This window comes from Lissotriton helveticus, chromosome 3_1 (genome assembly GCF_964261635.1).
Source record: "Lissotriton helveticus chromosome 3_1, aLisHel1.1, whole genome shotgun sequence".
Taxonomy (NCBI): Eukaryota; Metazoa; Chordata; class Amphibia; order Caudata; family Salamandridae; genus Lissotriton; species Lissotriton helveticus.
Window position 1 is genome coordinate 502,689,795 of NC_136061.1, and position 72,089 is coordinate 502,761,883.

Here is a 72,089-nt window from a genome sequence, read left to right on the forward strand (position 1 = left end):
GCAGAAAGTTCAGTCCAGTCCTTTCACTGCCCAAGACAGAAGCAGCCACTGTAGGCCAACACAGTAAAGCACACAGCAAAGTGGTAGTACCTCCTCACAGCTTCTCCAGCTCTTCTTCTTGGCAGTCTTCATGATCCAAAAGAGTCCTAAAGTTCAGGGATCTGGGCCCCAGTATTTGAATCCAAACATCATTTGATCCTCTAGGTAGAGGGTGTCTGTGCTCAGCCAGAACCAGTTCTGCCTTCTCTGGTGTGATTTCCTGGCAGGGGGTGGAGACAGCATTGTCAGAGACAGACCAGGCCCTTTGAGGTGCAAGGAAATCTCCTACCTCTTTCCCCATCGCAGCCAAGGTCTATTCAGCCCTTTCCTGACCTACCTAGACTATCAGGAGCCACCCTTGCTTCCTAGCCATCTGTCATCCAAAACCCACACAGGCAATCCACATTACATCAGAGGCACACAGGGTGACTGGGAAAGAAAATACCTACTTCCTAAAAGTGGTATTTTCAAACACAAAATGTAAAAATCACCTATACTAAAAGATGCATCGTTAGATTCTGAGTTCAGGCATACTAAATGTTACTTTCCCTCTAGTTCCCAGGGCCAGTTATGTTTATAAGATATTATAAACAAACTTCCCATTCTGTCTTACGGGTACCAGGTACCCTTGCAATAGTGCAAAACGAAATGGGCCGTAATTCACTATCAGGACATGCCACACACACCAGGGCATGTCCTACCTTTCACATACACTGCACCCTGCCCACAGGGGTACTTTGGGCTACCTTAGGGGTGCCTGACATGTATGAAAAGGGAAGGTTAGGGACTGGCCAGTGTGTGCACGGGCCAAGCTGAAAGGACAGTTACAAACTGCGCACAGACTCTGCAATGGCAATTCTGAGGTACCTTTTCCGGGCTACTCACGTGGGTGAAACAATCCGTGCTGCAGGCCCATGCGTAGCATGTGGTTCCCAGGCCCAGGCACACTCAGTGCACTTTACTAGGGGCTGAAAAGAAAACCAAACAGCCAATCATGGAAACACCAATCCATAATATACTTTAACACAAGAGCACTTGCACTTTACCACTGATCAGCAGTGCAAAAAGTGCGCAGAAACACTACGCCAGCAAAAACAGAGTCAGAACCGGGAGGGCAGTAAGCAAAAACTCAGGGGAAACACGCCAAACGATGCCAAGTCTAACAATCCACACCTGACATCATCACTGCCATGCCCAAAGGCTACAAGATAGCACACCAGGACCACATCAACAAGCACAGCACAGAGGTGGGATCACCGTCATCCACAAGGAAACCATTGACTGCACCACTGCCACAGACGACACCACCTTGTTCAAGGAAAATCTCAACTTCCAAATCAAAACAGACGGCAATACATCATCAGAGGCTCCCTCACCGATAGACCACAAGGAGCATGCCCAATATTCTGATATGCCATATCCGAATTCATTGCACCACAAGCCATCGACGCCGAGCACTACATCTTCCTCAGAGACCTCAATTTTTACCTCTACGACCCCAACAGTGCCAACTCAGCCAACCTCCTTGATAGTGTCACGACCTAAGCGTTGGGGGGAACTACAAGTCCCAGAATGCCTGGTGGTAGTCTGTTTTCACTGTCCTTTCCTTCTGCGTTTCCTCCTCTATATCTATGCCTGAGCTGCAGCCCTCGGTGCTTGTCACCTGAGCTAGTACTTTCCGGACCCTGGATCCTGCTTTGTGATCATCAGAACTTGCACCTTTTGCTGTGTTACTGTTTAGTACAGACGCGCTGTGTCCCGCTCTGGAACCGAGCCACCAGCCGCGCTGTGCTTACTTCTGCCTCCGCGCTGATTCCTCGCCCTGCATTCGGTGCTGGGAGACACTGGAGAGAAGAACGGTGTTTCGCGGGGTAAACCAGCCAAGTCCCGCTTTGGCACACTTTGTTGGGAGCCGCTGAGAGCAACGCGGTGTCCCGCTGTGGAACTCTGAGAAGAGCGCACTAGATTTGCGAACTAGGGTAGTGGATGAAGTTAATCCAGCTCCCCTTTGAGCATCCTTTGTTTTTGGATATTTGCGTTTCATTGACTCTAGCTAGATTGAGACTAGCGTGGGACTGATCCTATGTACATGGTTTTTACTCGCTACTTTCGAGTTGGATACAGTGTGGTTACCTGCGTTGTGGTATTGCCTGAACAGGATTGCTTTGCCATACCACAACTACTATCTTGGAATTAGACAAGGCAAGACCACGAAGAACTCACAACGCCTCAGATAAGTAGCGTTTCCACTGACTATTGGTAGTCTGCTAAGACTTTGTTGTTTTGTTTCCTGTCTTGGGTTCTTGGGCAGTTCCCTACATTTTTATTACTTTATTTTTCTCCTTTTGCCCTGCTGAGTGAGACGCATGCTGGAGCTTTACCATGTAAGCATACTAATGAACCAGTGCTATACATTATAGAGGCATTGCACATAGACAGAGAGTGATTCTGTATGTTTGTGTCTCCTAACAGGAACCAGTCCCCCGACGTAGGCGAGGCGTATCTCCTATTGTCGAGCCTTGTAGATGGTTTATGGCTGCCAGCCTTTTTCTGTTTTATTTCTCCATTTTTCCCCTTCCCTGGGCAGTGTCCTCTCAGGTGAAGTTCCGTTAAGACTCACCTGGGGTACACATCCAGAGAGGAGAGAAACTATCTTCACATCGCTCCCGCTGTATCTGGACACACGAGGTTAGTCAATCTGCATATCCTGACAGATAGCATGAACAATATCGCCTTCACCCAACTACTCAATGGCCCCACACACAATGCAGGACACACTCTCCACCCTATCTTCACAGACAGAGACAGACTCAAGTACAACCATGTCACCAAGGTCACCTGGATAGACAACTCAATCATCCTCTTCACCATCACAGCGGCTCCCAGTACTGCTACCACACGGCCGAGTACCCCATACCACAGGTGGACCAAGGTATCCGAAAGCCAATGGACCAATGCCCTCAACACCTCCCACGCTGACAATAAACCAACCTTAAACAGAACATAAAGAACTTCACTGACTGGATCACTGACTGCAACAACCGAGTCACCCCCATCAAGCCCACCACACTCATCTGCGACACCCTGGCGGACTTCTGCCATGACAAGATCTGCATCATCTGAAAGCACTTTGAACCTCAACCCACTGCCACTGACATCCTCAGCTTCCTCGCTTCCACAGACTCAAACTTTGACCACCGGATCACCATTAGGGACCAGCTAACCACACTGAACTCCACAGCCATCATGCGCTCCATCCACGCAGGAGCACCCACGGACCCCTTTCCCCACCACATGTTCAACCTCAAAACAGGACTATCAGCAATGAGATCACTGCCATCTTCAACACATCCATCACCTCAGCCACCTTTCCCAGAAGAATGGAAACTTGCTGAAGTCAAACCCTTCCTCAAGAAACCGCCCACCGACATAAATGAGCTCAAGAACTACCGTCCCATCTCCCTGCTCTCCTTTCCTGCCAAAGTCCTCAAAAAGGCCATCAAGCACAAACTCACAGAATACCTGGAGAACAACGATCTTCTGGACTCATCCCAAACCAGATTCCTCAGGGATCACAACACCGGAAACACACTAATCGCAGCCACCGACAACATGAGAACCCTCCTGGACCGGAGAGAAATGGCCGCCCTGATCCTGCTCAACCTCTCAGCAGCCTTCAACACCATGTCCCACCACAGACTGATGATTAAGAGGCTTCATCAGATCATAATCTAAGAGGATGCCCTCAAATGGATTGCATCCTTCCTCACTGGAAGAACCCAGAGAATCTGCCTTCCACCATCCACCATCCACCTTTCACCTCAGAACCCATCGTCTGCGGCATCCCTCAAGGTTCATCCTTCAGCCCTACTTTGTTTAATGCCTACATGACCCCCCTGGCCAACATCGTCAGAACCATTGAGCTGATCATCATCTCTTACGTAGATGACCCCCAGCGCATCCTCTCTCTATCCGAAGATTCATCTACCTCAAGGGCCAGTTTCTGCCTATGCATGACCAGCATTGTTGACTGGATGCAAAACAACTACCTCAAACTCAACACAGACAAAACAGAAGGACTGATCTTCGGAAACAACACGTCCCCTTGGAATGACTCCTGGTGGCCTGCGGAACTGGGATCCTCGCCCACTCCTACAGACCACGCCCAGAACCTAAGCATCAACGCAGTCTTTTTTATCTGCCTCCTCACTCTTCACATGCTCTGAAAGATCTTCAAATGCCTTCCAGTCACCACCAGACAGACCGTCGCTCATGCCCTTGTCACCTGCCGCTTGGGCTACAGCAATGCAATCTATGTAGGAATTACCACACATCTCCTGAAGAGACTGCAGATCATACAGAACTCAGCAGCCAGACTCATCCTCGACCTCCCCAAATGGACCCACATCACACCTCACCTAAAGAAGCTCAACTGATTCCCTGATTCCCTGTTCACAAGAAATGCCACTTCAAGATGCTAACCCACAACCACAACCACAAAGCCCTGCACAATCCAGAACCAGCATACATCAGGCACCATCTGAGCTTCCACCAACTACCCTGACACCTATGCTCTGCCTATGCTCTGCCTCTCTCTCCCTTGCTCACACCCCCTGCATCCACTGAAGCAACAGTGGAGGACGCTCCTTCTCCTACCTAGCTTCGAAGTCCTGGAACAGTCTCCCACTTCACCCCTGGATCTTACCTTCTACTCAGGAATTCAGAGGAAATCTCAACACCTGGTTGTTCAACTGATCCCACCCAAGCAGCTTGCCTCTCCGTGCCATCTGTTTGATTGATTGATTGATTTTTCTCTGCTCTAATGAGAGTGTATGGAGGTGAACCATGTCGTTTCCTACAGTGATCTACAACAAAGTTTACCATAAGGTCTGTGTTGTAAACTGTATACTTAACTTATCTGTGTTTTGCATTACTTCCATGTTCTTCCCTCCCCGCTATTCTAGAATGCTATTACGCCTGTAGACTCTGTATTCTTTCAGGGCAGTTGATGGATCCCTCAGCAGGCGTTGGGTCCTAAACTGTTGCGCTCCTATTAAACTCACCTATCTACCTTAAATGGTGTGTGAGTCTTCATTACAACAATTTGGCGACGATTTGTGCCTGCTGATCCCATCGTACCCAGCTATCCGACACCCGAAGACGTGGTAGAGAAATTCTCTGTCGGAACGGAGCGCAGAAGGACCCAGCAACGACGAACCCAGTGATTATGAAAATCACCTACCGTGAGATTTCGAAGAACGGACACCTCATCGCCTCATCGGTGTACTCCAGAGCTGTTTTTGGACATTTGACCGGTTTCTCTTCTTTGTAACCGTGAGTAAAGCTGTATCCTAGCAACAAGCTTCAAAACCCCTCCCGTGTACTCGAGCCCAGAGCCCAGAACGCAGATGCCCGACGTACTCAGCGCCTCTACATGACTTCCGGCCATAATGATGTCAGCACGCTAGGAAGTCAGACGTGCGCTTCAAGCCTCGTTTTCAATTGGGCAGCCATTTTGAAGGTCCAAATTGAACGTGCTGAATTTACCGATCTCCTCATTTTCAGACAGGAACCTTACACGTCGGTTTTTCACTCGATTGTGAAACGGAGGTATTTATTCTAAATATATTGTCATAATAACACATTTTGTTTCATAATGGCAACAGCTCAGAATATAAATATTACGTCTCCTCCACCTTTCCTAAATTAACCAGGAAATCCCCCTGTACCATGGGAGGATTGGTTCATTATTTTTGATAACTACTTAGAGGCTATAGATGGGCAGGAATTCTCATCAAAAAGGAAGAAAGCAATACTATTGAGTACACTTGGGAAGGAGGGGCAAAGGATTTTCAGATTTTTACCAATCGCTTTACAAGCAAATGGTGAAGCAATTCCTGATATGTATAAAGAAGCAATCTCCAGATTAGAAGTTAAGTTTGCCAAGGAGGAAAACCTTGTGATGCACCGGTACAAATTTTATACCCAAAAACAGAGGTCAGAGGAGGGCATAGATGACTTTGTCACACGTCTCAGAGAGTTATCAATAAAGTGCAAGTTTGGAAATATGGCGGAAGAACTCATTCGTGACCAGCTGATAGTGCAGTGTAGTAGTCGGAAAATACAAGAGAGACTTTGGGCAGCCAAAAATCCAACCCTCAAAGTTGCCATCGAATTAGCACAAGTCATCGAAGAATCGGAGAAATGCATCAGGGTCATTGAGAACTCAAAAAAGAAACAAATGGATCAGGAAGTGTCTATAGTTTCAGACAGGGATGGGGATTATGATTCCCAATCTGGTGTAGAAGACTCTGTTGCTGTCATCAGGAATAAATGGAAAACTCTTCCTAAGAAAACCACTCCTCAAAACAAGTTTTGCAGTAGATGTGGCAGTTATTCGCATTCCTCAGAGGCCAGATTTTGCTTCGCCACAAACAAAGAGTGTTTAAAGTGCGGCAAAGTAGGACATTTCTCTAAGATGTGTAAAACTAAGAGTAAGCAGAAAGTTGCTGTCGTAGAAGATTCCTCAAGTGAATATGGAGGAGACAAATTATTAGTAATTAGAGACTCGGATGTTGTGATTGTCAATGACCAAAGGATGAACAGACCCAAGGCGATCTTTACAATTGACAAACGCGAAGTATCACTTATGGTAGACACTGGATCCCGCCATACTATTATTCCCCAATCAACATTTAAAGAACTTTGGTCCAACAAAACTCTACTTAAAAGTGACATTTCTCCCAAAGGATTCCAGGGAGAAACCATAGACATTATTGGCTACTTTGAATCTAGCATTGTGTTCAAGAAAAGGTCCATAATGGGGAAGGTGTATGTGTCGCTTGATGGACCACCTATTTTAGGATGGATTCATCAATACGATCTCTACATAATCATTAATCCGAGAGCTCCTGACCAAGTCATGGTTTTGGAGGATGACTCGATAGATATGATTTTGAGTGAGTTTGCGTCTGTTTTCAGGAGTGAATTGGGCGAATTGAAAGGCTATTCACACTTGATTAAAATGAAAGATGGGTGCATACCTATTCAACACAAACTCAGGAGGGTTCCTCTCGCTATTAGGGATGAGGTGAGAGCGATATTGGAAGAAATGTTACAGAGTGGGGTCATCGAACCTGTAGAAGCGTCACCATGGGTTTCGCCAGTAGTGATTTCAAAAAAATCGGATGGCAAGCTACGCTTCTGCATTGACCTTAGGTCTGTAAATAAATGCGTAGTTGCAGACATTTTTCCACTCCCAAACATCAATGAATTAGTGTCTACACTACAGGGCGCCAAATATTTTTCGAAACTTGATCTCAAAAGCGCTTACCACCAGGTTAAATTACATGACAAGTGCAAATTCATCACTTCATTCATCACCACAGAGGGTGTCTTTCAATTCACTCGTTTACCATTTGGTTTAATTTCGGCGGCAAGTGTATTCCAGCGTTTAGTACATGAGTTGTTTAAAGATCTTGTAAAAGTAATATATTTTCAAGATGACATCCTAGTATTTGGCAGTTCTGTAGAGGAACACAACAAATTGATTAGACAAGTACTGCATAGAATAGGTGATGCCGGACTTACATTACGAAAGGAAAAGTGTATATTTCTTGTTCAACAGATTGAATACCTAGGACATGAAATCTCTGCAGATGGAATTAGACCTAAGAAAGATTTATTACAAGCAATAAGGTCAGCCCCTCGCCCTAATGATAAAGACCAATTGAGATCCTTTGTAGGTCTTATAGAATACTATTCTAAATTTGTGAGCAATTTCTCAGAAAAGACTATTGAGTTGAGGAGTTTACTCAAGAAGGGTTGCAAATTTGTTTGGGGCGTAAACCAGGATTATGCCTTTGAAATGATCAAGGAACAAATTTGTAAGGCAGGTGTATTAGCTCCCTTTGACACAAGGCTTCCAACGATTCTCGTAGTTGATGCTAGTGCATTTGGATTGGGTGCTGTACTAGTTCAGAAACATGGTTCCTTAGAGAGGTCTGTTGCCTTCGCTTCTAAGACACTATCAGAAGCTGAGAAAAATTACAGTGTAATAGAGAAGGAGGCTTTGGCTGTAGTGTGGGGTGCGCACTATTTCCGGACATATCTTTGGGGCATTAGTTTTACTATCAAAACTGATCATAAACCTTTACTCAGGATTCTTGCTCCAGGTGGAGCTGTTAGAGGTTCTCCTAGATTAGCCAGGTTGGCTTCAAAATTACAAGATTTCCATTTTCATGTAGAACACATTCAAGGTTGGAGAAATCTCCAAGCAGATTGTTTTTCAAGATTACCTTTAGCAGCAACGGATACTGACCTTCAAGTTGATCTATTAGATGAGAGTGTTGCATGGGTACAGGACGTCACCTCTTTTGGAATAGGTTCATTCTCACATCAAGATTGGGTTGATGCCATGGAGAGTGATGAGGTGCTTAAAGAGGTGATCAAATTACTTAAGGATGGTTCTAGGAGAGAGAGTTCTGTGCGAATCTCTGTTCGTCCTTACATTAAGATATTAGACGAACTATCTACATGTGGAGAAAACATAATTTTACGGAATGACAAGTTTGTTCCGCCATGTGACCTCAGACACAAACTTTTTGACATTGCACATGAAGGGCACCTTGGGCAGACGTTAACTCAACAAAGACTCAAAAACAATTTCTGGTGGCCTGGAATGGATGCACAAATTACAATGTGGGTTGAACAGTGTGGATTGTGCAAGGAAGGAGAAAAACGTTTGAAAGTAGCTGTAGGCTCTAGCATGGGCGAGATAGCGTGTCCTGAAGTACCGTGGCATACCATATGTATGGACTTCATTGGACCCATGTCTGAGCTTCCCCTACCTCAACGTTTTGCCATTGTGTGTGTTGATGCATTTTCCAAATGGGTTGTTGTTAACTTTGTCAACGACATCACTACCGAGACCACCATTATGTTCCTTAAATCCTTGTTTCATTCTGAGGGCTTTCCAAATGTGATTGTCACTGACAATGGGACTCAGTTGGTCTCGCAGAAAATGCAGAATTTTCTTTCTAATTCAGGTGTGTCCCATCACCGTACCTCACTCTACAATCCTCAAGGAAACGGTTTGTGTGAGAGGATAAATAGACTGGTGAAGGGAACAATACAATTAGCTGTCTCTGGAGGGTGCAATGTGTCTGATATTGTTCAGCAGATGGTTTATGCTCATCGTACGACAGTGCATGGAAGTTCCATGAAGTCTCCTTTTGAGATTTTACGGGGAAGACCACCGAGCACTAAGCTAGTTCCTTCTTGGTTCAAGCAACTCTTGTTGAACCAAGGGTCTGTTATTCCTAAGTCTTCTCCAACTGAGAGCAGTACAATTTCAAAAGGGGATATGGTTAAAGTTAAACCTGGGAGATGTGCTAAAGGTTTGTCCAAATTTCGAGGGCCATTTACTGTAAAAAAGGTTTTTTCTAATTATGTACTCTTGGATAATGGGGAGAAATGGAATCTGAGACGTGTTGCAGTATACCAGAAATGTAAACAAAATACTCCTGTTTCTGTTGTTCCTGTTTCTCCTTTCTCCACTAAGGAAGGGGATAGTAGTGGTTATATGCTTTTATCCCATGAATCCCATGAATCTGCTCCCTCCTCCTCTTTGGACAGGTTCTGCTCTGGAGGTGGTGATGCATCAGATTCTAGATCTTCTGTCACTTCATCAACAATTATTGAATCTTCTTCTTCTCTTCCTCCTCCTCTTACTACTTCCAGATTTCCAAGGTACCGCAAACCTCCCAATTATTTAAATGACTATCTTTGTAATTAATATGTTTTCTTTTCAGTTGTTTGATTTATAAGAAAAGGAGATGTGTTGTAAACTGTATACTTAACTTATCTGTGTTTTGCATTACTTCCATGTTCTTCCCTCCCCGCTATTCTAGAATGCTATTACGCCTGTAGACTCTGTATTCTTTCAGGGCAGTTGATGGATCCCTCAGCAGGCGTTGGGTCCTAAACTGTTGCGCTCCTATTAAACTCACCTATCTACCTTAAATGGTGTGTGAGTCTTCATTACAACAGTCTGCCTCCTTCTTAGTGAAGTGCCTCTTCCTCTTGAGTGGGTCTGGATGCATCTTGGAGTCTGGAGCAGTAATGTAACAGCCCGAAAATCATGGAAGAGGGCTGAATTCATGAGCTTATGTGATTAATGATTATCAAGTGTCTGTGAATTAGTTCAAGTGAGTGCTTTTTTTCTATTCTCTTCAACCCTGTGTTTTCCATAGCATGGGTAGAGATATTTGTCTCTGTTGTGGTGAGCTTCACCTATAGGCATATCCATGAAATTTGATTGTGAAGTGACAAGTAGTAATTTCAGTCATAGAAGTATTAGCCCTGTCTTTTAAAAGGTAGAGACTTACTACTGGACGGCTATTGCTGCCCAGAAATATGCAGATATTTCCGCTAGGCTTAGGTGAAATCTACATGTGCAGAGAGACCCTCAATTCCCTGTGAAAATAACGCACCATGTGATAGAAGGGACTGTTTGTGTCCAAAGTGGTTTTGCACCTGCACTTGAGCACATTGACGGTGCATTGATTCGCTCAGGAGTTGCAGTCTGGCTGCTAGGCATTTCCATTCTGCCTTCAATGGAAGGCCCTCACTGCAGTTCATAAGGTGGTAGGCTCTGCATAGTAAATTTGGCTGCCACCTCCTCTGCCAGCGAGTGTTCTTCCAGTTCGAGACTGCTGTCTTCTATTTGCTATTTAAATGTCCTTGTTAAGTTAATTTAATACAATTTGTATTCAATTTTGATCAATTTAATGGATTCGTTTAATATTCTCTATCAACATAATTGCATTTCTGAATATGTATGCCCTCGAATCTGTCTCTCACTCTAAGTTTTGTTTTTCCTCTGTTATATACAGATATATTATAACAATGGTTAGAGAGAATATTTCCTTTAGTGTAGAGAAGGAAGTACAGGTTTTCAGAGACAATGTAAATTCCTTTGTCAAGGACTCAGTTCAGCAGGTTGTATCTGGATCACTGACTAATATTTCTAAAACTATTGGGGCTTCCATGCAAAAGATGTTGGCACAGAACTCTAAACCTATGGACACAGTGGATTCACAAAGAGTACAACATGTTTTTGATCATATAGCACAGCTTCCTTCAGCTGAATAGAAATCAATGGAAATTATCTCTCCTTATGTTGGTCCTTCTTGCTGAGAGGTTATAAATTCAGCCAATAAAATCCAACTTCCTACTCACATGGTCCAACTTCATGATACTGACTATGACATAGGGCGACTCTGATGCCGGCTATGACAAAGATGATCTAGATAATGTTGTCTGGACTTGGCCTCTTGAGAAGAGGCGTTAAAATTATCTTAATAATTTGGGAGAGTTTTCTAATATTTCAACTGACACTAATACAATATTTGACTTTCTGTGTGGGCGTATGTTTCACTCAGCCCAGATTCCTCACTCTTTATCTACGCAATGGGCACATCATCATCAGACCATGTCACCTAATATGTGTCACGCATATTGAGACATCCTTTCCTTGCCAAATATAACTACAACCCCCGCAATGAATCCGAATACGTTAGTGTTCTTTACAATATTTGGCAAGGAGCCTGAGAAAGGTGTAGGCAGGATGCAGGATGTGGACCAATTGCCAAGACAGTGTTTTAGATCTAACAGCTATCTATTGAGGATGCTTGATCTAGCAGAACAGGCACAGCTTGAGAGCACACAAGCAGATGCTTCTAACTTATTAAACTGGACTCAAATTTCAAAATGCCTTTTAGGAAACGCAAATGCAGCTATGGCACAGGAGCTTAAGATTTACTCTTAAAAATTGATTCTACACTGGGAAGTCTGACAACTATGAAGGCGAGTCAGGAAGCAAATAGCCTCCTATTCGGTGATGCATTCATCAAAGGAACTGAGTAAATACGTGCCCACTTTTACATCCATTGACAAGGCAAAAATCTCCTTGCGGAAAATCTTCAGGTCCATGGTTTTCGGCAGGACCGGTAAAGGCAGGAGATGTTTTGTAAGCTGGTATCCCTCAATAGGAAGCTATTAACAAAAAACTGAATTTTTGATGGATTCCAACAGGTATTGAAACCACTGTTTTACCCTTCAAAGATATAGAGGTTTCAGACAGGGTGGTTATAAGAACAGAGGATCTCAAAACCCAAAGGTGAGCCAAAGGCAAGCCCATCTAGTCCTGGACTGTGCTTCGTGCGAAAAACTCTGGCCCTCCCTCCCCCCAAAGATACACCATTGCCGAGCTCTACACCCTTGACTGTAGAAGCTGCAACCTACACTGCATTCAGGTATGGAATTGAAGTTCCGCCCACTCTCTGCCCATATTTTTCATTGGCTTGTGTCAATGTCTTTTGTAAATGTTGGCTTCTGATTCATTAATGGGCTTGCTAGTCCCTCCTTAGTATCGGATTGTCAGCATTTGTAACCTGCCATAAGACTGGCTCTTTTACTTGTGTAGTCACATCTATTTTTACTTTACAATCTGTCAGCTCTATTTTGTTTAATGAGCTTCTCCTACAGCGCAACACATGTGGTGTGCTGAACTGCTTACCAGAATTGTGTTACGCCACTGGAGCTGCCACGAAGTAAAGAAAGTCGCGGCTAGCCCAAGTCTATTTTTTCAATATTGTAAGCTTTTAGTAAGCAGCGCGCCACAGGCAGCATGCTGCGCTGCTCAAAAAAATCTTACAATATTTAAAAAAAATAGACTTCTACAAGCCATGCATTTCTTTTTCTTCGTTGCTGCACAGTGAAGTCTATTTTTTCAATATTATAAGCTTTTAGTAAGCAGCACTTGCACTGCTTACCAAAATCTTACAATACAGAAAAAATTAGACTTCAGCGAGCTGCGATGAAGAAACGGAACGCACGGCTCGCCGAAGTCTATTTTTTCAACATTGTAAGCTTTTAGTAAGCAGCGCGCCACAGGCGGCGTGCTGTGCTGCTTATTAAAATCTTACAATATTGAAAAAATAGACTACGGCGACCCGCCCCTTTCTTTTAATTGGCGCTGCTCACTACAGTTGACTCCTTCTCCTCCCCGTTCGCTCCCTTTCTTCCGCTGCAACAGGAAGCAATGCAATAGGTCTCGCATTTGTGTGAGTTTAACCTATGGACATTGTAAATGAGAGTGTTTTTTATTGATCTGTTTTAAAAACAAACACATACATAAAATGCATTGTCATTTGCAATGTCAATAACTTAAACTATTGCAAATGCGATACCTATTGCAAATGTTTGTTGCAATTCCCAGAGGGTCGCAAATCGAGCATGACCTCATGCATGTTAGTGAAATAGATCTATTTGCGACCCAATGGGACTCCCTAAATGTGTGAAACACACATTTGTACATTGCTGTTTGCCATTACCTAATACCGAATTCCAAAGATTCGCTATCAGGTCATCGCCAACACAAAGCTATGTGCATTGGCCCCAAATCCTCTGGTTGACTGCACTGTTTTGCGAAAAACGATAATATGTTTAAAAGAATGGTCATTAAAGTGAAAATACAAGCGAAAGAAGACAGACACGCCCCAATGCAACACTGGAAGGCAGACGAAATTGCGAAAGAACCAAACTCGAGAACGAAACAATGGGAGCCCTGTTTGACCAATCAGCAGGGAGCCGGCGCGTCACAAAGGGCGGGTCAGATGGTTGGACTGTTCCATTTCCCAATAACTTCACAATAAAGGAATGGTTATTCCATTGTCTCCTTTGTAGGTACCCCGGACCCCAGTACTTGTGCAAGCCACCAACGTGAAACGAAAATAAAATCATAGTTTCTTTAATGAGGGGTTTAATTTCCTCACTGTTGTACTTTTACAGTGAGCTGTAAAATGGTCGCGTCTACGTTCTTATAAGCCGAGGTTCTAGCGCATGGAGCAGTCAGAGTAGGTAGTTTGTCAGGTCTATGCGGGCGTTATTTGTGGACGTGTGGTGGTGGTAGTAGTAGTTGTGTCAGAAGCACGCAGTACTAAAACGTACGTTACAAGTTCTTATCCGCACCCTGTACTTACGGAAATGAGCTCTTCGAATAGGCTATCTCTTCTTAAATTCCAAAGTTCATGTTAAACTCCTTTCCTTCTCTTTCTAGGGCACTTTAAGTAGTTTCGTATTCAACATTCACTCGAAACCGGCAGCTAAGCGCTACTGCACTCCACATCTATCCAAGACTGACCGCAGTGACCGACGTCTGCCCACCACACCCTGAGCCAGCAGGGACACCTGAGCTGACCGCTCTTTCCTTTTGTTGGCCATCCACCCTAGGCTGTCGGCAGACAATCGCCAGAGAAACCGATTGGTGTCTGCTCCTCCTGTGATCGGGCTTCGTGTGCCATTGCCCTGCCCGCATCCGGGGATGCCCGGCTGTTTCCCGTCCTCGTAATGAATGGTATCACCGAGGGGCAAGTCTTAATCAAAGACATAAAGCCAGGCCTGAAGAACCTCAATGTGCTGTTCATAGTGCTGGAGATAGGTGAGTGTGGGTTGGGCACTGCCAGCGCGGGCTGTTTGACTCGGCAGCTTAGGAGAGGCTTTCATTTTCAGCCGTTGCCTGGGTAGCCGTATTTTTTCCCTTGTTTCTGAATTTTGGCTGAACCTGGCAGCGCTGTTAACATGTACCAACATCTTGACATGATTTTTTTTCTGTAGTTGCGGCTTCCTACCGTGGCTTCCCTCTCACTTTTTTGTTCTAGTTCATGGGCTGCTTGCTGCAACTTTGCTGTTTTGTAATATTTATTATAAACGCTTAGAATCTATTTCTTGCAATGTGTTGTGGGTGACTGTGGTGTGATGTGCTACATACACCCTGACAAAGATGTATTCGGTTCGGCAAAGATGTATTCGGTGGGGAGCTGTTGTCTTTGTCTGGGTTGTCTGGGTTGCACTTGCTCTGCCCCAACATGTTTGGGTTTTCGTGGGCAGACACTGCGCTCAACCGGTTTCGTTTTTGGTTAATGGCTGTGCCCAGTGACTGCTGACTTTTCTATATTACTATGGTAGGAAGGCTTATCTGATTCCTGACGGGGCTTGCTAAGTGTACTCTGTCAATGATGGCCTGGCAAGGACTACTTTCTGTATACTGGTTGTGGCATTGTAACTTCTGGTTGCGGCTGTGCCCGGGGTAGGCAGTGGGTTTCATGTGGTAGTCTCGCACTGCCACAGCGTGGTTCATGGATGCTGGTGAGTCGCCCTGTATGCTGCAATACTCCACGCTGTCCTTCACACGTGTTCACCTTCCTGTTCCTTTCACTTTCCCCTCCTGCTCTCTTCCCGGGTGCTGTGTCACACTTCTTCTTAGAATCCCCACACCCAGGCTGTCCTGCTGAAGGTTTAGTTCGAAGCATGCACTTCATCTGTGTGTAATTTGCTCCCTCCCCCGTAGCGCACAGCGCGAGTTTGATACGGCCTTCTTAGTAATGCGTTTTTTATTAAACTGCATTGCAAAAAGGGGTGCTGGACGACTGCCTGCACTCGAAAATTTTGGTCCGCCGAATTTAGGGTAAGACTGTGGCAGCACAATGGAAAGGTTGCATAGGTGGGTGATCCTTCCCTTGGACGAGGATCGCATTGACGGCCTGTTCCCCTGCATATTTATGCAACCTTTCCATCATGCTGCCACAGTCTTGCCCTAAATTCGGCGGACCAAAATTTTAACATCTAAGATTACGGCTTTCATATAAGCCTTAAAGCATGGGCTACAAAAGTTTACCGTGACTTTTTAAATGAGAAGGCATATATTTAATGTCCTGAAGATGAACCTTGAATAATCAATAGGTTCGAAAACGTCATCGACTTTGTCACACTATGTGTGTATGAACTGTGCTAATTAACGCTAGCAATAGTGTGTAATTCATATTGTCTGATTGTGAATTTTAATACACAGACTGGTTAAATTGCCTCAAATATTCTTGTTTGTCCCCTTCTTAAGTGTGCTAGTTAGACATCGGCTGGTGTCACACTTGTTTTTTTGTATATTTTATTCATCTGAAATTAAAACTGACTGGCTGGTCAATGAATATAGTGTCTATTTAGCCTATATTTATTTTTGAAAATTCAAATGTGTCTAGGGACCACTGTCCTGTGTAAAGACATAACTCCCTAAGGTCCCTAGCATATTGCTTCCTTGGGTTCCCTTGTGTAACAAAATGACCATATAAACTATCGCACAATAGCTCTTTCCTCCTACCTAGCTTTGACTCACTACTCCCTGACCTGGTCTTAAAGCTCGATTATCACGGACAAAGATAAAACCCAAAATTCACCGACCAAATAGAATAACCCTAAATCTGGGCATTTTCACCTCCCTTTGGAATGTTAACAAACCTCCATCTTTTGGTGTCAGGTATGAGCGGCCAATTAATACTCTGGTAACAGAGCAAGGATTTCTTTTACAATGAAAAGTGACTGTGTTCTCAGAAATGTTCATAATGACTTCAGAGGGGCAACAGTTATCAGATTACACAATGCTAATTGGACAATGTCTACCAGGTCTAAACTTGTAACGGATAGCATTCTAGGAGCTGTAGTCCAGACTTATTTCAACTAAACAAATTGGACTAAAATAAATTGGACTAAAACATCTTAAAACAGGGATTTGAAAAAAAGAAAGCAGTGGATTGGTACATGTTGTTCTTAGTGGCATGAGGCAACCGGTAAGTAACATTATAGATGAATGATGTGACCTGGACACTATTTGGACAGGCCTGGGCTTTCATTAAGCAAGAACCTACTTTTTGCGAAGGGTACTGTTGGGCCTGTTCAAATGAACAGATTGGACCCTCACACTAAAAAACAATGACTTCTAAAAGCAACGGCCAGAGAGGAAAAGTAGTGTCCCCATGAAGTCTTTTGGTAACCCTAGAACCAGCTGACCTAAATGCTGAGTTTGAATTACCCCCCTGGCAGCGATCATTTGGTAAAAGTGAATGTATTTATGTATTTGCACCCATTTGTTTTTCCTCTTTAATCATTTTCCAGGCATGGTTACCAAAACCAAAGATGGCCATGAAGTTAGATCTTGCAAGGTTGCTGATAAGACGGGCAGTATTACCATTTCGGTATGGGATGAGATTGGCACCCTGATCCAGCCTGGGGACATTATCCGTTTAATCAGAGGGTATGTGTTTATAGGGATTATATGGCGGGGGATAGGGGTGTAATGGAAAGATGAATCTACAGCTACATTCATGAAAATCGTAGGAACTAAATCACTAAGACCGACATAATATTGTAGTTCCTGAGGTAGGGACTCGACCATTTGGCACGTGTTGCTAAAACTGGCAGTACGTTTCATATTTTATCAGAAAGCTAAACATTTCCCTTTGGTCAATTCACTTTATAATTAGTTACATTTGTTTGCTCTTTCCAGAATTAAACCAGTATACAAAATGGTTGCTTTAATTCTAAATGATGTTTTCAGAATATTAATTTTCTTTAAAAAATACTTCTGTTCAGATTTGCACTGGTGTGGTAAGCATTTCTTGTACTCCAAGTGCCATACATATGAATATTGGAACACGTAGGCCAAGAAGCAGGCTCCTTCATCTGGTCAATACCTCATCATTTTGTAGTTTGAGATTACTGGTCTAATTCATGGTTGGGCATGTTGGCCACCCAGTGGCTAAGGTGTTGGTGGCCTAGCTGTGGCAGCCTGACACCTTTATTCCTGCCCACTGGCTGATATGGCATTTTGTGTCAACAGTGCTCCTCCAAGGCTGGAGCTATACATCAATGGAAAATGTATGGTTGCTCTGCCCTACCTCCCTTGGCAATGCGGACTTGGCAGCACTTAAAAAAAACCAACATCATTCCATGCGGCACATTCACTCTGGCTGAGCAGCTAGGGAGAAAGTAACAGGATAATTACAATACAGGTTACTACATAATGTTTGACCGGTCTCTTGTGCTGGCCACAGTCATGCGCACTTCGCATGTTCTCTATGCAGGCTGTATTACAGCCTGCATGGAGAACATCTCCAGGGCTGCAGCGTTGTGATTGGTTGTGCGTCAAACAGTAACTTTCAAGTACACGTTTTGCCCTTTTCCTTCCTTGACTACTAAAAAATGGTGTACACAAGTACATTTATGGTAAGTAAGCAGGGCGGCTGGTTTTACCTCGATTCCCCCTTTAAGGTTTGTCAGCTGGCAGTGTTATTTTCCTATTAACCACTATTTAATGACCTTTCCTGCCTGTTTAGGTTTCACCTGCACATCTCTTGCCTGTGCTTGTGAAATCTCTTGTATTTAATATACATATTAAAAGGTGGTTCATCAGTTCTCATGCCCAAATTAGTTTTCCTTTGCTTGTGTGTGGATTTTTTTTTATCTTCCTCTGGCTGCTCGCATTTACAATACTTCTGCTAGGGCTGTTCACACTGTTTAAGCCCCATTCACTGTCAAGATTTGATCTCTTCACAGGGAAAAGGCAGACCGCTTCGAACTATGCTGGAATGCTTGCTTTTTATTACTTAGTTCTGTAAGGCAGATGCCTTGCCCTAAGAACATTTGTGGCATTTCCTATTCATGCATCCGTACCTTTCTTTGCACTTTGTAGGCATTATTGTATTGATTTATTCCAACTTAATCTTTTTGGTCATTACGATCAAATTCTAAGTGCTGTCTTAAACATTCACGTAAAAAAATAGTTATCATAAGAGCTATACTATATTTTACTACTAAAGCACAAAACAATGTTTTTTTAACACTTTATTTTTCAAATAAAGGAGATAATTCACATTGCATATAGTCTCTTTGCAACCAAACCAATACACTGCCTAACATTTTTGGTACAACAGTGTATATGACATCCATCAATAGAGAGAACCCTCAGCCAACACCTGTGCTCAACCCTCCCCAACCAACCCCCTCCCACGGACCTCTTCCAAGTTGTAAGGTTTAGGGTTGTCCATGGATTTCTAATAGCTCTGAGCCGCTGCCTCTCACCGTGGTCCCGCACGTTGTGCAGTGAGATCGTAGAACCAGAACCTCTCCCTCAGCCCACTCCCTCTGGCACTATGCCATTGCCTACATGTGTTTTGGAAGCACGCTTAGTTGTGTCCAGATGTGCCCTCAGCGGTCCCCTTATGTCTTTGGGGTATAGTTGATGGAATAAGACTGGCATATATCTCAGCATTGGTGTTGCAGTATACCATGCTTCTCAGCCAATCTTGCAGTTTCGGGGTCGTTCTCCTGCCCTAGTGTATGGCAACTTTTTGCCAGCAGGAGCCCCAATGACGCTAATCTCCTTACTTTCTTGGGAATCTGGACTGTATATCTGAGTGCAATTTCGGGAAGGGGGGCAAGTGGAAGCTTCAATTATTTTCCCCAGCGTCTCATGCACCGCTGCCCAGTAGGTCTGCAAACGAGGACAGGACCACGCCTGGTGTAGAAAGCCAGCATGTGGGGTAGCGCATTTTAGACAGTTGTGTGACTTAGTGGCATCAATCTTGTGGGCCATGTCTGGTGTAAAATCGGCGAGGCAGGGAAATTTGAAATGTAGTAAGTTATGACGGCTGTTAAGCGAGATGTCCTTTATGGCCCTACAACATCTCTCCCATTGTTTGTCTAAAATCGCCCCTCCCGTATCTTCATCCCAGTCTTGTCTAAGTTTGGAGCCATCCACAGGGAGCAGATGGGCGCAGGCCGTGTACATTTTGGAAATAAGGTGCGCGCAGCTAGGGCTCTCCAAAACCAGAGTAAGGGTGGGGGGAAACGAGTCTGGTTCAACAGGGTATGTGGGGAATGCTGTGCGGAGCGAGGATTTCACTCGTCTTATTGGGAATCGGGTCATGAAGCTGCAGTCAGTGAGTCTATTGTCCTTGTCTGTGGCGAAAACAGGGAACAGATCGCCTATCTTTACTATGTCTAGTGAAATCAATGTGCGCTGTATTTCTTCTTGTGTGAGTGGGAACCATCTTGCGTTGGGTATCAGTAGTGCGGAGGAGTATAGAAATGAGGCCCTTGTGCGCTTTCTCAGCTTGCACCACGCCCAAGCGGTAGTGGACACTGTCTGGATATCTAGTCTGTCCCGTGGAAACCCCCCTGGTAGCACCTCGCTCAGTTTATCTGGGAGAGCCAGGCCCGCCTCTGGTTTTAGAAACTGACTGAATACGAGAGTCTGGGTGAAACCAAGCGTGCGTCTAGTGACATTGAGCCACCAAGTAATACAGTTGGAAATCCGGTATGTTAAAACCCCCTCTGTCTAACGGTAGGGTTAATGTGAACCAGCGAACGTGGGGCCGCTTACCACCCCATATCGGGCAGATCATGAGTGTCCGCAGAGTGCGAAGAATCTGTCCGAGAGGGGCACTGGAATATTAATAAAGAGATGTAAAAATTTGGGAAGCACCACCATTTTTAATGGCCAGTCTGCCCGCTAGAGACCAGGGTAATCTCAGCCATCTGTCCACCTGTTCCTCCAGTTTTTGGAAGGTCTGTCCATAGTTTAAGCGTATAATTTGAGTGGTGTCCAGGTGGACATGGATGCCAAAATATTTCACCGAGTCTTGGCACCATTCCAAGCACAAAACAATGTTCACATGAAACTCCTTTATCTTGATCAGTACACAATCTGCAACTCAAGTAGTTGCTCTGATTAAATCATAGCCAGAATTTATCTTATTCATTCATGACACTCCAAGTCGCAGTGTTATTTGCATTAATATTGTATACACACATGTATTTGAAAAAGCCCACACACCTTTATTTTAGGTATACCTGATTTCAGCCAAGGAAGATAATTTTATTATTGCAGTTAGGTATCACAGACTTATTCCTTATATATGTCATTAAAATATTTACATATGATTACACATTCGCAGTGGTATTGTGAGCCCCAGTGGAGTGACCATAACCTGTGTTAGTGAGTATTGTGTGACATAGTGAAGCAAAAAAAGGGAGCTTAATATAGTGGTGAAAACTTAATTTAGGCTCTTTTGTCTGGTGTCGACGGCGTTTGGACCCTCTCTAGATGCGGACTCTCTTCAGGACTGTGTTTCTGGGGACTGAAAGGGGGGAAAGGATGTAATTGGGGGTCTAAGGAAATACATGATAATGAAGAGGGCTTATAAAGTGTGTGTACTGTGTCTTACCAGTACAGATGGGTACTATGGTAGAATCCAGAATGTCAGATGAGACACAAAGTACAGGAACGGTAGTTATCCAGACCTATATTCAGAGAAACTCATTTAGTAGTGTTACCGTAATATTAGTGCACACCGAGGTGATAACAAGAGGCAACTCTCATGAAATGTCCAGCCAAGTGTAACTGGTACACTTTGGGTATTTGGTAGAACCCACAGCGATGACACTAAGCGTCTCTACGCTGTTATTAATGTATTGTCCGTGATGCCTCGATTAAGATACAAGTAGAACCCACTACTTGGCTCCACACGTTTTAATCCACGCTGAAAAATTAAGGGTATATGATTGTGGGCATGAAATCTAAGTTAAGAAAGCGGTAATACTCAAGTGCGCATAACTTACTTGGTGTCACCTTACTGCTGTCGGTCACAATAGACTTCAGTGTGCGAGTCGGCAGAGCTGCCCGGTATTGAAGGCGTGCTGACGGGAAGTAGGAATCTTGGTGTGTGTGTAGGAGAGTAGGATCTGCTTACTATGGTCACCCTCACTTTTTGCTGGCGTTTCACTGTTTTTCGACTTTAGTCTGGCTGGAGCCCTACTAACCAGGACCCCAGTCTAGCTGCTTCCTCTCTAAAATGATTGCATGTACATAAGGTACACTCCAGATTGGTTACTGGGTTACCCTTGTGAGTCCCTAGTATATGGTACCTTAGGTACTAAGGGCATAGGTGCACCAGAGGCCTACCAAGGGCTGAAGCATGTATTATGCCACCCCTGGGAAGCTTCCAAAATGGCACCACCGGTCTGCTACTGCAGCCTGGGTAAGGTGGTGCATGCTCCCATTACTATGATATAGGTTACCTATATCTACCTTTAATCACGGACACATATAAACCTATAAATCACTCCTATGGCAGGTCTTATCAATCCCGAAGGCAGAGTGCTTAGTTTTGCATGAGCAGGACCCCTCTGCTGCTTTCAGAATCTATTCTGAGGCTGTTCTGTGATGCAGCCAGACCATATACTCGTAAGTGCATTATAACCTCTCAGTAAATGCTAACTTTGGAATGGCTGCATGGAAACATGTTGTGTTTGGTGTCAACCACTTTGGAATCCTACCCCCGCCAGTCCTGGCGGTGGTAGAATTTCTCCCTTCTAGAGGGAGAAGCCATGTACACACTTACCTAACAGGTAATAGTTTAAAAGAGCCCTAGCATAAAAAAATTGTTGAGTCTGACCTCCTGCTGCTGGACGAAACTCTGGCTATGGAGGCCTGGACAATAGGTTTCCTGTCACAGGGATGTGTAACCACCTCCCATACAGGCTTTAGTGTATTGAGGCTGGGTGGGTGCATTCATAGAATGTTTTTCAGACAGGCTGGGGGCACACTTGGTGTCCCTGTGCATATCCCAGTTCGCATTCATAGAATGTTTTTCAGACAGGCTGGGGGCACACTTGGTGTCCCTGTGCATATCCCAGTTCAAACCGGTTGCAGGGGCACTCAGCCCCTCCTCTGGCACGAAACCGGACAAAGGGAATGGGGTGTAGCCACCCCGTCCCATAGGTGGGTCCCCAGAGTATGTCCAACCCCCTAACTTAGTATAAGTATGGGACCCCAGTCCTTAGGACTTCAGATTACACCTGGATGAAACTCTGCAACATATATCCTGGAACTTCGACATTCTACATCGACTAGAAGACAGAAGAATCTCCCTTGGGGTCAAGGAGTGACTCCCCTGTTCAAACAGGCACCAAAGACGCATCTTGCCTGTCTGCATTTCCAAAGCTCCAGATGGATTTGCGACTCAGGACACGGACTTCCAGACTTCTCAGAGGCTGACAAAAGATCACAGCAAAGCTGAGACCCGCAGCCCTCACGAGTGATGTAGGACCGGAACTACTGGACACCGTGCACATTTGCTAGTGCATCAACTTCACAAGCTTTCCCAAAGTTGTGCACTGGACTACTTGTAGTCCAATTCCCAAGCACCATCTGCACCGAAAATTGTGGCCCTACACTCCACGAGTGTTCCGTGGGCCTGCTTCTAGCATTTCCGCTCAAGGCTCCTTCGCGATCCCTGGTCCGTTGACTGGTGGGTCCCCACGAAGGTAACTTCTGTTTCTTGGGCTTTCCTGGTTGCTCCAGATGTGCCCTGACTCTCCTCCAAAGGGTGAGTCACTCAGACCTTGCTGGTTTGCACCAAAGCCAATCTATGCTTTCTGCGTGGGTTGCTGTTGCCAAGGCTTGTTGGGTCCAATCCGGAAACCGACACTGCAGCACTCTACATCCTACATGGGACAGCTCGAATCCAGCTTCTGGTCATCCGCGACGCCTTCTGGTCCTCGTGGCTGAAGAATCAAGCTTCACCTTCTCCACCTGACATCACCCGACATTGGTGGGCATCCTCATCGCCCTCCTGGTCACTGGCAAGTGACTCAGACTCTATCCCCTCTGCTTTCAGGTTCTTCACATCTCCGATCCACCCGGACACTTCGCACTTGGTCGCCTGCAGCATTTTTCAGCAGCTCGCCATTGAAATCGACATCAAAAACCGTCATGAAAAGATACCTATGCACCCGGCTTCCCTGGGTGAGGTAACTCTAGTACTCCTTTGCTCCCATGGGTGATGACTCTAGAACCTCCTAGTTCTAAAGGGGTTTGCTTAAAGTCCTCTTCTAAGTGTCCTTAATCTGTAATTTTCCAACCGCGACTTTCGCCATGGAAGTTAATGGTGATTCGCAACTGTGTTTAGACTCTGCACATGTCCCCCGTGGGTCCCCTGTGGATGGTTTCTGGTGGCCCCAGGGTTTCTAAAGGCTCTAGGCCTTGTATCAGTCAGTCTTGGTTCTTGTACTACTTTCTTAATATATTGTTTGGTACGCCCCTAGGGCTCAACATATATTGTGCTAATTTACAGTGTGCTAAATAAGTTTACTGAATATACTTTTGCCTCTAGACTTATAAGAGACTAAAGGGATGTGTTTAGAATAAATACATATATTTTATTTTTATATATATATATATATATACACACACACACACCTGGTGTGGTTCTCCTTTCAATTGGTCATTCATGAGATTATAGACTGGTAAAACAAGCTGCTTTATATTCCTTCAAGACTTAGCCTGAAGGCTGCTCTCCACAGCTACCACTAGGATAGCTGTCTTTAAAGCTACCATCAATAAGGGTCGTTTGGACTGGTGCAAGGTGGCCACTAGAATAGTGGACAGCATATACCAGACCAACTTCACACAATGTGCACTAATATTACGGTTACACTACTAAATGGGTGTTTCTCTGAATACAGATGTGGATAACTACCGTTCCTGTACTTAGTGTCTCATCTGACATTCTGGATTCTACCACAGTACCCATCTGTGCTGTACTGGTAAACCACAGTACACACACTTTATAAGCCCTCTTAATTATCATGTATTTCCTTAGATCCGCAATTACATCCTTCCCCCCCTTTTAATGACCAGAAACAGTCCTGAAGAGGTCCCTTATCTAGAGAGGGTCAAAACGCCGCCAACACCAGACAAGAGAGCCTAAATTAAATTACCATCACTGTATTAAGCTCGTCCTTTTGTACTTCACCAATAACCTTTTTTCCTTTTTTTGTTTCACTTTGCCACACAATACTCCCTAAAATACGTAATGGTCACTCCACTGGGGTTCACAATACTACTCCGAATGTGTAATGATATGTAAATATTTTAATGACTTATCTATTAGGAATACGTCTGTGATACAGACTATAACTGCATAATAAAATTACCTACTTTGGCTGAAGTCAGGTATACCTAAAATAAAGGTGTGTGTGGGCTTTTTCAAATACGTGTGTGTGTGTATAGAATATTAATGCAAATAACACTGCGACTCGCTGGAGGGTCATGAATGAATAAGAAACTCTGGCTACGAATTAATCAGAGCAACTACTTGAGTTGCAGAATGTGTACTGATCAAGATAAATGAGTTCCTTGTGAACCTTGTTTTGTGCTTTTGTACTTACCCAACTCACAGGGACGTATGGGCTGCTCTTGTGTTCTAAAATATTTTACTACTAAACAGGCAACCACAAGTGCAGTTGCTTTGCAGACAACAGCGTCATGATTTAAATGGTGCAGCAGATGCAGTGGCACCAGGCCCAAAAGTTGTCATAACTCCTAAATTCACAATATTGTTGTTAGATAAATTACTTCTCTTTCATTTTTCAAAATATTGCTATTGCTTACCCTGACTATACCACTACTAACAGCATAAAATATTGCCTTTTTGTACATAAGTCATAACACTTTAACACACAGCAAGCTACAACTTACGACAAAAAACAGCACATTATTAATCGCATAGGTGAAACATTATTAATCGCATAGGTGAAACCTAATGCATTTGCCACTGCTTGTTAAATCAAGCTTTTTGGAAAGTCTGCCGCTAAAACGTGGCTTTTGACCCTTGGATGATTTGTGGGAACATAACTATTTTACACTGGGTTTCTCTAGGTATGCTTCGATGTGGAAAGGATGCCTGACTCTCTACACAGGAAGAGGAGGAGGGCTTCAGAAAATTGGGGAGTAAGTATTGAAACTTTTTCGGCTTCCTTATTTTTCTTGAAATACTTCATTCACTCCATCAAATGTTTATCAGATGGACCGATTTAGAAGCTGGTGTAGGTAAATCTATTGTGACCCCTCTTGTGTGCCCACCCCCTTGAGTCTCATTGTAGCTGTGGGCATGCAGTGCAAGGCTGCAGGTAAGTAATGCATAAGGAACGAATGAGGAATAACTGCTTTCAGTTTTACGCAAATATGCAGAGCAGTTGTAGCCACAGATGCAGTTCAGTCCCCACTGAGGCTTCTGCTGGTCATCATGGCCTCCAGCTAAGTCAGTCAGTTTTTGTTCTTCAGACAATAGCAGGAAGGAGTGCAGGTCTGGGAAGCGCTCACAAACGAGGGGACAGCTTTCACACTTGCCAAACCGCTTGCTTTTGTTGGTACAAAAGGCAGGACATGCCAAAGAACCAGTCATGGGTGTAGTTTGCGGAGTTTTGCTTGGCAAAACACCGCAAAATTACAAAAAATCTCTGCGGTTCCGTGAGTGGCGGAGTGCAATGCAAACTGCAGTTTGTGCTGGTATTCCTGCAGCTCAGGTAGAAATTCTACCCAAGCGGCAGCTCCCGCTCGCGAACTTACCGATCGCAAGCTGGGAAAAAACTCTGCTGCACATCGCGAAGCATAGGTTTCTGCACTTCGCGAGGTCCAGAGTGCAGAAAACTCTGCGAACGGAGCAAAGTTCACTGCCCAGGCCTTCCAGGAGCACCCTGCACTTTATAGACCACGTGATCTCCTGTCCTTCACACGCACTGATTTCATGAACTACCAAAACCCTAGGACTAAGTTGGGGTTCTGCAGTTCTATTCCTTTTTGTACAAAGTACCCAGAATGTGAAATGATGGGTTCCTCTGTGTAAATAGGATAACATTGCACAGCTCCTCCTTCTATACACTGAAGGTCTGCACACTTGCAAAACGGATAAAATGTATAACCGGATACAGCTACGCGGCCACTAGCCCAGGAGGCATCGGGGTAAACGCCTGTCCTGCTAAAGTTGCCATCCTTGTAAGAACTTACTATCCTTGAGGACCGTAGTGCTGCTCGCTACGGAACGCACTATTAGCGTGTCCCTCCAGAACTGGGCCGACCTCCAGGTCACAGTACTTTACAGTGGCTAGCTACAGTGGGTCTCTGTGCACACGCATAGTAGTCCTGCGTGCTGAGACCAAAACAAAATGCAAAACGGGGCAAAGTTGCATGTGAGTCTACACGGACGGAGGCTTATAGTTTCAAAGCATACACTTAACATGCCAGCCCCAACAGACTCTTAGACACTTTGCTGTGAGTGTTGCCGGACGCATACTTTGCAGAAAACCACTGTGGTCCTTGGTCTGCGGCTCCACATTGGTTCTTTGTGGGGTCGATGGGCTGATGTCGCGAGTCGCAATGGTTTGAATTACATTTATTTTTGTAAATGTGGACTGGCATACTGTACTCTTGGAGTGCTTTCAAAGTACACATAAACGTGAGTAGGGCTTAAAGGGAATAAGTAGCTCTGTTGCTGAGGTTCTTACTATTAAATCTGTCAAGTCCCAAAACCATTTCACCATTACATTTGATCACTTAAAATTGTCTTAAACCCGATTTATATTGGTTTCTTTTTAGATGGCCTTCAAGAAAAGTTTCGGGTCATCCGCAGATAGACTTAACATGCTTTAAAAAAAAAAACAAAAAAAAAAAAACCTACATTTTCTTTTCTAGTGGATGTTGCCACGATCTGGAAGCACATTTAGAGCTCGGTCTGTGACTCGTAGTATAAGGCTTGCTTAAGGTATAGGACAAAAGAATTACAAAATTAATCCTGGGGGAAACTGTTCAGGGCTTTTAGGCGGAAAGATCCTAGGGCCTTTTGGCTGGAGGCCAATAATACTAACGCTCTAAGCATTAACTTACACTGTCCGAACTACCATTAGCCCAGAAGCTTAGGTCAACCATTTAAAAAATACTATATGGATACAGTGCGTCTAATCAATATGTTGAAGGCGATCCCGCCTTCCCCTCCCGAATCCGAAATTCACCACTGGTGAGGCCACTGAGGCAATTAATGAGCCCTTGCCACAAGGCCCCCGGATCTGATGGTGTACCAATGGATTTGAATTAAGCCTCACCTGAATTATGGGCCTCTCGCCAACTAGTGTGCAGACGCAATGATTTTTCATACTTTGGGGTTGGGTGCAGGATGATTTGGTCAAACGCATTGAGAAAAAAGTTGCTACGAGAGTGTCTCTCGGGTCTTACATATGACTCTAGTTTCTGAGGATACTCCGACATAAGCTCCCTTTAGGGTAAGTAAAACTGTGTGCTTAGGCGGATTCTGGGAGCCCCGCTTATTTAAATTTATTACACCAAGATCTGGGAAGGTAATATGCAGAGGACATTATCAAGTTGATTCTCCCTGCTTCTGTGGTGCTCGATTTGGGCAAATCCACTTGCATCACTTAATAGGGATATCATTGAGGATTGCCTTTTGTGTGAGCCCTGAAAAACCCTTGGTTCAAGTATGTTAAGACAGAACTGGTGAAGCTGGGAAGGTCAAACTTTTTTACTAACTTAAGTTCCTTAACTAAAACTGAATTTACCTGGGTTAAAGCTGCTTTAAAGTCTAGGATGAAAGCCAGTAGGGAGGAATAAGAATTAAGAACCAACTTTTGGGGAGTATTTGGACTTGCAAAGTTTGTTAACCCTGGAACCATATTTGGCATGGATCAATGGGTCCTGGGGTAGACCATTAACCAGGTTTAGGTTAGGATTTGTGAGGTGTCTCCTTAGGTTTCCCCTTGGTCAATTTGATGCAGCTAAAGTTTTTTCTTGCCCCTATGACCAATCCTCTCCTAAGCCTGTTGCACATTACCCGTTTCTGTCAATTTTACCTTGTTTTTACCAAATGGTTTTACATTTCTCTTAAGTCCCAGGGTATCAGAAGTTCAAGACTACCTTTTGGTCTACCTACAGCAATTCAAACTCCCATCTAACTGAATCAGCAATTTGTTCCTTTCTGAAATTTGCCCTCGATAGAAGTAAATCATTGTTTTAATAGGATCGAACAATTCAAGAGTTGATGCTTTTGATTTGGTGTAAAATATTTTCAGTTGATGATCTCTAACAAATTGTGACATGGTTGAGTATGTGGCTTCATTGATGGGTTGCTTACTATAACTTTTCTGTTATTCGGTTTTAAGAAAATTTTCTGTATCTAGCACCTAGGCTAGAGAGATAGAAATAGATATGCTTGTCTTATTGGAATGGTGGTGCTATCTTAGTGTGGATTGGTCTTTTCCACCATAACCATGATGTGTGCGACTTTGTGCATTGTTTTTATGATCTGGATTTGCAACTGTTTTGTGTTTCATTTTGTGCCTTAATTGGCAACTTCTTGTACCCGAAATAAAGTGATTTTTGAATTTGAATTGACTCATCTCATAAGTTGTGCCGGGGGGTAACTATTGTAGAGGAGGCCTCGGTCCATGCTAGACTTCCTGGATAACCACAACAATACTCTTCCATGTAGCACGTGAGAAGGGGATCCCTTTATATAGTCTTGAAAATCTTGCATGGTTTTGGCTCTTCTGGTCCTACATTGGACACCCCTGACTTACACTAACCACGAAGACTGCAAAAAGCTGCATCAGCACTCTTGCATGATGAGGAGAGAAGTGCTTGGATAGAAAACAGCTGTCTCTTGAGTGTTTTATATTTCTGTAAACCGTAGACTTGTGGTTTAGGAATGACCAATGTATTGCAGTTGACGTGTGTATGCATACCCAGAATTAAAGTAATTTCTGCAATTTCTGTTGTGATGTAAATGTTGAGTGAGTGTTTGACTTAGACTGTGCTTGACATATTACATCTAACCGATTTTTCCTAGCTTGTGTTGATGAGCATTTAAAAGGACTGACAGCTCTTGAACTGAAGTCCTTTATTTATTCACAGGCCAGGTACGGTGCAGGCAGCCGCTTTGCGAGCTTCTACACTCTACCCTGCTAATGTCATCCTTGAGCTGGAGGGAGCGCCCTCTGCTGGGGTGTAACAGGTAATTCACCCTCCATGCTTGAGCCTTCTGCATTGCTACTTGACCCAGTAACGTTTTCTGTTGCTCCTCTATAGCGTGGAAGAATATTAGTGGAACTGTTGCCTTTAGATTGTGGTGTGACAAACGGCTGTTCTCCAACATGTTAAGGTTCCGTTCATGTTTCCTCATACTTTTAGATGAGGTTTTCCTCGTATTACTACTTCTCATACTTTCTTCTAACCACCCTGCTACGGATTTATCGTTCCCATTTTGCTAGCACTTTTTAAAGATTTTTTTTTTATCAACATTGTAAGTTTGCCCTCCCATTAATTTGAGCCCTTGACCCTAGGGGGCATTCCTCTGCAACATGTGGTGAATGCTTTTATTACGTTTTTGTCACAAGGGAAAGTCTGCTGAATGGCCCACTAGTATTTGTTTCAATCGATGACCTTATTTTTTTCATAAAAAGCAGCTAAATCCATTTTCCTCTGACATAGTCGAAACCCAAATGTTCTTTTGTAGCCGTTTTCCTGTTCAGCCGTGAAATGGAATCCGATCACCAAATGCCTTTTAATGCTGCACATGAAGTGTTAATGCTAGTCTACAAGGCTTTTCCCTTCCAAGCAAATATTTTCAAAGAGCTTGTTAGTAAGAAGGGGCATAGTGGAAACAAATGGTCGAGGTTTTTCACCCGTTTGACTTGACAAATATATTAGAAGTGTGTACGGTATTTACCTAATCTAAAATAAGGGAATCTATATTAATCCCATCCCTCCATTTTAAAGCTATCACAGTACCCTCTGAAGAGAGCCAAATAAACTGTTTTATCAGTAGATTAACAATCTTGTTCAGGTCTGGACTACAGTTGGCTTGATCTGTCTACCAGTTAATATTTTTTTATTCGAATAGGTTTACATCTGTATATAGATGGGTTTTTGGTTAGGTCTCTTAATCTGATTTTTTTGTTTGTTTGTTTCTTTCAAGTGTCATTCACACTTTGCTCTCACCCACCACAACATAGTGCCTGTTTCATCAATGTCTTCCTCTGCCACTACTGCATTTTCCCAGATCACATGTTCACAGCTGCATGAATATGACAATCTTTTTTTGTTGTAAACACATGCATGCAGTCTCTAGATTGCAGCATTTTTCTTTTTAATTCTTAAACGTATGTTATTGTGTACGCTTGCAAAATAAAAAATCAAACATTTGCAGTAGGTCTTGGCACTGAAACGGTAGGCTTTTTAAATTTTTTTGCAAGATGGCGACCATGAAGGCATGCGCATCTATGACATCATGATAGATTTGTAAAAACATTACAAATGTGGGCTTCCATGCATGCCAAACCTCCACTGTCTTGATTAATTTGCGATATTTGAACAAACCTATTGAAAGATGGCTGCCGGGGATGCGCATAATTCCTCAGCACCATCTTTGCATGGGTTAAACCCATTTCTTTATAACAGCCACACATACATGCACACTCACTGGTGGCTGTTCTGAAATGGGAGGGGGGAGGTTGGTGGCATGGGAAAATAAGTGGTTAGATGGGAGAGCATTGGTGGTGGAGGCATATTTTAAAAAACAATCCTGATGGTGAGTCAGGAGAAATAATGGTTGAACTTGGGAGGGGAAGCAAAACCGAGCCAGGGAGGTGGGGGTTGGGCAAAGTTGAGGGCGAAGTAAAACACACTGGAGAGAGCAAGTGAAGACGTGCACTTTCATGTAGTGCATATTCAAGAGAGGATATTTCCCTGCATTCAAGCAACATCAGTAGTAGGATACAAATCAACCAATCAAAACACTAAAACCTAAATGGTCCTGGGTGGGACAGATGCAAGAATACACAGGAAAGTCATCTAATTGTGAGGCGACAACTGAGACGAATCCATTCAATCATAAGCAAGACACTGACCCCAAGCCTGGCCTATTTATATACCAATAGGCCTGCTTGCACAGCTTAAGCCATCTGTAGCCAAGACATTCAAATGGCATTCTTCTGAACTATTTATTTTGCTGGTTTCTGTGTTGGAAAAAAGGTAGCCCCAATAGATTTAATTTTAACCTTTTAATGAATATCAACTGTTTGGTCATAGGACTCTCACAGATGGAAATTTACATTAAAAAGTGAGCATGCATGCACCTTATTAACCCCTTCGCTGATGGGACTTTCCCTGGTGCTAAGCATTTTTTTGGCTATTTGGGGTAGTTCGGTCTTAGGCCCCTGTAACTTGTTGACCACAAAGTATCTACGCCAAATTTGCGTCCTTTTCTTCCAACATCATGGGGATTTTATAGGTACCCTGGGTTTGTTGATTCCCCTGGAGGGAACCCAGAAATTAGCCAAAATGCAGCTACATTTTTTAGGGGGGGAAAATTGGGTAAAAAAGGGCTATAGATGAAAGCGTCTGTTTCCCCCTCCCCCCCCCTTGCCGCAAATGGTATCAACAAAGGGTTTGTTGTGCTGCAATCGCAATCTTCCCAGCTTTCAGACTTTTGTCAGAAAACCAAACTCTTTTTCAGTTTTTGCATTTTACTGGAACATAGCCTATTTTTGTGCTTTCAACCTCCTTCCAGTTAATGGTAACCATGGATATGAAAGCAATGACGGATCCTGGAAAGCTATATATTTCTGAAAAGTAGACACTTATGAATTCAGCAAGGGGTAATTTATGTAGATCCTTCAAGGTTTTTTTTTATAGAAACTAACAGTTGAAAATAGGAAAAAATGAGTTGAACAAACAGCTGTGTGTGCCAACTTTTTTCACCTGTAACTTCTAAGTATGAAAGATTTTTGAAAGCAATATACTCTTACATCTTCTGGACCCTTCTGGTTGTGGGGTTATATAGGACATTTTACTCTGGAGAATGAAGGGAACGATGTGTGGTTGGACATTTGTGCCGCCACAGTGATCCCACGCCAAAATATGAGGAAAATTAGATTTAGCTGGAAGAAAAAAAAAATTGATTACGAGGGATTCTGGATGTTGGGGGGCCATGCAAGCCATACTACTTTGGACTCCCCCGGGTGTCTAGTGTTCAGAAATGTGTGGGTTTGGTAGGATTGCCTATATGGCTGCTGAGCCCGCAGAAAAAAACCCAGGTGACCCCTCACCCCGCCCCCCCCCCCCCCTTGCAAAATCAGGTCATTTTGTGATAGGTAATTTTGAAGTCTCCTCAATACATTTTGGGCCCTTGTCTGTCTTGGGTACTTCGCCCACCTACTTGAGTGTTTGGAACACTGGGTGGCAGGAAATTTGTGTCAGCCCAGTGATCCCACAACTTTACCACACAGAAATTTGAGAGAATAGTGATTCATTTTGTTTCAGCTAAATTTGAGGTATGCAGGGGTCTATTTTTCAGAAATGTGTGGGTTTGGTAGGTTTCCCTAGATGGCCGCTGAGCCCGGGGCCAAAATTTCAGGTGACAACCCCCGCCCACCCCTGGCAAAACCAGGTTGTTTCAAAATAGAAAACTTTGATGTTTCCAAAATACATTATGGGCCCTTCCCTGCCGTGGGTACTTGGCCCACCCACTCAAGTGAGGTACCATTTGTATCGGGAGACTTGGGGAAATGCTGGATGGTAGGAAATCTGTTTCTTTCTGAAGCATGACAATTATGGCACAGTAATACAAGGAATAATGTGACAGTCACATTTTGAGATTTGCAGGACATTGTGGGTAAGAATTTGTTGAGATCCATGAGAGAGACATCACTATGTGCTCCCCTGGGTGTTTAGTTTACATGAATATCTAGAGTTGGTAGGTTTATCTTGGATTCAATGTACACCTAGTTAGAGAGACAGAAAATACAAATATTACTGCACAACCATCGTTTCCTCAAGCACACACAATGGTTGGATTTGGCACAAGGGTGAGGGATGGTTCAGTGTTTAAAATTTTATTAACCAGAGATTTCACAAACATGGAATGCACTGTTAACAATTGAAAGGACAAGAAACTAAACCATCGACTCACAGCTTGTGTGTTGTAAAGCTGCAAAAAGGCATCAAACTCTTTACAGGCCATTCATACACCTTTCATTCGTGTGACACATACAAAACCATTCACACCGCCAGCCGTGGGTCCATCACAATACAACACTCGCATCATCAGACCATGCCATTCAAGGGCCCTGCACTTTCACATGCCTGACATAGCAAACACACCAGCTGATGGATTGCATGGACCGGCGTTTGGCTACCAGTGTGTGTAGTAGCCAGCAGCAAGTCACTACTCGCACCGCCAGCCAAGTGCCAGTGCACGCGCACGTCAGCCAAGTGCCAGCCTGCACACACCGCCATCACATTAAGGTTTTTTTTGTACAAAAAAAGAACACAAATTGTAAATACACATCTACTAAAACAAAATCTGAAACTAAATACATTGCACTAATGCCAACCTTGAAACTGGACCAAAATATTTAAACAGTACAGACCAGGCAGTTCACTTTGCGACGCATGGATGCTTCCAAAAATTCTTTTGCAAGTGGTACATTCTAAAGCAAGCAGGCACACATAGCGCATAGTTAGACACTCTGGCAGTATGTACGAGTCTCCTTCCATGTACCTCTTCGCCAACACACTCTACATCTCCTACTGGAAATATCTTTTGAGGGCGTGGGAGGAATGTGATCAGGAAAGTGGCGATCTTTCAATCTAGCCACATCTTCCACCACTCCAACTCTAGGAACACTTGCCTGTTCCACTACAACAAAGCTGCCTATTACGGACTTCTGAAACTTCACAAAAGTCATTTTTGACATAGGACAACAATCCTTAAATACAACAAGCATTAAACGTTGCCAAGTGGAAAAAATGGATAGCCAACTTATTATACCAAGTGTAAGCCTTATAAATCAGTGTAAGGTTCCAACCTCTGATCTACTCTATCAACACCACCCCTGTGCCTATTCTAGTAATAAATACACACAGGTTTGCGCACTTCAGCAACCTGACCCCAAACAGTCACATGTTTAGTGCTTTCGTCATGGATGGTAGTCAGCATGTAGACATCTCTCCTGTCTGAAAATGTCACAGCTACAAGTTCCTCGCACTGCACTGTCCACGCACAAGCTTTTGACAAACAAGTTATTTTGGGAAACCTTTATAGTTAGAGCAGATTGTTCCAGAAGCAACAGTGTCCACTTTGGCCAACTCCCTGAACAACTGCACACCAGTGTAGATGTTATCTACATATAAATGGTGACCTTTGTTAAAAAGTACTCTACCAAGTTCCCACACAATTTTCTCCGTCACAAAAGTGGACGGACAACCGAGGGAGGGGAATGGGGGGGAGGGGAAGGGAAGGGTCAATCCTGAAATCCCTACCGGTGTACTGAAATTATATCCAGTTTTACTCTGTCGCACAGCATATACGTCTTATTTCCATAGCGTTCCCTCTTGCAGGGAAATGAAGCTCATTTAGAGTAAATAGTACAAAAAAAGTCTCTTACCAAACACCTGCAAAAACACAAACTGCAGAACCACCAGTAACGAAACCGCAACCTGGAACATCAGTCTAAAGAGAAAGCCTTTAACTAGAATACAAAGGAAAAATAACTTATTACAATTCAGAAGAAATAAAACAATTAAAACACTGTCACTACTTAAATGGTCAATCTGCCAAATGGGCCTTCAAATAGAGCCGAGAAAAATGGGGGGTGATCTTGCCCAAGCTATCTGGTGGTTTTCTGGCAGACCGACCTTTCCCCAGGTGGGGCAGAAAACAGCAGGCAGAAATTTGTACCTTGCAATAGAATTAGATCTGTGGTGCCTAGTAGTTTTCTGCACCCCCTCCCGCCTGGGGACAAAGGCCAGAAAAACAGGCATGTCTGACCCCATGGCGGGGCAAAAAATACATAAACCTAATTTAAGCCCCTTAGAAAAGGGGCCGCTCCCATCTGTAATAAAAAAAATTACCCTGGTGCCTAATGGGCTTTTCTGCCTCTTCTGGGGGGAGAAAGGCCATAAATATGGGTCGATCTGCCCCCATCGGGGACCGAAAACATCAATTCTTTTTCTATATCACCTTTGTAACCGGCCCTTGCCTAAGGGTTCACTTCCCTACAACTTAAAAAAAAAACTGTGGTGCCTAGTTTGGTTTTCTGCCCCACCTAGGGGAAGAAAGGCCAATAAAACAGGCCGATCTGCCCCCGGGGGGGCAGAATAAACATTTAAAAAATGTGTGCCCCCTTACTGGTTTTCCACTACCAACTTGTGTGCGTACTGCTTCCTAAATCAAAAAATGTGTTTTCAATGGAAAGTGTATCCGAGCCATACCTACTCAGTGACTTCCACTGTGTAATGCATTTCACCTCTGGATAATCGTTCCTTCTAGTCTTTTTCAGAGTTAATAATAATAATAATAATGGAACTAATAGCGTGCAGCGGGATAACCGAGGTCTTCATTACTAGTCCCTGCGATTTCTAGCTCTTTTTTAGGGTGAAGCCTACCAGACAGCCTGGCTGTCTGGTTTGCTAACAACCTCTTCGGGGACATTCAGAAAGTTCCCCTGGTAATGCATTCTGCTTTTTGCATACCTTAAGTTTGAGGTTTTACACTCGCATTTTCTAGTTTTCTATTTGCTGACTTTATTTGTTTTAGGCTGTCCAGGTTCAGCTTGACCTTCCAAGGTGCAAAGCTTTTCAACACTACCTCTCTATGCATTCTTCCACGAATGCTTCTTTCTGTAACCATGCCTGTAAATCTTATCTTCTCATCTTTGCAGGGCTGTCAGTGATAGAAGTCAAATTCCTGGCTCGGTCTTCCAAGGGAGCTTTGTGTTTACTTTACTTTGCTTTCTCGGGCTTCAAAGTGAGAGGATTTTTGTGACAATCTTGCTGGATACTGGGGGTAGAGTAAAGGATTTTTCTTTCTAGCACACATTTAAATGAACTGAAAGTATTTCAAAATGTCAGATTTAGCAATGCACAGATGAAGCACGTTTTTTTATTTTGGAGCGTTGGAAACAAATACTTTAATATGATCAAACAGACAATACACTTGGTGGTGCCATTTCCACACATTTGTGTGCTGCATAGTTTTATTAGTAAAACTGTCTGCCATTATAGACATTTTCAATTGGAATGACCATTACATTTGCAGTGTGCTACCACCCCATGCATACTCTGCTCTATTTCACTCCACTCTGCACCACTCAAATGTACACCATGCCACTGCACTACATCTCGCTCTGCTCTACTCCACGTCACTTGACTCTAGTCTGGTCTACTCTGCAGCACTCTGTTATACCAATGCACTGTATGCCACTCTGTCACTCGACTGTACACCACTCTAGGCCACTCCACTCTGCACAAATCAACTGTACACAACTACACTCTATGCCAATACAAAATGCCAATGCACTCTACTTTGTACCACTCCAGTCTACACCCCTGCTCTCTATGCCAATCCACTGTATGCCATTCTAATCTACTCTGCACCACTTGATGCCATTATTTTACACCACCCTATGGCAATCTACCCTACCTTGTACCACTCTACACCACTTTGTTCTACTCTGTGCCACTACACTCTGTGCCACCACACAGTCGCTGCTCTCTTCGCTGACGCACTCTACTCTGTACTCTTCGTCACTGCTGTCTATGCCAATGCACTCTGCAACACTGTACTCTATGCCAATGCACTCTTCAACTGCACTCTAGTACGCTCCACTCTACACTGCTGCACTTTGCAGACCTCAATTCTGTGCCACTGCACTCTACGGAACTATACTATAGTCTTCACCACTCAATGCTACTCTTGTGCTCCACTCTGCCATTGCAGTCCGACACTCTACATCGCTGGACTCCATGCTGCTTTAATCTATGCTTCTGTTCACTGCTCCTGTCTGCACCACTACACTCAATGCCACAGCTCTCTACTATGCAGCACTCTAATCTTTGCCACTGCATTCTACAACGCTGCATTGTACGCAACAGAATTCTATGCTGCTGCACTCTACTCAGCAACAGTCTGCTATACACCACTCCACTATATGGGACTCCACTCTATGCCATTCTATTACACAACTCTATACCACTCCACTCTAACTCTACTCGTTGCTATTCCATGACACTCCACACCACTCTTCCCTACGCCACTGTTAGCCAGGCTGAACTGCAGCTACGTTGGTGTACAAACTGGCTAAAACACATTAGCAAAGCCAATCGCTCTTGCATACATGAGCCCCATTGTCTTTGTCAATGCTTGTTCTCTTTGCATTCATGTTTTCAATTGTCTTTTGAAATTTTCATTTTTCTATCGTAAGATGGAATTCTTCTGATGTCTGAGGGAATGGGATTCCATAATTTTATGGAAGTTATGGAAAATACGTTTTCAGTTGTTTTTTGCGTAGCTGTTTCTAGAAGTATGTCCAAGCCCCTCAGGTGGTATATGCCACCAGAGGTCCTCTGCTTCAGAGTAGGTGTTTGACCTATCATTCTGTCGGTGGCTTCTCCAAACTTTTTGGCTGCTTACCTCTTCTCTTCTTGTTTTATTTTTTTTATTTTTTGCTGGCTTTTTGTTAGCCATAGGATTCTGAGCACATTACCACTGCTGACCAGTACCAAAGCGCATGTGCTTCTCCCCTTAACACAATAAAATGTAGAAGTCCCTTGTAAAGTGGTACATCATATACCTAGGGCCTGTCACCTAAATGTTAGGAGTGGGTTGCAGCACAGATTGGTCCACCCACACAAGTGGCCTTCCAGTGCAGGGCTTGTGTGTGCAGTTTACTGCCACTTCAACATGGCCTTTAAAACCTTTGGCCAAGCTTTAAACCCCAATAATAATAATAATATTAACACTACTACTACCAGCATTTGTACAGCGTGCAGCTACCTCAGGGGAGGTGTCCTGGTGCTGGGGCCGTCTGGAAGATTAAGCAAGCTATTGCCCAGAGTCTACTCTGCCGCCTGGGGATTGAAACCGTAAGCACCCCCGCCCAGGCTCCCTGTTACGGAGTCCGCCACCCTGGCTGCTGCACCACATCTCTTCCCCTAAGGTAGGCCCTGGGTTAGCGATAGGGCAGGGTGATTTGTAACTAAAAGGTAGGACATGTACTGTCAAGTTTTGCATGTCCTGGTAGTGACAAACTCCTTCATTTGTTTTTCAATATTGTGAGGCCTACTCCTTTCATAGGCAATCATTGGGAATTCCTTAATGCACTGAAAAGCTGTAATTCCTCATCCGAATGGAGTAGCTGCATCATGTTTTTGTAATAGTAATGATAGATCATAGTTTTATTTTATTTCTAAGTTGGCATTTTAATAAGATAACAAACATTACAAAAAGGCAGTTTCGTACAGTCTATCATTGTCCATCCATGTGCATACCATCATGTTGCACTTATAACAAATTAAGTGTACTGCTCCACCTGTATGGAAAACCCAAAAATAAATCCTTATGATAAGCAATTATACAATATACAGCAGAGGTCATAAAAAGGTTACAAAATAGATTCCAATAGGCCTGAGGAAAAATCAGTCAGGACAGGACCCACTAATTCTACTTGTATTAAAGCTGAACTAGTGTATGGTACACCTCATATTACAATGCTCCATCCCCCTGGGGCCGTCAGACTCACACCTACAAATCTCCAGGATCCCCTGTAGATCCCTCCCCCCCCCATACTGTCCAGTGCGGGTCTGTTTGACATGGGCCTTTTGGTAGGTCCACCCCTGAACTTTTTGCTTTTAAATGTGACCTGATGTTAGTAGTTTTTGGCTTCTGCGCACTTTAACACTGTGTCCCAGTGTAAAGTTCGTGCGCAATGTAGGTGCGTGTGGTGAGATGATGAATGAATGAATGATGTAGGTCTTATCATGCGCAAACTTAGCCCAATGGGCGTCAAGGCGCCTAAAAACAAATAGTGCAGCTAGCGACTCAATCCAGCAATCCATCATTGATAAGCTTTGGTGAAGTACCACGTCTTCAGGGCTTTTTTGAACAGCTCAATTGAGGGAAGTGATTTAACCTCAGTTGGGAGAGAGTTCCAAAGCTTAGGGGCCACCACAGAAAAGGCTCTTGCTCCCCATGTGGCTAGCCGTATACGCGGCACTACCAATTGGGAAAGACCAGCAGATCGTAAGGATCTAGTTGGAATATAATGAGAGAGCAGAGACCCGAGTGAATCATCCGGACCTGCCTTAAGCGCTCTGTATGTAAGACATAAAATCTTAAAAGAGACTCTATACTGAACAGGGAGCCAGTGAAGGTCTCTCCTGGCAGTCGTGGCAGAGGATGCCAAGGGAAGGGCCAACACAAAGCGTGCTGCCGCATTCTGCACTATTTGCAGTCGATGAATGAGACCCTTGTTGGACTCCGCATACAAGGAATTGCAATAATCAAGCCTTGAGCCAACAAGAGCGACTGCAATCTGCTTGCGGGCCTGGAGAGAGAGAGAGAGAGATAGTGACGGATCCTATTCAGGATCCTAATCACACCCCAGCAGGTGGCCACCATCCTATTCACTTGGAGCTTCATGGAGAGTGAGATGTCAAAAACCACACCGAGATTTCTGGCTGATTGGGAGGGAGTGGGGCAGGTGCCAAGAGACAGAGGCCACCATTCACTCGACCAAGCATCTTGGTCCTTCCCAAAAACCAAGACCTCTGTCTTATCGCCATTTAGCTTTAGGGAGTTGATGATCATCCAGTCAGCTACATGCTGCATGCATGACCTAAAGCTAATGGCAGATAGACGATCAGAGGAATGGGCCAGAGACACCATGATCTGGGTGTCATCGGCGTAGGATACCACCTCCATCCCCTGCGATCTTACTAGTCTAGCAAGGGGGGCCACGTAGATATTAAACAGGGTCGGGCTAAGAGCCAACCCCTGTGGCACCCCACATTGCAACGACTTAGCAGGGGAAAGGAAGTCTCCAAGCTTTACTCTCTGTTCTCTACCAGTGAGAAAAGAGTTAAGAAGATTCAGAGCCGGCCCAGAGACCCCTGCCTCCCTAAGCCGAGATGTTAAAATGGCGGGAGACAGGGTATCGAACGCGGCTGTGAGATCTAATAGGACAAGTATGGTAGTTTGGCCTCTGTCCACTTTCCGGCGGATGTTATCTGCAACAACAGTGAGAGCGGATTCAGTACTATGACATTTCCTGAATCCGTGCTGAGTGGAATCCAGGTACTCACTGGTCTCCAGAAAAGTGGAGAGATGTAGATTAAGGTATGCCTCCAGTATTTTCGCAGGCGCCGGGAGCAGGGAGATGGGCCTAAAGTTTTTAAGAGTGCCAGGGTCAAGAGAGGGTTTCTTTAAAAGAGGCCTCACAATCTCCTTTTTCCAGACAGATGGAAAAGAACCCTGAATGATGGCACTATTCATGACTTCCAACAAAGGCGGGAGAATACTGTTCCTGCACTCCTTCAGAGTTTTTAGTGGCAGGGGATCCGTTGGAGCGGAGGATTTAGTCCTATCCAGTAGGAGATTCAGTCCTTCCAGAGACAGTAAAGGAAATTGTCCCAATTGTTTGGAAGGACCTTCGCCCCCGGAATCTAGGTTGGAAATGACGGAAGGGATATCCCTGTCCAAGGAACGTCTTTGTACTTCCAAGGCAATATGGATGTCCAGAATTTTGTTGTGAAAGAAGTCAGAGATGTTGTTGCAAAGGTCCTGAGAGCTGACCACAGGGTCAGGGAGTTGAAGAGAGCATAGTGAGTCAGCAATTTTGAATAGTTCCCTTGATGAAGTTAGGGAACCTGTAAGATTGGTAAAATACTCTTGCTTCTCCAATATAACTCTCTGTTTATAGTCTCGTAAATCAGACTTAAGGGTCTCTTGGTCTTTCGGATCCCAGAACTTCCTCCATCTTCTCTCACTGCTCCTGCAACCCTGCCTTAAAAGTCTGTCGTTCAGAGAACCAGGGCGTGCCCTCCGACAGGAATGCACGGGGATAAGTGTCCATGGTATTTCCTGGTGTGTGAGGAGTGCAGGGGCGAGGCTTGTGCCAAGCTACCAAGGGGGTGAGCAGGGGTTATCTTTGGCATGTAATTCTCTTGCCCTGACTGAGTGGTGGTCTCTGCCTGGCTTTGGCGCAAGCCTTAGCCAACCAGAGATCCCATTTCTAACAGGGCCTACTCCACGGAAGGCCCCCAAATGTCCCTAGGCCTGGATGCTGATGCCATCAATTCCCAGAATGTAGTTAATTGCATGAGTCCAAATATGACATCCTAGATCCACTTTTTTATGGAAGGTACTCCCCTCCTACCCCAGTGCATGGCTACCCTGCGCTTAGCATAAAGGAGCATTGCGTGTAGTTTGTGAAATTCCACTGGCGTGTCTCTAACATAATAACCCCAGTAAGGGGTTTGGGTCAAGTATCTTGCTGATAATGTTGTGGATTGTGGTGAATGTCAGACCAAAGCAACGACAACTCTGGACAACTCAACACCATGTGCAGAAACGTAGCTGGGGCCATACCACACCTCCAGCAACTGTCATCCTCCTTGTTCCCCATGCGGTGTAGTTGAGAGGGAGTCCTATAGAATCTGTGGAGATACTTGAAATGGATCAAACTCAACCTGTAGTCGAAGTGGATAGGGCAATGATAAATCATATTTAATGGTAAAGTTGGATTCAACATTACTGTTTTAGAAATTCCACTTTTAGAAAGTGCTCTTCCTGCTGTGTGCCTGTAGTCTGTCTCCAATACACGTCTGGTCTGGGTGGGTTATAGCTAGCCTTTGTGTATTACCTTTAGACCGCTACAAACACAGGAATACTAGGTGAGTGCTTTCTGATGGCTCTTCCTGGGCAGGAGCAGACACACCTGAATAGGCAGTGTCCAGTTTCCAAAATAAAGGGCTGATTACCCTTACTGATTGTCTGGAGCCAGGGCTGGGAAGAAATGCCCTGTGTGCACTTCAAAGACCTTTCTTTGAAGTAACTCCCACTTCAGAGGCACAACTGGGTAGAGGTACTGGGTCTCTGAGCCTACCAAGACAGTACCATACTGGACCTGTGAAGGACTCTGCCAGGAGTAAAGACTGAAGTGCTACAAGGATTGCCACTCAATTGACTGCTGCTCTGGAAGAACTGATTTTCTGTGCTGCCCTGCTGCTTGCGGAGTACAAGGACTGGACCTATCTCTCTTGAACCCAAAGTGACTCAAAGGGCCTGCTTGCTCCCTGGTCTCGGGCCTTCAAAGACTTCCTTCAACCTTACAACAGCACCTGGACTCTGCCATCTAAACTCTTCTCTGCCGAGTGATGTCAAACCAGTCCTGGGCCCATGAAAGGTGATTTCTGCTATGCTGATCTATCAAAATCTGTGCATTCATGACTTTGTTCTGATCAGAACCTCCCACCCACCCTTCAAGGTTGCTGCTCGACGACATGGACTTGACAAACTGTGCAGCTCGGCGACGACTGACTGCAACTTAAACGGTGCATTGTAATGTGGTTCTTTGACAAATCCTGCATTGACCGCATAGATCAGAACTGACTCATCGCCGGCTTCCATGCGATCTACAATCTCCTTCTCTGCTCCACGCATCGAGCCTTCAATGACTCCACTTCCTCCCTCCAATATGCTTTTTCAGCAGCACCGGCATGAGTCGTGTAGCCAGCATGCCCTCCATTGCGCTCAACTTTGGGATTACCCTTGTTTAGCATGATCCGATGTCCTCTGTTGGCGCTTTATGACTCTACACGCTATAACTTGATTTAATCTTTAAAAATTCATAACTCTGGTTCTACTTATTGTATTTGTTGATTTGGTCTTGTGTTAAAAATAAAACTATTTTTCTCACCTGGTGTGGAGTCTTTGTGGTGTTTTCACTGTTACTGTGTGAAGTGTTGCAGAAATACTTTACACGTTGCCTCTTAAGTTAAGCCTGACTGCTCTCCGCTAAGTTACCAGAGCACAGGATAATTTAGGAGTTTTGTGACTTACCCTGACTAGAATTGTGGTTCCTGCTTGGATAGGGTGCTTACCTAGAATGGAGAACATATGGTCAAATTGTTTGGCACAAATGGCAAGTCATGTGGCTGCATGTTGGGCTGCTATGAGAGGAGCCAGCTGTTTTTTGGAAATTGCCACTAGACAATTTCCTTTAGTAAAGCATTGCCGTAGTCAAACTCTACACAACTAAGACCTGTGCGGCTTGTTTGAAGTCAGAGATGGGTATGAACAGTTTAATGCCTTGGAGCAGTTTGCTGAAATTTAAGATTGTTAATGTGATGTTGTGGAATTAGTTGCTTATCCAGTTTGAAATCCATGGGCAAAGCGTAGTGTACAGTAAGATTGCTTTGAAAAGGTTTGTGTCAGGCTTAAATGAAGTATTCCATGATTCTAAACCAAGCCACTGCGATAGGAAATTCACAACCGACATTTAATGAGCTCGGTTATAGTCATGCCCATCATGATGGGTGCCTGGAAGCTTTCAGTGAGCTAAACACTCGCAACTGAGCCCTTGTGATCTGCAAGTAACACAAAATTGATTCTTGGTATGGCCAACTCAGCCTTCTATTTTTCAGAGATGAGTAAATTGAGTACCATTTAAATTTAGTAAGGGTGACACTTATTTTAGAACACATGGAAAGGGCAGGCGGCAGTATGAAGAGGTATGACACGGTTATCTGTTGCCTTAAGTGTTATGAAACTTATTCTTCCATAATGCAGTGAATCCTCCTCATATTGAAACTGTTAGAGGATAATTGTAGTGTTCTTGGAGTTCCTAACCTCAATCTCTAGGCCATGGTACTTAAAGCAGTTTCAATGTCAAACGTTAGTCCACAACCTCTTCAGGATAAATTTGAAAAGATTTGTTGAGTGTCTTGGATTAACAGGAAAATGCAGCTGTGGTGGGAAGCTGCCTATGTGCTGAAATATTGAGACGGTGGTTGAATTGTAGCTTTGTCTGTCCTCTTACAGTAAACCCACTTTTTAAGTCTAGATTACAGTCCAAATCTGCTCTCCATCATTGGATGCTGGCAAAGAAGTTATGAGTGCTCAGTGCTGCAGCTGTTAGGTTAGGCATAGTTCAGCTGATCTTTTAAAGTGTTGCTACCCTATTTCCACCCGGACTGCTAACACCGCTTGCTTAGGGAGTTGCAGTGACTTTTTTTCACTTTCCTTTAAAACTTTTAAAACTGTCTTTAAATAGGTTAGACCTTACAGTGCAAATGTGCTTGTGCTCTCTCCCCTTGACATAACATTGGCTTAACCCCAATTGGCATATTTAATTTGCCTAGTGCTCCCTACTAACATGCACTACATGTGCCCACGGCCTGTAAATTAAATGCAACTAGTGGGCCTGCAGGACTCACTGTGTCACCTACTTATGTAGCCTCCGAACCATGGCTCAGGCCTGCCATTGCAGACAATGCATGTGCTGTTTTACACTGCCACTACGACATCGCAAGAGAACCCTCTTGCGAGGCCTAAACCATACCCTTTTATACGTAGGAGTCCACTCTTAAGTTAGGCCCTGTCTTACCCACAAGGCAGAGTGTAATGTACTTAAAAGGCAGAACATGTTTTAAGTTTTACATTCCTTGTTCGTGAAACTCCTGATTTCATTTTTCACTACTGCAAGGCCTATCTCTCCCATAGGATAATGTTTTGATTACTTTATTATGTCTCTTGTGTAATTTCCAATTGCAAAGAGACTTTTCAAGTTTGGTGTCACTGGGCTTCACGATTTTAGACTGCAACCTATGGTGATGGTGGATTTTAAATTGCAGGTTAGGAAATGCCACATTTAAAAAGAAAATTGACATTTACTTACTAGCCATTTTGGTGCCTGTTCAGTCGGGGTTGGGTGACAGCTGGACTTTATGTATTCCCTATAGACAGCCCCACATAAATGAAGCTGAGGTGTCTTTAAGGTCCTTCCCGGGAGATGAGGGAGGTGCTGGCCACAACCTCCCCCACGTGAAAAGGCTGTGTCCTGTTCACAAACAAAGGGCTAAATAACCCCTGTAATGAGTCTGGGGACAGGGCAGGACAGGAAGACCTCTGTTCCTATCAGAGGTTTCTTTGAAGGCCCCCCCCCCCCCCCCCACACCTCAAAGGCACAACTGGGTATAAGTGCTGGATCGCTTGCATCATGACTTCAGTACTCTTCTGGACCTGTGTCAAGTTTCACAAGAAGAACTGCTGTGCTGCTGAAAGGGCTGCCACTCTGTTGGACTGCTGCTTTGCTGGACTCTTGCTCTGCTGTTCTCATGCCTGGGTAGGAAAGTCTGGACCTGTATCGCGTGTACCCACAGTGTTGCCAATGATTTGATGGCTTGCCTCCTGTTTGAAGTCTGAGACCTCAGACTTCAACTCATCCTGCTACAGCACCTGGACTTTGCTTGTGGCAAATATTGCCCTGCCGAGGGCTGCCAACCTAGTCCTGATCCCTTGGAAGTGGGTATTAAGTGCTACTTCAGTCAAAACCCATGCATAGTTATCGGAACTGGCCATCTTTGCCTTTGTAAGTCGAAATGAGTGCATCCTCGTCACTGCGTGGAGCGGGCACTGCATCGTCTTCGGAACCAGCGCAGTGCCTTTGGAATTGACGCATTGGCTACTGTGTGAAAAGCAGCCATGCATCGCATTTGGAACCAGTGCCTCACACTTGGAACTGACGCATCACTGCAGTTGCTTTGAGAAAATTGGCACATCCCATCCACTGCATGGCTTGATACAACGCATAAACCTCTGCTGCATTTCGCCTCCTTGTCTAATGCAACACAGATCAAGGTACTTTGTGTTCAGCGGGCCCAAGTGGGTCTCTGTATCCAGCCCTTAGTCAATCACGGTCAGCCTAAGCCTTTGACTTTGCCCCAGTCCAACGCAACAGATAACCCGTTTAAGCACTTATTTTTTCTTAAGCGCTATTTTACATTTATTCTTTAAAAATTCATATCTTGACTTCTACTTGCTGTATATTTGTTATTGTAGTCTTGTATAAAAAAAAATTTTTTCCTTGTCTAACATGGTTTGTCGTCTTTTTGTGGTGTTTTCACTGTATGTTTGAAGTGTTGCAAAAATACTTTACACGTTGGCTCTTAGGTTAAGCCTGCCTGCTCTGTGCCAAGCTACCTGAGGGTGAGCATAGGAGAATTTAGGGTGTGCTGTGACTTACCCTGGCTAGGAATGTGGTTCCTACATTGACAGGATGCTTACCTCTGCCAACCAGAAACCCAATTTTACATAATGGTTGTCTGAGTGATTTACACGTTTGGTCAAAAATGATGCAGTTGTGTAGTAGAATGTGACTCAATTAATTTTTGCTGAATGAGTACATTAATAAAGACAAGATACAGTGGTCTTGAATATAACATAAAAGAATGTTTTCTTGAGAGCATTTAGGATTCATTAATGGCATTAAATGCCAGAGACCAAAGAATTTTTGCAAAAATATCATGATATTTTCATTATGTAAATGAAAACCCATGTAGATCAATTTTGATGTGTACGATTACTTTGCAATGGAGATGAATATTTATTCGTCTAACTTGTGTTTTTTAGTGATTATCTCATGAACGTTTGTGGACTCCAAGAGATCCAATCACAAAATATGTTGGCCAGTTAGAGTATGACCTGATCCAGAAAACTGTCCCTGCACTTTATTTTCAAACCGTTTGTGAATAAATATCAAGATGGGCAAGCAGATAAGAACTCAGGGTACAAGGTGCTCGTGTATCAGATGTGAATGCCCATTGGTGTGTAAATTGCCATCCCTTATGTGACCCAAATGCTTATTAAACATGGAGTGACTTAGCCTTAAAGAATTTTGTAAAGTGCACACCCTGAAGCCACATGTTTTAAGGTGATCTCATGTGTAAAATTAATTATAACTAGGCACGGTGAAATTGTCTGGGATCACACTGTTTGGTCGAGTGGCAAATCCGAGATCATTCCAAGGCTTTGTTTTCACATTGTGCAGTTTAGCCACTAGATGACACTTGTTCTTTCCCGTTTTCCATCAAAAGTCAATGTTTGTCTTCATAGCATGAGTAGCAGGCTGAAGCCACAATAAAAACGTGTTTTGGCCTCGAGGCCAGCTAACTGAGCCAGGCATTGGGCTTGATCTTTCGGTGGCTCCCCCACCTTTTCAGATGAGAAATACATTTTTTAAAGTTTTCTCTTGGTTTGTCACTTTCTCTAATATGTGTTCTCAAACTTCAGGTTTTGCATGGTGTACTCTGAAGTTCCAAACTTCAGTGAGTTTAACCCAGATTATGTAACTAATTCCCGGCAAGGCAAAACTGTAAGTAACATTGTATGCATATCTCTTTTGGTCTGATTGAAGAGTTGCCTAAGTACTTAAGCGCGACTGTTTTAAGTGGCTAGTTATCAAGAAGAGCTTGGTCAACTACTGTAGTATTTAGTCTCTAGCGGTATGGTTGAGCAGCATGCCTTCTGCTTATCGTGTTTAAATGGGTGATGTTGAGTGTGCTTAATGACCAGAAATGTATGGCCTCTACACAGATGAGTGGCTTTGCTTGTTTCATGGTTCGGATGCTTACCAATCACTAAGTGAAAGCAGCTTTAAATGTGCACTAACACGTTATTTTGACACTTGAGTATCTAAGCCATTTTATTTAACCAGAAACTAGATGGAATGTGAACATCAGCGCTTAACTGCTGAAATGTGTAGGATCCCAAAGTTGTCTTTTTCTTTAATAGCTTGCTGCCGAATGCGGAGGTTGCAGACTACCAAGGCTGCCTAGAAAGGTTTGCTTTGTGCAGGTCTGTGGTTTTGAGTTATGCCTATTCCCAAACCTCCGCGCCCCCCCCCCCCCCCCCCGCACCAAGCATGATCTCTTCACCTTAAGTGTAGTTAAGTAAAATAAGGTCAGCAGCATTTCTCACGTTTCTGGAAGGGGCACTCCTTGGTTCTTTTTATACTATTTCTTGTCATAGCGCATTAGTGAGCGGTCACAGGGTCTTTCTCCTATTGTCCTTTTCTACACCTCCGAATAGCCCCTTCTCATCCTGAACTTGGCTTTTCTAATTCTAGATGGATCAGTCGCACAGCCAATTTGCTCACTTCCTTGGCTATAAATCCCCCTCATAGGAGCGCAGGTGGAGGTCTGGCAGCGGATCCAGTCCAAGCTTTAAATTCTTCTTGGCCTCAAGGTCTTAGTCTCTCTTCTCTAGCTTTATATTGGTCTTCTAACAACTTGGTTGTCTGAAACCTGAGGTCCGTGCTGGACCTGAATATACAGTGCTCCACGAGACTCAACATACTTGCAAAACTGTTTGTTTTTCAAGCTCTGTTTTGTTGATTGCACACCCCCTCTGCCATGATAGACTTTGCCTGGCTCCTTTATTTTTTTGGAAAGTAGCACAGTATCTACTGCTCTCCTAAAGCATTTGCAGTCCCTCCAATGGATCTTTTGTCTAATAAGATTGTTTGGCAAGCAGTACATTTCTATAATGACTCCCTTTTGAAGCCATAATCCAATTCATGCAGCTAAATCCGTAAGTCCGTTCTTGTGTGCCTTCCTCGCTGAAGTATTTATTGTATTGGCCCCCTATCTCTGAAGTTAGCACTTACTTTCATTTTTGGATTCCACATGACTGGCTTGCCTACCCTAGAGTGGAGGTGATGGACCTTATAGTGGAACATATTGCCACTTATGTAGCTACTCTTCTGTTTGGATTGCCCTGAGATGCCATCTACTAATCCTTTCACTGATGTCTGTGTAGTGCTTCTACTCTTGGGCGGGGAAATAAATCTGGAATTTCACTTCTGTAAGGTAGCATAAATCTACTAGAAGACTGGTGCATTTTCTATAAATGGACAGGAACATCTTAATTGTAATTATACAATTGTTCCACAGTATGAAACAGTTTGGTGCTACCTGTTGGGTTGGATCATTGAACTGTATGCCATTCAAGAGGGACGGGGCTCTTGTTGGAATACATTTATTTTTATCCAGATTTGATGGAACCATGTAAAGGGTTTGACATTCCTTCAAGTCTGAATCAGTGTTGTCTTGAGGATTTTTTGAGCCCTCGGCAAGACTTATTTAGGGGCCCTTGTTTGTAATTTTACTGCCCATTTTATGCAAATTGAAGCACTCATGGTACCAAACTTTCAGAAACCGGGTTCACACAAACGTTTGAAATTTCTTCCAGGGTCCCCAGAAAGCTTTAAGATGCCACTGGGCAATGTGAGAGAAACTCTTGATGTAGAGATAGGCAAACAGGAGGTGGAGGCCCTGGGCAATTGCCCAACTTGCCCAGACATTATAATGTCTCTACATTGAATAGATAAGGTCCATAGACCGTGTGGCAGTATTTTAGTGGTTTCTAATCTCACCAAGAAATATTGGCTTTGCATATTTTGGGGCCTCCTTTTATTGCGAGCAAATACACTGCCATTACAAGCGCAGGTTAAAAGGGCCCTTGCCATGTGGGGCTCTGTTCCATAGATTGTAAAAGTCCCATCAACACTTACAGAGCAAGTAGTTATTACCAAAGTAACACAACAGCAGTGTAAACATTTGCAAACATAAAATACTTAATGTACATTATTTTACACTAATGTATAGATGCTTGTAATACTCACTGGTTTTTACTTTGTCTTCTTAAGGGCCAAGCTGAACAGGGAAATAATTCTCCTCCGAAAAGCACTGGTATGTTTGGGAAAATACAGTGGTTGTATGGAAGTGGGTCATTATGAACATTTTGCTCCAATCTGTAAAAGTATATAATGTAAAATGTTACAGTATGATTTTGATGGAGAGTCAAACTGAGTGGGAAATTAGAAAGTGGGTTGATTGAAAATGGAATCTACATTGTCTCTGCAAATTGATATTGTCTGCAGTGGTTTGTAAATTTGTCCATTCAAATAGTAATTTGCTTTACTTTTAGTTGTAAAATGTTAAAGCATAACTGTTGAACCTGCTTTAAAGCACACAGCAGCACTGACGGAAGCGCCACAGTATCCTCAAAGAGTGGAAGGTCTGCAGAGGAATATCCTTGCTCAGGTTGTGGGCCTTGTAAGAGTGGAGCGTTTGGCATGGATGGAAGTCCATCTCAAATAGTGTCATTGTCATGATTTAATTATTCTTTGCTCCAGTAAAGGCTTCAGGATTTTAAACCAGAGCTCAATCCCTGGTAGCTATAGCACAGAACAGACAGGCTTCACTTAATAAAATGTCTAATGCATTCAGAATTACTGAAACCGTTAAAGTCAACAACACAAAAGTCCCACTTCATTTGAGAAAAAAGAATCATTTAATGAACTAAGTGACAAATCTAGTAAACCAGAGAGATGAGTTTTTAAAATTTTCACTAAAGAATATTACCAATTGCAGTCATCCGGTTGTCTTTGACTAGTATCGAGGTGTGATTTAAGGCTGACTGAGTGTGGGTCTGATATAAAAACCATATTTGACCATTCAGATGTTTTGCCTTCTGACTAACTCTCTGAAATGGAAGTAAAAAATCCTCAGCGTGACAAGGCAGCCGGTGAGGCTGAGAAGAGCTCCAGGAGGTCAGATAGCAGTCGAACGAGGCTCTGGTGAAGCTGCTGACTTTTGGCAGGAAAGCTCAGAGTGGGAGGAATTCAAAATGAACACCATCAGAAGGTCCCTCACCGGACAAACCTTTTTGGTGCGTTCGACCCAAGAAGATGTCTGTATTCAGACTTAGTCGTTTTTTTTTTTTAGAGCATTGATACTTCCAGTGGGGCAAGCCTGCAAGCTGTAGCAGAACAGGGACCCAGAAGCCCAAATATCCTTTCCAATACGTGCCTCTGAAACAGATTTGCTGTTGCAGAAAAGTTGAATGGGAAAACCTGTGTCTTTAGCCCAGAGACAATGGACTGTCATAAAAAAGGACTTGAGAGGTTAGTTCTGGTCCTCATGTGCCCTTTGGAGCTAAAATGTTTCTAATACCAGGTTTTTCTGGATGGTGGCAGAGGTAACTTTTGACACAACCAAGGGACCCAGGACTGCCGGAACAGCACCTGAGGGTCAAGTCTCACTACAGCAGAAGTCAACCGCAGGGTCCAGGGCAGTTCTTGTTGGAATTAGTCAGCTGTACTCTTCAGGAAAAGGACTTCTAGAAGCTTGTGTCCCTATAACTTATCAGGAGAAGTTAAGCCAAGTGACTCTTGGAGTCCACTTAGTCATGAGTGCGAGCAGGATCACCCTTTCAGGTCCCTACACAGATCACAACTTCAGGTGCAGTTGTTCTGCTCCAGTAGTGTTTTGAAGAGGGTGCCAAGGGGTGCCACATTTATGCCTTGCATTAGCATGTGGGAGGAGGATGGTTCCTGGCCTCTCCCTAGCCAATAGGGAAGACATTTCTACGGTTTACTATTCACTTTTGTAGCAGTTCCTGTGCTCCTTACTGCAGACGAATTGCTCAGTGCTCCAGTCTGCCCAGATCCAAGGCGGTGAAACCCTTCTCACCTTGTGTAGAGCCTGTGTTCCCACCCCATAGGTGTGGCCAGGGAAGTGAGTGATTTCTCCCCACCAGTCACTCAAAACCACTTCTGGAGGGCAGCTGCTTTCCCGCTGAGATTGGGACGTGCTGGTCTGGGGGATCAAAGAAGGGCCCTGCTCAGGTGTTGGCTATCATTTGCCTGTGATAGGGTAGGGCTCTTTGTCAATTCGGTTCCTGGGCACAGCTCAGATGGTCATCCTGTCAATCTAATGGAACACCTCCCTAGATCCAAGGACTTTGTTCTGTGAGCAGTTTTCACACCTCATCAAGGGGACTAGTCTCTTTCCTGGTGACTGTTGAAGCTCAAGCAAATACCTCCGGAGGAAAGGCAACTTTCTAAAAAAAAAAAGATAACTTTCCTAAAATATGTAGGTGTTCCCTAGCCAATATGCCTTTACATATAATTTTGTAAACTAATGTGTTCCTATGAAATATCCAACCCTGCAACAGTAAAAATAGCCTTTGAGGTATTTTTCACTGTAAGGATGTGTTTAACTTTAACCTTTTCCTACTTCCATAAGCCTTGCACCCAGCCTTATGCATGCTACGGCCTATTTGGAAGTAATTTATTAATATTTAAAAGCAAGGTTTAGGCCTGTCAAAAGGGGTTATTTTTACTGGTGGAAATGGCTGTCCTTAAACTGCAGTGCCAGGCTACAATGGTAGGGCTGCAGCCATGGCAGCACTGCCACTGTAGTGGATGTTTCTATGGATTCTGCAGTCCATTACTAACGTTTAACTTACGGTCCCCAGGTACACTTTGGTACCATACACTTGGGACTTGTATGTAAGCTAAATATGCCAACTGGGAGTGTAGCCAATTTCAGCACATTTTAGGGGTCGGATCACATGCACTGGAGCCTGGTTAGCAGAGCCCATGTGCAGTCAAAAAACGAGCAGCATCAGTAAAAAAAACAAATGGGGTTGTGAAAGGGTGGGGTGATCATTCAAAACGAGGCATTGTCCTTCATGCCTCAATTGGATTGCCCTGTGGTTTGGGGAGGTGCTAATAATTGTGATTGGGGGAGGGGGGGAGGGGACACAAGAGATTTTCCTCTAACTCCACCTAGTCTGCAAGCACTCCAATTTGCTGACACCTTGTCATAGGATGAAAGCTTGTATCCTCCTTCTCTCATAAGGCAAGTTTGGATTGTAGGGTGAATCAATTCCTTTACTTAATGGGCAATTCATTGTTTATTGATATTATGGGTGGGTTTAGATAATTGGAATTTTTTTCTAGTATGTGACTTGACCTCAAGTTGAATATGTACAAAATGAATTGGTGTGAAACTCCATATAATTAGCTTTATTTGAAAATAAAAGGCCTCTTTACCTGTTAAGGATTTTTTTTAAAGGGCCCCCTCTATCTTCACTTCAGGCAAACGCTTTGCTTCTAATTAACACTACCAGTACTGCTGTCTGATCGATGTTGACAAGGGATTCTCGATTAATGGACTATGGCAAATCTTGTTCAACCGTCAGCAAAATGCTTGAAAAAGATTGTCATCTTGCAGTGTTCTCCAGTGGCATTAGGGCCACTCTTTGGGCAAATCTATCACCTACTTGAAAGCCTTTTTATGCTTTGGCTATTGGACACTGTCATTAAATTTCTCATGGTGGACCATGTAAGTGTTAGCTATTGTCTCTTGCAAAAGGGGCGAGGGAGGAGAGGAGTGTTGACTTAATGTGCACTGCCTATTTAATCAAAAAGTGATGTGGTTTAGCCATTTTCAGTCACCTGAATTGTCTATCAAAGCGCTAAAAGGATCCACGTTGTCGGATAGCCACCTTTGGACTTCATTAATCAGCCAAACTTTTTTATTTTTCAGGAACTGGTTCACAAACTGGCCTTGCACCTGGTGGATCAACTTTATCAAATGGTCCCATCCCCTCATACGGTGGTGGTAGAGCCCGTGGACGAGGACTGACCAATGGATCTTCAAATCATAATCACCCCTTTGTACCTGCCTTCAGTAATGGAAGGGACTCTCGTAGAACATCAAAAAGATGATTTAGCAGTATTCTTTTTGCAATTCTTAACATCTGGCCTTTGCTAAAAATTACGGCACTTTCTTTTGTTAATGGAGGATTTATCCATATTAATTTTCTTTCGGAACTATGACCATAGGGCTGTTCCGCTGTGTGATTTATTTATATATAACATTTTTTTGTTGTTGAATGAATGCCTAGTTTGAATCTTAATAACCTATACTTAATGTACGTTTTGGACTTTTGTTGTGCACAAACTGTAAAGTCTAAAACTACCAAAGCCTTTTCACATTACGTGGCTATTCTTGCAACCCTATTAATTAATTATACTTTTCTGTATCAGAACAACCTGCTAGAAGGGGTTGCAATTTGGAATTAACTTGCACCACATTGGAGTGGTTTCTGACTCTGCTTTATTTCTGGCGCATTTTGACAATTTCAGTTTTTCATTGGTTTAAATGCTCAATTCTTAAATAAAAATTGCACTATTGACTTCAAATGCTGCCTTTCACCAAGCTGTTGCCTTCAAACATTTCTCAGCCTTGTAATTCACCAGTAGCTATCATAGTGACGTGATATTAATAGTCTGTGATGTTCTTCTTAGCTTCAATACACATTGTGAATACAGTGGCGGAGTTAGTTTGCAAATAGCCTTTCAAATTGTGCATGCTTGACATGTCTCCACGCTTCATTTTTGTACCAGGTAAACAATGTGTCCAGACAGATAACTTATTTTGGGTAGTTTATTTCTGGTCGTCAAGAGTGTATTTGTATCTGTAAATAGTTAAGGCAATGAATCACTTGTATTCAATGTAGCAGAGAAGTGGACCAACACGGTTAGTGTTTATATTGAATTATGTTGTTGGGTACAGCATCAACATTTCTATGAAATGAGCAGTACTGAAGCGCAAAAACAAGTCATCATTGTAAGGTAAGTAGGCCACAGATAACTAGCACACTATGTTAAGTTCTCCATATGTGGTCAGAAGGTTTGTGCAAACACGGAGTGGGCAATGTTCCAACCCACAGGATGTAGCAAATTCCTCGGATAGTCATCAGGGTAAAAGATGTCAGGTAGCATCATGTCTTCAATTGATCTAAAGACCGCTATGGAAAAAGGAAAGAACAAACTGTTGATGTCAACTACGTTGCAATCAGTGTGAAGAATTATAATTCCTAGGTATCTAACATGTGTATTTCTTGTGTGTACATACTTAGGGAGCAAATGGTAATTTTCAATGTACATACACCACCTGTGACAGCAGAGAAGATTCAACGACTTGTGGATGTTATCGTCACTGAACAATAAAACGTGTCAAAATGGGCAAAAAAACAAACATGCGTCACCTTGAAGATGAATCTATTCCTCAAAGTCAAATCTTGTAACACTCATTTCTTATTTGGAAGTTTGGGTATTTATCTTTTAGAGCAGGTGCTGTATAAATAAGTAGCTGTAGTTTAATATGCGCCCAGTGCACTTGCGCTCAACCTAATTTGGGAGTAGAATTTCGGTGCAACATACACAATGTAGGGAAATTGTTGCAGTGTACACTGGTATCATCACTTTGTCCACGGCATTCTGTATTGAACAATGACCTCTCGGGGGAAAACTGGAGCCTATACAATATAGGAGAGGCAATGTAAGGACTTTTTTTAAAAAGCAATTTTTGAAAACTACAAGAAAGGAGTGTTCTTGTATACAGATTTTTCTTTAGTCAGACAAACCCACACATGAGTGTGACAAACCTCATACCCAATCGTATAACAATCTACTTCACATTGGACAGTGACCTTCCATTTATTGTTTAATTCCTACATAAGCCTGTGGCACGTCAGGTGTGTGTGTGGGTGTGTGGATCTTTCATCTGGTGGAAAAGTCTGGCTCCTTGTTAGCGTTGTACATAGCGCTACATTTTCTTTGCAGATTCTATTCTAGTGCATTTTTATAATTTTTCTTTCTTTCCAAGGTGTGTTTGGCTACATCATGAATCCAGTTTTACAGTGTGAACCTTTTCTGGATTTCATGCCTTATAGTATGGCCGCCATCTAGTGGTTAGGTCTGGAATAGTGGGGGGGTGGGGGAATGGAGACTGGGTAAATTACTATGTTACCTGGCAGGGTCCAACTGCTATTTAAACCGTTGAAAGAAACTGTCATCGTATTGTAACTTTGCCATACATCTCCATCAAACATGACAGAGCCATACAGCAAAGTTGCAATTTTTTGGGGGGAAAAGAAAACCCCCCAAAGCAGGTCTTTTTTTGGGGGGGGAGGGGCAACTATGCTGTCCTTGCTGTGGTGAGGAGGGAATTTTGCAAGTTTTACTGCCAGTGCTTTCCTTGTAGTTAAAACTGATCTGTATGTCTGCCCATCTAAATTAGATGGGCAAACATACAGGTCAAACTTTGACACCCCCTTACTCTATCGGCCCATTGGTGCGATATAACCCTGGAGCAGTCTCAACTGTTATACCAAAGGTTCGCCTGCATTTTAATCAGGTGGACCATTATGATGGCTGAAAGGGTACTCTAAATTGGGGGCCTATTTTTTATTTTTTTGGGTGTCATCTAGTACCATTTGGCTTCAAGATCTTAGACGTGCACCCTGGAAGCCCCTGTGTGGATGGTCCATCTTCTGATTCTTCTTTTTTTCTACTGGTGTGTCTGGAAGCAACCCCCAAAGCTCTATGGACACACAGAGAAATAGACGGATCCTTTAATAAAAAGGAAGGAAATGATAGTGAGAACAGAGGAAGGTGGAAATTAAAAACCACCATAGAAGTAACCGAAGTTTACTGGAGCCGTAAGTTGTCATGTTCAGGGCACAAGTGGCCCAAGCTGGAAGGATCTGATGACAAATTAGAAGTTGGCAAAGTAGAAGCCAGCCTACAAAAAAGCTTCAAGGGGAGAACCTAAAAACCTACTTTGGTAAAGTTGAAAAAAAACAAACACATTCTGGGTCCGCTCAAGACTACCTTGGTGACTGAATGGCAGGTGACCAACAGGAAGTCAAAACCAAAAGAACCCCACGGATCCTGAAAAAAGAGACACTGATGGTGATTATGCCTTTGACAAGCTTTCAACATCGACTGGTGATCAAGAGGAGGAGGACCCGGTGGGCATGCCAGCGTCCAAAGGACGTGAAAGATTCTTGCCTTCTGAGAAGTAAGCTCTTGAAATAGATAACAAGGTGCTTTGAGGACAACATGGTGGCGATTGTGAAAAAACAATAAGAGGTTTTCAATGCATCCGTGACAGAACTTGAAGCTTCTATGGGAGAGGAGTGTGAAAAAAGGAAGGGCAAGGTGAACACTAACCAAAGGCCATCCCAAGAACAGGGAATGCTCTATTATGAGGAAAATGCAGAAGACCATGATATCTTCCAGGGGCCAAAAGCTGCAATGTCAGGACCTCGAATCTGATTCACTGGAGGAGTTGTCACTAGATCTCCCTCAACGCCTGACAAGATTGGGAACCAGCATCCAGCAAAGCAGTAACAATTACAAGCATTCCTCCAAGGACCCTGAATAGATGCATGTCCTCAAGGTGATGATCTACCTTAACAAACAAAAAGGCACAGGGTCAAATGCATTATCCAAACTAGGGCAGGACATTTTGAGATGGACCATCCACAGATGGATAACCACAATAAGAGTACATGTTCCAGTAGTAATAATGTGGAAGCAGATAAACTAAGAAGGCATGCTACAGTCTAACAAGAGAGGGAGCTACATCTGCAGGTGCTCCAAAGGATCTTCAGGCAATGGGACATTCCAGTGGAAGACTTGTTCACAACACCTAAAAATGTAAAATGATGACTTCACATCAACCCACACCTCTGCTCCCAAGGAAATACCCTGGCAATAAGCTGGCCAGGGAAATTTGCTGATGCTTTGCCACCCATTCCCCTCCTATCTCTATTGAACGCGTATGCCACTGACCCTTGTTCTGCAATGGTCAAGACAAACTTGGTTTTCAAACCTGGTGGATATGGCTCAAGAAACCATAAAAACGTTACCAATATGCAATGATCGCCTTTGTGCAAAAGGGGATGGCACTCCACCCAGAACCAAGCAGCCTAAGTTAAGTGGCATGGCTCCTGAGGACAGTTTGGATGCTTAAATCTACTGAAGAGATCAATGGAAGATCTCTTCGGTAGAGGCTTGATGAATGAGCACAAGAAAATGTTACGCAGCCAAATGGACAAGATACGTCCGCTGGTGCAAAAATAACCAGCTGTGGTGGCCCATACAAGGGGACATTTAGGGTAAAGTTTCTTCACTGCTGCAGTAATTATACAGTTTCTGGAACAAGCAAAAAGGATGGCACTGCCCACGACAACCCCCACGCCGATATGGAACCTCAATCTGGCCCTAACATAGTTCATATAGGAACATTTTGAACCACTAAATAAGACCAAACTCCAGTTTTAATCCTAAAAACAACATTCTGAATCACAGTTACTTCATTGCTCAGGGTAAGAAAGATGCAGGCATTAACAATCCAGAACCCTACCTACAAATACACAAGGACAGAATAGTTATGAGCACAAAGCCACACTTTCTGCCAAAGAGAATATCACCCTTCCATGAAAATCAAGCTACTCATAACAGTATCCCCACCCAGTGCCCAAAGACTGAAGCAGAAAGGGCCCCACACACTGTTGACATGCGAAGGGCAGTGATATATTAGTTGGAGAAAACAAAAGACTTCAGGAAAGGAAGTAAATTCTTTGTATTGTTTGCAGACTAAATGAATTGCTCGCTGGTAATTAAGAGCATTATTGCAAGCTGGATAGTACACAGTCCAAATGGAGACAAGTCAGAAAGCACTCTCCACAAGAAAGAAGGGAGCAACTTGGCTTCCTAGCAAATGTCCTGCTAAGTGACATATGTATGCAAAAAGAACAATTGATGGACAGAATGCAAAACAATGTCATTCATTTACCCCAGTACAGAGATCTGGACCTAAATCCATCATTTGTTTTGCTCAGCATGACATTCCAGTTTGGACCCAGGCATATGCAAATCAGTCTTGACCTTGCACACAATGGGACAGTCCACCCGGAACTGCCAGGCCAGGTCCTCCCTGGACTGGAAACAAGCCTCCTAGGACCTGTTTCAGGCTTTCAGCCCTCATCAGCCAGGACAGCTTGACTCCAGTGGCATGGAGAGCAGTGCAATATGTATGGCAGCCACATGGTTATTGGTGCTTATGTTCACCAAACTCTACTGTGTTTATGTTTAAATAAATAAGGAGTCACAGGTGGGAGAGAATGTACAAAAAAATCTTTTATTCCTGCTCGAGATCATTTAAACCTAACTTGCAAGGGTGAACAAGGATATTGCTAGAAAAATAATACACATAAGAAACCCAGAACGGTTCATGCTGCAAAAGGGCATGCGTACCTACAGGAGAAATTATGCAGCTTGAAGAATTTTCTATATTCACATACAACCAACCCAACCCCCAAGAATTGAGGTGCAAGGTGAACATGCAAACAAAAAGAGCAAAAGGACAAGAAGGGGGACGTTTAACAAGTAAAAAGCCACAACAGCAAGTCAAGTTGCCAAGAAAAGGAAAATAGAATCTAAAAGGACCACTACGCACAGGAGATTTTAGACTGCAATGGCATGCACTAAATGGTACAATATGACACCCACTCCAAAAAAAAAGAAGAGACCTAACCACGAGATTGTGGTGGTACTGCACAGCATGTGATTCCAAATAATTCTTCAACTGTAAAACTGCTCCGACAGGTAAGTAACTATTTTGTTTTCTATCATGAGGCCACGAATGCTGTACCCATTGCAATATACTGTTTTGCAAGGTGTAATTTGAGCTGTACCTACTTCCTTTTTGCTTTATTAACATCAACAATGTTATCACAATTGAAGAATGTTGGGATTATCTGTCTAACCTTTGACCAGTATTCTGCTAACTTGGACCAGTTCCATACCAATTGGAAGCATGTAGTGTGTTGGTGAACTCTTCCTTCCAGCAGTGCAAGCAACTGTTCCTTTCAATTACACACAATGATCAGATAGCACAGTGCATTTTGTTGGACAAGATAAGAATGAACATCATAGATGGCCACATCTGCGAAAAGGAGAATGAATTGTAATCCGAAGTTTGAACATTATTGGTATGCTGTGGCTGGAACCTTTAGACGGTGTTTGGAGTAGAGACACCAATTGGTACCTGGAGTGTGATCTGTTTTTCATGAGCATAGCCTCTAAATTGGATGCAGGCAAAGAGGAGGAGGGAAAAAGAACCAGGTAAAGGGGCTTTCCCCAGTTTCCCTGGGATAATTGGTGTTTTTTCATGGTGGCCTCTCACTCTAATTGCTTTGGATTTAATTGAAAACACTGTCGCTGAAGTCTCACAGAATAAACCACACAGGGAGCAGCAACCAAAGTTCTCAAAAGGTCTCTACCTTACTTCCAGCTTCTTCCTCAATTATCCCCTAGTGAGGCTTATCACACTCAGTCTGTTATCCGAAATTATGCAAGATTTGAATATGAATCCAAAAGAGCTTTGCCCCAACCCTTCTTCACTCGCTTTGGCTTGAGACCTCGCTCATTCTGCAGGACTTCGCTGTGGTGTCCAAAGTACCCCCACCCACTCTACCTCAGCAACGCCCATCATAAGAAGGCGGCCTCCAAAGGCCGCCTCTTCCTCCGCCCACAGAGCAAAATAGAGCGAAAACCAGCAGACCAGCCTCTTCTGCCAGGAAGCAGACCATTTCAGTTCTTTCGAGAAGATAGAGAGGTGAGGTTGGGGAAGAGGAGAAAGTGGGTTTGGACCCACGAACACCCTAGATTGGCAGCAGCAACTCAGGTGATTGTGAAGCCCCTCATTGTCCGGACATTACTGAGCTTAGAGGGAAACAGAACCTCCGGTCCGAGCACCCAGACAGAAGGAGAAATGTGTGGAGCCAGCCCAGGTTGGTGAGCAGAGGTTGGTGTGATGTTAGTGGTTAGGTGGCTCAAAGAGAGCTTAGGCTGCAAGTTACTTGCCGGTTGCTCTTTTGACTGCCATATTTCATTTGAGTGTACCTCTGATAGAGCGCGCAGGTCACCCGACCAACAATTTTACCATATACGTATCGGGCCCATAAATTTCAATAATACACTATTCATTAATCGGGCGACCATACACTCTACTACCAGTAACCCTTGTTCCTTCCTATTTTATTTCCAGTGTACCCGACTTACCATTCCACCGTTACGGATACCTAAGATCACAAGGGATCAGGGAGCTAGCTGTAAAAGAAAGGCAGACACCAAAATACTTATACTTTATATATTCTATTTATACTTTTATAATAACCACAAACTCAAGAAGTTTGAAAACCTTTATCTAAAATTCTTCATTCTTGGAAAGCATAAGGTTCACAATGAACAAACAGTCGATAACCAAAATCATAAAGAGCACATATCCGTAAAGGAAATAAATGAAACCAACCATTTGTGAGTCTAAAGGAAGGTAAGAACAAGGAACATGCTAGGCAGCAGTTTCAGATTTTGGACTTAGTATGGAGAGACTAAAAGACGGGGAGAATAAAGAGAATACTAGAATTTCACAGTGAAATATTTCTCCATAAAGAGGAACTATAGGTAAAATGCAAATAGACCATACTAATAAACCGGTGCAATTACTTGAATCGACTAAATAATGGGTAAAACACGGAACATCTATTGTATCATGAAACGGAAAAGGAATGAACTTAAAGGGTGGGTAAGGAAATGGAACATGCTAGAATAACGAGAATTTTATATCTGACTTTTCATTCAGAGATGCGAAAAGCATGGAAATAAATTTTGCAAGAATATGACTTTATTAAAGCAAAAGAAGGAAAATATAGAAGGTGCAGAGTAGACTTTTCAGCACTATATTTACCTAAACCTAAAGTGGTGTGAAGACCAACCCTGGCCACGGGTCAGTTAAGGATGGGAGGAACCCCAAGGAAGGACAGTCGCCAGAAGGACAGCAAGGACGAAAAGGACACCCCAGGACAGGACAGGAAACCCAAATTAGGATCAGGACAGGACCACCAAGGCACGACCAGCACCCGCAGTTCGGAAGCAACGCCTGCGCTCCACCCTCTCTGGAGCTATCAGACAGAACCCCGATTGGGTTATCGAACTCCCCAGCAAAGTGCTCCGCCAGCACTTAAGGTTTAAAACCTCTTGTCTATGAAAAATTCGGACAGAGTGCTCCGCAGCCCTCTGTATCAGTCACCTATTGAGTGTGTTGGGTCAGTGACAGGTCAGCTATTCGGACAAGTCGGACAATTTCTCTGGCTAAACCTAGGCTAGTTATACTGTTTTCAGGTCAGTGTACCTCCCCCCAAATGTTGCAAATGTAAGAATCCCCAGTTTCGATTGGTCCCCAAGTAGGATAGGTCAACACACCAATCATATTTCATTTCTAGAAGCCTGCATTTACATGATCTGGGACCGCCTATTGAATTTGGGGTTCCCATGACCTAACATTCTTATTACAATAGTACATCTATGAATTATGATACATTGAAAGCAATTCAGCTTCTTCTGCTAGGCGAAGGTGCATCTTCCCAGGCACATCTTGGCTGGGACTTCGGGTTGGCAAGTTTTCAATGTCACCGGCAGAAGACTCATGCCTGGTAAGGTGTCCATTGCTGTGACTGAGGGCTGCTGGGTCGCGTAATCGCGCCGCCAGCAGCCGACTTTTTAATCCTCCCGTTTTGCCTATTTTCTTTTGTTTTAATTTGCATTTTGCAGTGTACCTTCTTTTAAAATCGCCGCGCTGTGCCTGGCCCCTCATTCCCACACTCTAATCTGGAAAGATCACCGCTACTTTGGCGGGTCCGGTTCTGGGGTGGTGGTGTCCATCCTGGGTAGGTTTGTGAAGCGCGCCGCCGCCATTTTGGTGCAGGTACTCAGGAGATTTTTTTCTCCGAGGTTCAGCCGGACTATTTAAGGCGGAACCTTGTTTGGGGCAGCCTGGTAAGGTGTCCATTGCTGAGGCTGTGACTGAGCGCTGCTGGGTCGCGTAATCGCGCCGCCAGCAGCCGACTTTTTAATCCTCCCGTTTTGCCTATTTTCTTTTGTTTTAATTTGCATTTTGCAGTGTACCTTCTTTTAAAATCGCCGCGCTGTGCCTGGCCCCTCATTCCCACACTCTAATCTGGAAAGATCACCGCTACTTTGGCGGGTCCGGTTCTGGGGTGGTGGTGTCCATCCTGGGTAGGTTTGTGAAGCGCGCCGCCGCCATTTTGGTGCAGGTACTCAGGAGATTTTTTTTTTCTCCGAGGTTCAGCCGGACTATTTAAAGCTCCACCTTTTTCAACGCGTAGCGGTGACGCGCAGGTGTGGCGCCCTCTCTGCGCCTGAGTCGCGCCAGAGTCCTGCCCGTCTGCGCCCGTCAGCGACACGTAGGCGGACGGGGCAGGACGGCTGGCTTCCTGACCGATTCGTGGTCTATTTTCATACTGCGACTTATTATGCTTACCTATTCTAGTTCCGAGCTGTGCTCTCTCCGTCCTCCGTATAGTCTTTGCCATCATGTCTTCCCTGGAGGAAGGGCTTTAAGGAAAGGCTGCAGCGACTGCGGCTGGCGCCTTCCTGAACGTAAACATCTTTCAAAGGTTAGTACACCCAAGATCCATCAATGTCTACTGCTTAATACCAGATTCCTACCTTGCCATGCTATAGATATTTGGAATCTGCTACAGGACTCTAAGATTTCCTGTTTATTCCTGACGGAGACCTGGCTGTCTGACTTGTCTGCCCCTGATTTGGCAAATGCCATACCCTCCGCTTATAATATATTTAGGAAAGACAGATCGTCTGGTAGAGGCGGTGGAGTGGCGATTATAGTAAATAAGAGCATAGCATGTCGCACTTTTCCGGTTGATAATATACAGGGCAGTGAAGCCCTTGGCTTCACCCTTCAGCTCTCGTCTTCCCAGGCTTGTACAGGGATTCTTGTTTATAGACCACCAGGCTCGGTGGGGCCGTTTTTAGAAGAACTACAGGCAGCCCTTTCGACTCCTTGCCTCAGATCTAATCACTGCCTCCTGCTAGGTGATCTAAACATTCATATGGATGTTAGCTTAGACCCGGATACTCAAAAACTACTGGATATTACTTCCGTGCTCGGATTAGCCCCATATGTGGTAGGACCGTCCCATGAGAGGAGCCACACGTTGGATCAGATCTTTTCTACTCTTCCTATCGGGGTAGATCCTCCCGTGCCAGTTTTGTGGTCGGATCATTTTCTTATTTCCTTTTCCCTCCCTAATATGGTTTCAACACGGTCCAAATTTGTGGGGTCGTTAAAGCATCTCTCTAAGTCTTTCCATCTGTTCACTAGAGAGATGCTATCAAACGCCCTAACCAATTTTCCTTGTCCTACATCTGACAATGTAGAGGATTATACTGCTCTTTTCCATAAATGGCTCTTAGAGTGTCTAGAGAGCTTGGTCCCGGCCAAGACACAAAATTCTGCCAATAAAAGGACATCTGCCCCATGGTTTACTCCGCAGCTAAAAAAAGCTAGACAAGACCTTAAAAAAGCTGAAAGAGCATGGAGGTGATCTTATGATCACTCTGAGAGGCAGAATTTTAAGGCACTGACTAGAGCCTACCATAAATCAATCTGGGCTGGAAAAAAAGCTTACTTGGAATCTAGAATAAATGAGGCGGAGCATTCCGGTAAAGAACTCTTTAGGGTGGTAAAAGATTTTACCTCTCCCTCTGCTTATACCCCCATTCATACTCACTCTGAATCCTGGTTGAGGGATCTGGCTGTATATTTTGTACAGAAAATTACTACTATTCAAGATTCCCTCCTTTCCACTTTTCAGCAGCAGCCTGTGAGCCTGGGGTGTCCTATGTCAGATCATGGTCCTTTGTTGTGTGATTTTCCCTCACTGGATCATGCAAGCTCTCTTGACATCCTGTCCAACTTTAAATCTGGATCTCCTCAGGATCCGTGCCCGGCCAAGTGTTTAGCAAACTTGGCACCTGTGCTAAATGACTTGGTCAATCCCATCTTAAATATGTCGCTCTCATCCGGGGTGTTCCAAAGGCTTGGAAGAGTGCCATGATCCTGCCACTCCTGAAAAAACCAGCACTCGACCCTCTAGTCCATGCCAACTACAGACCTATTTCCTTACTCCCGGCTCTAGCGAAAGTGACTGAGAGGTTTGTTCACAGATCAATCTCTAATTTCATCGAGGAAAACGATCTGCTGCATAACACCCAATCCGGTTTCCGTGCGAATTTCAGCACGGAGACTGCGCTCCTCGAAGTCACAGACGCCATCCGGGAGGAGTTGGATGCTGGAAGAAAGGCTGTATTGGTCATGCTTGACCTGTCGGCGGCATTCGACACCGTTCCCCACGCGCTTCTCCTTGCCAGACTCTGGGACTTTGGTTTGCGGGGCACGGTGTTGAGGTGGCTTAAATCCTTCTTAGCCGACCGCCGGCAGACAATCTGGGCTCCTCCTTACTCCGCCGAGATGCCGCTGCTAGAAGTGGGGGTTCCCCAAGGTTCCATCTTGAGCCCCCTCCTTTTTAACATCTTTATGGCTCCTCTGGCAGTGGTCGCGGAGTCTTTTGGCGCCCGGATTGTCACCTATGCCGACGACACCCAGCTCCTGTTTGTAAGCAATAGGAATGGTCTGTTCGACGATGATCAGGTTAGAGGTTGTTTGAGTGCGGTTTTCGAGTGGTTTGGACGTCATGGATTGAAATGCAACTCCGACAAGTCGGAGCTGCTCTTCTTTGGGTGTATCTCCGAGCCGGATTGGAAACCCTGGTGGCCGCAGGATATGTTTCCTTCCGTTAGTTCCTCCCTGAAGGCCAAAAACTTGGGAGTGATCATTGATAGCGACTTATCTTTTGGACCACATATTTCCTCTCTCACCGGGAAATGCTTTGGCATCCTCCGGATGCTGCGTAAATTTCTACCTTTAGTATCCATCCAGCATAGGAAAATCATCGTCCAGGCACTGGTTGGCTCCAGGCTGGATTACGCTAATGTTTTATTTTTGGGACTTCCCAAATATCTGGTTAGGCGTCTTCAAATTGCTCAGAATTCTGCGGCCCGAGCTGTCTTTGGCCTCCCAAGAAGAGCCAGAGCCACTGCTCTTCTCTCAACCTTACATTGGCTACCGATTGACAAAAGAATTCTTTTTAAAACCCTGACTACGACCTTCAAGGCCTTGCACGGTATTGGCCCTAAATACATCTCCAAACGACTGTCTTGGTATCAGCCCTCTAGATCTCTCAGATCTTCTGCGTTATCCAAAGTGAAGGTTCCCATTATCAAGCGCGCCAGAGCAGGAGGACGGTCCTTCCGTTATTTAGCTCCTCATGCTTGGAATGACCTCCCGATTTATCTAAGACAGGCTTCTAGCCTGCTGTCCTTCCGAAAGGCCCTTAAAACATGGTTTTTCCCTTAGACTGGTGCTGCTTTTTTATGTGTGTGTTGCATGTCCCTTCAGTGTTATGTTTCTCCCTCATTTGGTGGGTACCTTCGAAAAAGCGCCGGGATGCTCCATGGAGTGGCCGTGCGCTATAGAAGCATAAAAATAACATAACATAACATGCGCAGAAAGGCTGTTCAATATGGAATCTCGAGTGTGTCTCGGGCCCCAAATAATACGATACATGAAAAGTCAGCGAAAACAATTTAGAAATACAGGAAAAAATGAGTACTCTGTATACCATGAATAGCTACTCTATACCCTTTACTTAATAATAACTATAGCGTTAGGGTAAATGCAAAACAAACAACTTTGCACAAGGAGCTTTGCAAGCACGGAGCATATGAGAAAACAAAGCGGCCATATTGGCAGTATTGCGCATGAGCAAACATTTCCCACCAGAACTGCGAGTACGTCACATCATGTGATTGTGACCGACGCATGCGCAGACTAAATTCCCGCCAAGCAGTGGCCATTTTAATGACAAGCGTTGTTAAGGTTAATACACATAGGCAAGCGTCTCTGGGACACCCAAAATGTCAGAATAAAAGGGAAATTAGTAAGACAAACATGTTGAGTTAATTTGTTATAGTTATTCGAGGTTCATGAGTACGAGCAAGTCGCGTAGCGTGCGAATCCTTGCTCCATCAATTCCCTCTTTGATGATATTTACTATCATCACAAAACCATAGAACCAGATGCCAACTTTCACAATTTGCCCAATTCAATCTCTTCCAACATTCGATTCAATTTTTCTTTCGTTTCTTTGTTAGGGTGAGAATTTTTCACCATTTTATAAATCTGATTATTCAGTTCCTCTAATTCAAGTTCATCCACATTCCGCTTCACACCTCTCTTGTTCACAGTATATTTCCTTTGGGGTTTGTGACATTTGCAACAGACAAATATGAGGAATACGACAACCCCTATTCCTGCAATTGGCATCAGTACCTTAAACAACAAACCTTTACCTAAATTGGAAAACCAATGACCTACAGCGGAGAGACCATCAGTAAGTCTCTTCCTGGCACTATCAACCTCCAGTGGTTTGAGTTCCTTTTCCAAATTTGTAATGTTCCTTACATACCTTTTGAGTTCAACACTTTTGTCAGGTATGTAAGTGCAACAATGTTGCACTTTCATCATTCTACAGACTCCGCCCTCTTTTGCTAACAAGGTGTCAAGGGCAAGTCGGTTCTGCAAAACCATAGATCTGATCGCAACCATTTCGGTGTTGATCATCAGAAATCCTCTTGCAGTGTCAGTAGATAACCGATCCACTAATGTAGACAATTTGCAAATTCTGTGTATGTTCAGAACCACTCCCACTGCAGGTATCAATGCACTAAATATACTACCCATTATTTCCCCTATACTTTCTCTTCTACTACGTACTAAACCGTTAGTGCTTTCACTGCTTCCAGCAATTTCATTCACATGGTATATTTTCGGGAAGACAATTCCAAAATAGCAGCTTCCATACCAGTGATCCGGCAATTTGAAATAGGCCTTGTTTCCACATATGTAATAAATTCCAGGAAACACAGGTTCTTACCCATTTTTGAAACCCCAACCTCCAATTACATTGTAACTGTGTTCGCATTGACTGGAACCAATGAAAATGTTATTATAATAACTAGTCTTTTCTCGGTGAAGACAAAGCTTCCCTTTTCTTTCGAAATCCAGCAACAAAGCAGGATTAGCCCCACCATTTGAATTGCTTCCCATGTTTTCAGCCCATTTAGGAATTCTCTGCCTTTTATCATTCGCCTTTCTTTGAAAGCTTTCCCTTCTTTTCTCTGCCATGTTCAGAAACATTTTCTCTTGTTCATTTAATGAACAGGTCAAGTTGTCTCTATATGCTTCACCTAAATCTATGGTACCTATAGTCAGAAAATATTCTCCCATATAACGTGTGACATCACTTTTCGTATGTACAGGGTTCAGATTTCCACGTATAGGAAGTTCAGAAAATATCACGTCTGAGTTAGAGTAATAGTACTGTAACGGTCCTCTTTTATAGAATAAGCTAGCTAAAATACTACAAGAAATTCCATATGTTAATGGCAAGTGATGGTATGTCACTCCCTCAGCTACAGAAGTAGGTAGCTTCATGCAAACATAACAGTCTTCTATTTCCATAGCTTCTTTATAATGCACTAAAAGGTTTGCAAATACGTTTAAATGAGTCCTTTTCTTGATTCCATGATAATGTAGTCCTTCCTCATCTGGTGCTTCTAAGTCCATTTTAGTTTGTCTAACGCTAAGTGCTTTCTCATGTCCATCTACACTTTGTGGTGTCAGTTCGTCAGTGTCTTTTGCCATACTCTTTGTAGAGTTGGATTTAGTATCTTTACTCATCATATAAGGAATAATAATTGTTAATCCTATCCATAGTATTAGTACTAAACCTACACTACATACACATACTTTGCAGCATGTTTTACAACAATTGCGTCTAGGTCTTCCATTCACCCTTGAATCAGACATTACCTCCCGTCACTCCCTCGCATTCCTTCAGCACAATTGAGGCCCCGCCTCCCACGCAGACCCACCCCCAGCATAAAAACTCTGCCCGCCCCCACCTCCACCTGTTTTTTTCTGTCTCCCTAGTGAGACTTACCTTTTCAGCTCCTCTCTGTGGCGGTGCCAGGGAGTCTTCGGTCTGGTTCTCTGCTACGGCGGTGCCCTCTGCAGCGTTCTCCTGGCTGTGCCTCCTCTCCTCGTCTCCCTCGTGGCATGGGGCGGAGCGGTGGTTCAGGAATCCTCGGCGGTGTCCGGCGGTCCTCCTGTGGCTGGGGCTGCGTTTCCGGGTCGGGCTGTGTGGCTGCCTCCTCCCGGTATGCTGTCTTCCCGGAGGCCAGGTAGGGCGGGTTTCAGCCAGTTTTTCCTATTTTATTCCTGCTTGGGCGGTTCTCTTGCCCTGCGGTGCGGCCCTTTGTGCTGTGGCTTGGCGGTTGTTCTCGTGCCTTTGGTGGCGCGGGCTCTTGCTGCATGGGGTGCGGATCCGGCCACTGTTCCATGGTTCCTTGGGTGGTGCCCTCGGCGCTTGTCTGCCACTGGGTCGCTGGGGGTTGTTGGGGCCTGCTGCCTCTTCCCTACTGCTGGTTCTCAGGTCCCCCTGGGGTGCCCTGGCCGCATGGGCTCCGTGGGGGGTGTTCTGCCTCCCGTGTCTGCTTCTGTTGCTTGACTTGGGTGTGGCTGCTCTGTCCAGTGTTCTGGGGTTCGGCGGGTGGCTTCTGTGCCCTCCCTTCTTCCTCCTGCGGCTCCTGTTCGGGGCTGGTTCCTGGGATTTGGGGGGTCCTTCTGCCGCCTTTGGCGATGAGTTGGGCTCTGGGTTCTTGTCCTGGATTTTTCGCTGAGCTCCTGCACTGGTCGGGGGATGGGGGAGGCTTTGCTCTTTTCCTGCCGGGCTGGAACTGTGGGGTTCTTTCTTTGCTGTTCCCGGCCCTTCTGGTTGGGCTTGCCCTTCATGCCCGGTGTGGTGTGTGGTGCTGTGGGTGTGGCATGCGTTGCCCGTGCGTGGTGTTTTTCCATGCTGTTCCCTCTGTTGTGCGCCTTGTCCTTGCTGCTCTGTCCACGGTGGCCTGCCCGGTTGGCGGTTGCTTGTCGGTTGCCTGTGTGACGTGCCGTGGCTGTCTCTCCTCTGCCCTCCGTGTTCCTTCTGCGCTGTGTTGGTCCTGGGGGGTTTTCAGGTTTCTTTACACGCTCGGTTGGTGTCTGGGGTTTCGCTTCTGTGCTGCTCAACCCTCTCTTGCTCCAGTGGCTTTGCTTCTTGGTGGGGGTCGCCCCTTTCCTCCCGTTGTGCTGCCGGACTCTGTCCTGGCCGTGCTGCTTGGTGGGTCTGATGTTCTGCTTGGCTGCTGCTGTTGCGCTGGTTGGCCTGTTCTCTGCTTCTTCTGTGCCCTCCTTGATGTGGGGTTTCCTGGATGGGGCGTCCTGCCTTTCCCGCGTGCCTTGCACTGGGGCCTCTCTGTTCTCCCCGCTGTGGGTGTCTCCTCTGGCTTTCGGGTGTTCGTGGTTTTGGCCATTTGTTCGCCCTGGCTTGCTGCCTCCTTTTCTGGGTGCCGTGCCCTGTTGGGTTCCTGTCACTGCTGTCTGGTCGATTCCCTGTCTGTGGGTGGTCGTCTTTGGCATTTCCTCCTCTGTGGCTGCGGGACGTTTCTGTTGACGGGGTCCTGTGTGCGGTGGTTCATGGGTGCTGGGTCGGCTTGGTGCCGGTTCCTCCGGTTCGTTGCGGGTTCCTCTGCCGGTGCCCGTCTCCGGTTCCTGCTGGGTGGCTCTCCTGGACTGGGTGTCCTGTTTGCTTGCCTTTTTGTTCCCTCTGCTTGGTTCCTGTCGGTGGGGCTCGGGTTTTGGGCCCGCACCGTTTTATTGCTGGGGCTGGGGTGTCCGGTGGCTTTGTGCCTGTTCCGGTTCTCATGGGGGTCTGCTCCTGGCTTCGGCCGGTTCCCTTCCGTGTGTTGGCCTTTCGGGCGGCTTTTCCGCAGGCTCTGCCTGGTGGTTTTTGGCATGCCCTGTTTTTTTGGGGGGGCGCTTCTCTCCAATGACGCTGCTTCTTTTCTGCGTTTCCTGTGGTTCTCTGTGTGGTACGCACGTTTTCTGGGTATGCGTCCTTGCCCTTCGGCCTTGGGCCTTCGACCTGGGTCTTCCGGCATGTCCGGTTGCTCTCGTGGCTCTCCTTCATGCGGCAGGGGTGTTCCCTCTTCCTTCTCAGGTCGGCCTCTTGCGCCTTACGGCTGGGGTGTCTTTTTGCTCGGTCTGTTCGGGAGGTCCTTTGTGGTTCTTCTGGTGGTCGGGTTTTTGGTGGCCCGGGGTGTGTCTTCGCTGATCCCCTCTCTGGGCCTGGGGTTTGTCGGGGTGCCGTCTTCGGACTGTGCTCTGCCCCGTTCCCTTGTCCGGGGGGCCTGGTCTCTCTTCCTTCGGTTTGGGCCTTTTTGGCCCAGGGCTCCTCGGGCGGTCCTGTGGCTGCGGGTGCTGGGGCTCCTGGCTTCTGTGGTGTTTCTAGTTACCTGGGCTCGTTTTCTTCTTCTCTGCCTGTCTGTCTGGCTCCTGTTGGGTTGGTCTCCGGGGTCTGTTGTCCCTGCTGCCCTTGTCGGTCCGTCCCCGGGGGTGCTCTCCTGGTGGCTCGGCCTCTGTTGCCTTCTGCATGGGTGTTCGCTGGCTCTTCCGGCTCCGCTTGTGGGGGCTTCGGTCGCCGGCCTGTTCTGGGCTTGGCTGGGGTCGGTTCGGGTTCTGGTTCTGGTTCCTGCTGCTCTCCTGGGGGTCCTCTTGCTGGCGGCTGTTATGTCGTTGGGGCTTGCCCTAGTGCTCTTTCGGGGGTCTCTGCGGTTCTGAGGGTGTTGGCTCCGTGGACGTTCCGGTGGCTTGGTCCTCTGCCTCGGTTGGATGGGTCCTGTTTCTGGTCCTTGTCCTTGGTTGCCTGGGTCCTGTT

The 72,089-nt window shown here is 44.5% G+C and overlaps 1 protein-coding gene across 3 annotated transcripts; it reads left to right on the plus strand.

The window, feature by feature from the left end:
- The first annotated feature begins 13,939 nt into the window (after positions 1-13,939).
- On the plus strand, positions 13,940-54,678 carry NABP1 (nucleic acid binding protein 1). Of its 3 annotated transcripts, XM_078680406.1 has the most exons (8): positions 13,940-14,048; positions 14,162-14,542; positions 17,047-17,185; positions 25,655-25,726; positions 47,913-47,994; positions 48,414-48,476; positions 50,329-50,371; positions 54,020-54,678. In XM_078680406.1, exons 2-8 carry the CDS (start codon positions 14,452-14,454, stop codon positions 54,199-54,201), a joined length of 672 nt encoding a protein of 223 aa, XP_078536532.1. In that variant the 5' UTR covers positions 13,940-14,048; positions 14,162-14,451; the 3' UTR covers positions 54,202-54,678. The 3 variants fall into 3 exon arrangements, with proteins under 3 accessions (XP_078536532.1, XP_078536533.1, XP_078536534.1); XM_078680407.1 differs by lacking the exon at positions 48,414-48,476; XM_078680408.1 differs by lacking the exon at positions 48,414-48,476 and having other exon boundaries at positions 13,953-14,542.
- Positions 54,679-72,089: the final 17,411 nt, after the last annotated feature.

Coding starts and splice junctions, on each gene's coding strand:
- NABP1 (XM_078680406.1), top strand. CDS start 14,452: ATGAATGGTATCACCGAGGGGCAAGTCTTAATCAAAGACATAAAGCCA. Junction 14,543..17,046: donor GTTCATAGTGCTGGAGATAG/GTGAGTGTGGGT, acceptor ATCATTTTCCAG/GCATGGTTACCAAAACCAAA. Junction 17,186..25,654: donor ATTATCCGTTTAATCAGAGG/GTATGTGTTTAT, acceptor GGGTTTCTCTAG/GTATGCTTCGATGTGGAAAG.